Below are 72,089 nucleotides of genomic sequence, written 5' to 3'. Positions count from 1 at the left end.
AATTGAAGTGGTATATTACATAAGGTTATAAGTTATATATATATTAGAAAAATATAAAATTTAATATAATAAAATATAACTAATGAAATATATATACATTTCTGTATCTAAATTTATATATATTAAATTTTGTACTAACTATACATGAAGTATATGTATAATAAATAAATTCGTTACTATAGTTAGAAATATAGTTGATAATTAAACAAATATATATAGGGTGTCCCAAAATTCACGCACGATTTAAATTTTGCGCCATTTATGGACTAAAGTGTTGTCAATGAAAAAGAAAAAGCACTGTGGCAGCTGACAGTTTAGGGTTATTAAAAATGGAGCGCTACACAAAAAGTAACGTGTCTTCATAATTGAGCAATATTTCCAATTTTTAATTAAAAACCTGTTTTCTATCAAAGTTACTTTTCGCGTGAATTTTGAGACACCCTTTATATATATACTTATATAGTTATATTTCTTTTTCAATAAAAGTCAATATTAGTTTTCCAAAAGTAAAAAAAAAATATTGTAATCAATTATTTTGACTAATTAGATGATTCTCACGTTATATACATATATTTCTTACGTTCTCGTAAATCGATTCCATACTCCTGAATTCAAGGTCACTTCAAAGTTATAACGTACTAAGTCGTTGAGATCAGCCTTAACGATAAGAGGATAAAAATACTTGGCGCCACTTAAGAGCACGAAAATGTCTGCATTAAGAACGACATTTCCTTATCGAAAAACAAATTTTTCTCTAAATTCTTAATAGCATAATTTGTAGCCAATAATATACTAGCTAACTTTTATTTCGAACTATTTCCCTCGAATTATTAGAAGTATATTATTAGAATTAAATTGCTATAATACCGGAAAGTTAATACCCAGGAGAAATGCGGGTCTGATTAACCATAATGCGATAAGTCCAGTTTCTCTAACACGATCGTAAAGCCACGCAAAATTGACCGAGTGTCACATCTACAAACACGGATATGCCATGGTTGTAAGAGGAACGTCGCGTATCGCGAGTTTAAAGCATTCTACTTCGTTAATCGTTAATTGGTTTGCAAAATATTCGATTTGCAAAAATATAAAAAAAGTGAGTAAAAACAAATTTCATAGTTTCAACAAAAAAAATTATGCAATTTAACCGAATGTTTTAATGGCAAGTATCGTTGTTAAGAATGTTAAAGCCAATATCTCGAAAATGAAAATACGCGACATGAGACGTTCTCCCTTACCACGAAACCATCGCGTGACGAGGAGAGTGAATAGGACTGATCGAGACCAAATGTGTTAGAGCAACAAAGCAATGGCGTAGGCACGGAATCGCGTTTCCTACCTAACCTAAAACAAAAGGAGCACTGACGTAACTTACGTTACTATACAGAGTGTCAAAGCAACGGTAGTATAACCAGGAAGGTGGTGATTCTACATGCAGAAACAAATAAAAACAAAAAATAAAATTCTTTTATTCGAAATTTCGTTTTCGCGAAAATCAATTTTGAATATTCACTCAGTATACATGCACTTAGCTATGGCTTATACGAACGGACCATCGATACATAAGATATCCATTTAATTTGTTAATTTTAACTTTATGAATTTTTTCTAGAATTTTTATAAATTGAAATAAAGAAAATAAATTATGTTTATTAGTGAGTATCGGTAGTATAATCAAGAAGGGGGCGCTAAGTGCATTCGGTGAATATTCGAAGTCAATTTTCTCGAAAACGAAGCTTCGAATAAAAAAATTTTTTTTTCTTTTTCGATTTGTTTTTTTCATATAGAATCACCCCCCACCCGGTTGTACTACCGTTGCTGGGACACTCTGTATATTATATCAAAAATATATGTAGATATTAAGAATATCAAAAATGGACTCCAATCAAGCAATTAAGGCATATACCCGTCATATCTGTTGTTATGAGAAGAAACGTCGCATGTTACAATTCCAAAAAATTTGATTGCAAAATTGAAATGAAAAACACACGATTTAAGACGTTGTAATTATTAGGAAAAAATGGATAAAACCAAATCGTATATCTTCAAAAGAATTAGGCAGTTATTCAGGTATTCTTATAATCCGGTTTAAAAAAATCAATTTTTCTTTTAATTTTCTCAAAATTTATGCTGTCGGAAATGTCTGTGTAGAAAGGATTTGTTTGAATTCATAAAATTAGCAAAGTTATAGATGTGCAGGCATCGTACAATGGATAACGAAAAACTTCAAACGCGTTTTTCTCGAAACCATATTTTTCGAACTGGCTGATGGAATATCTTGCGTTTTAGTTGACCGATTGGCTCGAAATTTTCAGATCTTTATCGGATGTACCTCTATCACGTGAACCATGGATTTTAAAATCCGATGTTTCTTTCTATTTTTATTTACCACCCAAAGAACGAAAAACACAAGGAAAATTGATATTTAAATTTCAAAATGCTGTCATTTTTTTAATTTTCGAAATTTCGCTGTTCTGGTGATTCATATTATTTATTTCGTATGGGTTTGGATTTGTGCATGAATATTTTCCTTCACTCTGTATTTAATTTGAGTGATTTCTAAAATAAGGATAAGATAAGTACTTCTTCGAGCAAGAATCATGATTATGTATTTTCGATTTATGCATGATTAATACACGAGTATCTGACAGATTTTGTGCTTGATTCTTCACAAAAATGAAGATATAAATGAAAAATTGTTTTACCTTTTATTTTTATTTTACTTGTCTATGACTAAAGAATCGTACTACAATTTTAGAGACACCCTGTACAAGTTCAATGATTAAACTGTATTAAAATACATCAAAAATAATGCAAAAACTTTTTACCATGTTTGAAATATATATGTATATTTTTAAAAGAAATATGTACATGTATCAATGCTGTAAGTGTATACTGTATATAATCATATAATGATTGATAGAATGTCTCGCGTAAAAGCAATTATAAATCTGTCAGAACCTGTTAACCTTATCAGTAACCCTTTAATCAGAAGCTCTTTTGACTTCTCTTTTATAAGGATAAAGATTAATGAATGACAATTTAATTTCTAATCAAATTATCGAACATGTTATCGTTAATATGCTAATATTCAGAAAAAAGATTATAAACATGAAAAAATTAAATAAAAATAAAAAGAACATTTATAGATCTACAAGTGAGAAATGCAGAATGGATGATTTAACGTGACCACCGATTATTTTCTTTATGATTGGATTAACCCATTCACGAGTAAGCGTTTCGACAGACCTAAAAGGATTTTCCACTTTACTCACTAGCGCCACCACGGTTCGTATCTATGATAAATGTATCGCAGATATTGTATATATCGTGGAATTATTTTCTAACTCTACTGATATAATCTTGGAATTTTCTTATTATTATCTGCGCCATATTGTTTGCAAAATATCAGTAGCATAAATTTTGAAGAATTTTTCAAACGTTTCAAATTTTTTCGACTGTACTAGTGAAAGTGTTAATTAAAGTTTTGTTTTTCACAAATAACTTTGTAAGACTTTCACGACTGTGACATTCGATTTTTCCTGTGTATTTCTTTTAATACGTTACTTACTGGTTTTAATTTACTTTTTCGAGCATTAATAAATAAAATAATAATAAAATAACGCAGACATTTCAGGATTAAACTGTAATCAGGTAATTTTCACTCCACAGTTATTGCACTATTTTTCGTGAACACGTATTTCTTAAAACCTGATAATAAATTAAAAGGTAATTTTTTACTGTTAATTCAATTACTTCCCAATTTTCAATGTAAGTTTCTCTCCTGTTTTTCGTTGTAAATTTTTATTTATACAAAATAATTTCCTTCTTTCTTTCATGTAAAATTATACACATTTTACGATAAAATAAAAAAAATTCTTTATAAAAATATCTTCCTTTTTAGGAGATATATGTTAATTATAATAAATATATCAAAAATTTTACATTTTTCAGAATTTTCAATTTTCATACTTTCGAATGGTACTTGAAAAACTTATAAGATATTGTTAACATATTCAAAGGACGATTAATAGGCTGCTAATACATAATAAATAATAAACAGATTAATAGACTGCTGATAAATAATGTGTAAATCCACAAGGAAGCCTTCAGCATTTTTATATGTAACCCCATAACTTTTTCATCCATCAATTATCAAGCGTGGAAACAAATTTAATAACTTCAAAAACAAGCATATTTTTGAACGTAATAAAATCGTACGGTGACAAATTTTCAAGCGAAAAATAACTTTGCGCTAACTAGATGACGGTCCATTCATAAGGAAAATAATTGAGGTAATTACTTTAAGTAAAACACTCCAATTCTATGAGATAAATCACCGAATATACTGCAAAATAAATTATTTTTATACAATACCATTATTATTTCAATGTGAACATACAATACACAATATTGATATTTTATTTAATACATTGCAAAATAAATCTCTATGAACAATAATAATTATTTCATGGTGTGTTAATGGAGATAATTAGTAAAAATATTTATCAGTAAAATATGTCGAAAGGAAATAGAAAAATTCTGGATAATAGATAAAAGTGGACTAAAAGATCATTTCAACCAAAAATTAAAAAAATGTTTTTGTATTAGAACACTGAAGTTGATTGGTCTACTGATACACTATGAACGTAACACATAATAAATTATAATGGAAACACAATTATGGCAGTAATGATGATGGTCTAATTGTAAATTAAATTTAATTATAAGTCTAAAGGAATGAATTTTTTACTTACTTCATATTATATCCATTTATTTTATAATAATGTAAAACTACTTTTGCAAGATAGCAGATAACAGAACTGTTGGACTAAGTTCATAATTACACTTACTTTTCAATTTGAAATGCAAAATATTTATATCTTGAAGTAAAACATAATATAACCATTTTCATAATCATCAGCACAACTAAGTGTGACCTATAAACACGAGATTATTATATTTATCGAATATGCTACTTGATTATATAATAAAATAGAAATATATTAATATTTCTAATGTATCATAAATAATTCTAATATTATTTCTAATTTAATATATTACTTAATGTTAAATAAAATATTAAATTTGACATTAAAAAAAAAATATTTAAATTAAATAGTAAAATATTCTTTAATAATAAAATAAATAAAAAAAAATTTTCAGATATCACATATATCTATTATACTATATCTATTATACTAATTTATATATCTATACTAACAAAAATAATAAAATAAATGAAAAGAAATTTTCAGATATCATGTATATCAATTATAGTATATCTATTTATATTAATTTATATATCTATAATAACGAAAATAACAAAATAAATAAAAAGAAATTTTTAAATATCACGTATATCAATTATACTATATCTATTATATTAATTTATATATCTAAAATTTTGTCCTGTTTATTCCATCATTCTTACTCACGTCTCTTAACCTAAAAATATATATAAATATCACAGTAAATATAGATACTTGTAATACAATGTATATACAATATATATATAGTAGATTAAAAGTATACTTATAAGCTAGACGATGAATTAATCCTTTGCACTCCTTTAGTACCATTATCTTAGTTATTTAGTTTTATCTGCACCAATAACCTACAAATCTTACAAAGACGTGCAATTTATTTCTTCTCCAAAACTGAACCTTTAATTTCAAAACACTTTCTAATGCAAAAGTACGTCGAAGTTGCATTTTCAAAAATTCACCCAATTTTATCGTCAATTTTGTATATCAATACCCAAAATTCGCGACGTCGTTCGATATTCCGTGTACCCAATGGCGTCCAAGTCAATAGACGGAGCCACCTGTCACGTACTTTACACATAACTGTTTTCGTTCAAGTGTAAAACACTTAGCCATTTAGAGGATCGAAGACATCTAAGCAATCTGCCAAGAATATGCAGTTCTTAAAGTTAGCCGTTAGACGGGGTCAGTAAGTATTACATTTAACGTTTTCGTCGTCTGGGTATCAACTTTTGAATAGTTCACGACTATGTAAACAAAACAAAATGGACGCTGTTAAGCATGGTGTGAATACTTTTGTCGTTATTATGTGCTATGTAGATTAAAATTAATATATTTTTGTTATTAATTAGTCAATTATGTTAAAATTTAGGATAAGTAAACTTTATATACGTCTTAATAAAAAGTTTATTGCAAATAGGTTATATACATCACTTAATTTCAACATATTTCTCTCATAAACAACAAAGGGACGAATACTTATAGACCTGACTACAGGAAATATTTGTGAGATTTTTCAACAGGATGCACCTAATATTTTCATACTTCTACCTTTACGTATTTCAGCAGTAAAACGCTTTGCCAGAATTTACAGGAAATATGGCGCATAACAATATGGCTGGGTTTGAAACTCTTTTGGCGGGAAAATTTTAATTTTCAAATACGAATACGAGAAAGAGAAAAGATAACGAATATTCGAAAATTTGCACATCATTATCTTATTTCTTAACTTTCAATTTTGACAATTTTGGTTTTATAACCTTTCCGTCGAAAATTTGAATTTTTTTTTTTGTCGAATGTAATTTCTATTGCAGTAATTATTGAAATTCGTGTTATGTTTGTAGATTACAAAAATGCATTTATCAAAGTGAAAGTGGTAAAAAGTGAAAGCATATAATTTTGAAAAATATCGTGGTATGACTAATAAAGTTCCTGTGATGACTAGTTGTCCAAAAATCGAGGTACGTATTCAGCGTGTCGTTAGATCATAAAAAACGTAACAGTTAAACTCAGCATATTCAAGCTGACTCACTGTAATTTCCAATGAATTTGATTTACAACCCTCGAGCGCCGATAAACGCTAGGAAATGATTATTAATGGAGAATAATAATATAAGAGCTACATTTATTCTTAAATTCTCATTTTATATCTATCAATCATTTATTGACCTCTATCATAAATAAATTGGTGTATTAATGATATAATTATAAAATGTAAGTTAAAAAATTGTAAATTTATAGCAGAAAAGAAGCTAAAAGTTAATATTAAGATGTAGTTCAAAAATAATTTAGTCATAAGACACGTAAATAATTAATTAATATAAATCTTATAATAACTTACAATATTTTCTGTATATAGTCATTTGGTACATTTAATTTAAGTATTTTTTACTTAAAGGTATAGTGAATATACTTATTTTTGCTATTAAAGAAGTTTAATAAGGCAACGTTTGGTTAGGTGTGATTCATTACTCCCTGATGAAAAAAATCACAACACGTGATTTTCTTCTTGGTAATCAGTGTATAACTTAGTTTTATGAACGTTATCGTTAATTTAGTTTAAACAAATTAAATCGTTGTGTGTTCTATAAACCATAAATTGCATTCAAAAAGAGTTAAGAAAATATCTTACTTAGAATTACAAGAAATTCACACTAAAGAATAAAGTAAAATAATAATTTCAAATTTTTGGATAACAGAGAATATATAATATATTAAAACAATGCACAGTTATTCGAATGATAAAAAATAAAAAATAACTTAAAAGGTATTACTAACAAATTTTAATAGAATTAAATAATGATATAATTTAATATAATTTAAAAATTACATTAAATTGTATTAAATTACTAAAGTTATACTTAAAATTAATGACATATTCAATTACATGAAATATAAAATAGTATTTTAATTTTATATTTAAATTTTAAAAAATGATGTATTGAATTACATATGTATTTAAAATTATATGTAATCCCAATCACATATAGAAATCAAAAAGGGCAAAAATAATTTTGAACAAGGAGTTATAAAAATCATTGTCTGCGAATAGGAGTTGTTTTCAGCAATTCCAATAATCGAGATAACAAAAGCATCTTTGAAATACGTCTCGAACGACTGGATGCAGTATCTTCTTACGGCACAATTCAATTTAAGCGATCTCCACGATAACGGTTGAAATATGTATGCAAATTTGAAATCACTCGGCAAACTTTCCAGCTCATTTAAGTTGATGTTGACCAGATAAGGGAAAACAGAATTAAACAGCTACGCGTGAGCATCTGATCACGACCAATAGTTTACAAGATTCGAATAAACATCCACATGGTTGTAAATGTCGCCGATCATAATATATTATCACGAACGATAATAAACCGCGCAGCACGAGGCAAATATTTCATTATCAGATAATCTAATTCAACACTAATACGTTTGCCTACGTTTGAGGTTAGTTTAACATACCGCCGCAGAATAGCATTTAACGATCACAATTTTTTTCATTTTCAATTTCGATTCTATTTTAGAACCAACAATGCTCAACGTCCCTGGATATACATCGCGACAATGCCATTTATTCTCCTCGAATTATCTGTCTCTGACAATAGATTGCACTGTCACTGTGAGAAGTAGAAAACGATCGTCCTTCGCCTGAACGGTGAGAATACGTTTCCCGGTGGTGGTTAATATTCAAAATATTCGACGAACAAGATGCAGTTCCTTTATATTCTCCGGCTCGTGTAGAATTACGTAACGTCGACGAACTTCCGAGACGAATACCAAATCTGATGGAATAATTTAGGTAAACGTTGAACTCGTGTCTTAAGATGGCGGAGATGTTTAAACTTGATCGATATTGTAAACTCTAAAACTGTTTGAAGACTTCGTATCAATGATTAAATAGTTGAGAATTAAGTGAATACATACCACGGTAATGTCTGTATAATACACGCAATCCAAGCTTGCATCTTTCCTCTAACAAGGGAAGTAGGAGTTCTGAGAATTGCCGGTGTAGTTTGTTTTCAGTTCGTTCGCATCTTGGAGAGAGTGAGAGACAGCGAGTTAGAAAGAGACAGAGAGAAAATTCGACCGTTGCGTTGCCTAGAAACGGACGATTGGTTCAGCATCGAATATAAACATAACACAGGGGCTCGCTCGACCGAGACAGCTCCAGGAAGTGGTGGGGATTGACTCTGCCGTCTAATATCCAGGCAAAAGTGCGTCTGCTATCGATGAACCGCTATGTTCACGATTTGATCGTTTATTTACGCTGAGACTTTTATTGCTGCGCGTCTTGTTACGACCATGCGAAAATTCTCGGACGTATTATGTAAGCCGATGCTGTAATTTTTTAAGTCTTTTTTTGGAAGACAGAGAAATAAGGAATTCATAATAGCACTTTGTGAATTTTATATTTAAACGTGTAACGCGGGATCTTTTATTTGCAATAATAACCGGTTACGTGGACTCGTGTGCATAACCTTCAATTTTTTAACGCTACACATGAGAGTTACAGGTGACCAAAATTCGCGTGCTAAAAGAACCTTGTTGTTTAACACAAAAGACAAGACTGATAATACAGAAAATTAACTTCGTATCAGTAATATGGTTATAACGACGGTTTCGATAATTATTCTTATTTTTTAACGAATTTCAGTAGGTCATACGTTTTATCTTTGTCGTGTTATCTTTAACACGTTAACAGCCTCGTAAACTGTGTCTGACTATGCACTGGTATTTGCACCTCTTTTTATAAGAAATTTTTAACAAACTTTATACCATATATTTCGTAATTCACGCGAAAATTTTCTGTTACAAAATTAATAACATATTTTTCGAAATTTTTAAGAAGAAATAAAAATCAAAATGACGACTAATTTAATCAAATAACGACTATATGCATACTAATTATATGTACAAAATAATAAATAAATAATGAATGAAAGATATTCATATGTATTAGTATCTACATATAAAATAAAATACTAGTACAGTTGAAAATGACTCTCGAATATTTCTGATAGACGAAATAATTAAATCCACTTAGAATTTTTTTAATTTTATTACCAAGACACCTGATTGATGTTTAATCTTTTATATGTAAAATAAATTTTTACTTTTTGTTCCGCGCAGATTTGGAAAATGAGTAGCTAGTACCTTACTTGCACAGGCTGACTACTGACAATCCTATTTCTATAAACACTGTTTGTAATAGTTAAACTTAACAAAAAGACTTAAAACTACATTATAATATAGATTTAAACAGGATTTTTCTTCATTGATATTTCATATAATATAATGCATATAAGAAACCTAAAAAATTTGCATAAAACTACAACGTTCAAATGAATCTAGCCAAATCTAATCTAAGCTTTGGTTACACTAAATATTCCATCTTATATTCATCTCATGATTAAATTGGGTAAAATTTTTTGGAGCGAGGCTGCAGCCAAGCGTTGGAGTTTTAAAGAAAGTTTTAAAATTTTTAATACGTCAAAGGAACCTCGAGAAAAATCCTATTCTAAATTATAAATAATCCTATTAAATTCTAGCAACATGGAGTTTTTGCAAATATTTTGTAGATTAAGGCAGACTACCTCTTATATATGCCGGTGATTATGATTAGTGAATAACTCACTAGCGCCACCACGGCTCATATCTACAGTAGTAAACTGTCGTAAGTGTCGTATATTAAAATTTCAATTTGACGAGTCTATTTCTTATCACTTGCAAAATATACTTTTACATCATTAAAAGATAAATGGATACAATAATACAAACTAACTGATAAATTCGTTTCTTTTAGATTTTTACTTGGACCACCTTCCTAATTACTGGCACACAGGCAAAGTCAAATTGTCGATTTCTACATATTAAAAAATATTTTAACATATTCAAAAATCGGAGGACGAACAGTTCAACGACAAGATCAACAAAATAATTTATCCACTGGCTGAATTGACTATATGACCCCTAATTTATGAGCGCGTTAACGAAGATATCAAACCGCAACTGCCATAAAAAGATTGAATAAATATCGGAGATTATAATTACATTTGAAATTCATATGCGTCGCATAGTGTCGTTACTACTGTCTAAAGAAAGAGCACCAAGTACATACACGAATAGCAGCTGTTAATCGTTAAGCCTCTAACGCTAAGTCAGGCAGATACCATAAATCATGACAAGATTTTTCAACCATGCTTGATAAAATTTAGGTAATTAGGATTTATTAACGATTGTTAAATAACGTCTGGAATAATATCCAAGAATATTGCGTTAATTATGGTGAGAAATTGAGAGATGAAATGGCTTAACGTTCCTAGAAAATTGTTCTGCATTTATGAATACCAATGCGATGAGTCTCTCAGGCACGAGGTGAAATGAGATACAGGTGAATGACGAAAAAATTTAGTCACACGAAAGCTATAAAGTGTACACATGTGTGTCCAAAGTAAACGTTACGAATGATTTAATTCATGTGTGAAAAGCAACCAATGTAAATCGCGTTCAAACAATTTTATTCTTCCGGTACTTATCAGTGCACGATCATTTTGTATACATAAAACATAGTTAAACGCGCTTAGTTTATGGCAGAGTTCCACTATTTCTATTCACTATGAATTACACAATAAATTCTACTGTATCTATTATTATCTAATATTATAATTTCTATTTATGAACTTGGAAAATTCATTCAAATTCGAAAAATTTAATTATTAAACCAAAATATGAAATATAAAGTGTTAGAAAAATTTGTTTAAATTTAGTATTTGGAAAGTTGTGAAAGAATTTGATAAAAATTTAACCAAATTTGATAAGATTACTTAAATTATTTTAATAAATAAAAGAATATTGCGAGATATTTGAAATTTAGAGATCTTTGATCAATTAAAAATTAAATAATGAATAACAACACGTGTATTATTGGAAAATTGCCAAATAGCTTAATAAGTGAAGAAATATTTTTGGAATGGGTTAGTTAAGTTGGGCAAAAACCAAATTATAAATTAAATAATATTTATGTAAATAATGTACACGAGTGATATTAAAAAATGTATATATTACAAATATTTTAATCAACAATGAAATATTTAAAGATATTTAATAAGTATATATAAAAAAATAATAAATGTGTTATTAAAATAAAAATTTGTTTACAACTAAAAAAGCAATTTAGTAAAAAAATTGCATACTTTTCTATCCAAACTTCCATTATCCCAATACCCTAATATCTGAGCAGGATATATCAATAAATGCCTCTTCCTGATATACATTAAATAGTATTTATCTTTTATATTTATAGTATAATGTAATACATTATATCAGGAGTACATATTTAATATTTAATATTTACATTTAATATTTGCAGGAAGTACATATATAACATTTACATAGAATATATACTTTACTATATTCCACATATTTCCAACTATTGATATACTCAAAAAATTCAAAAAACTCAAAAGTGATGAAAATTCAAAGAAATTAGCACAATCCAGAATTTTAAATATCTACAATCATATTATGCAAACATTCAAGATATTTTGGAAAAGGCTTCAATAGCTTGAGTTACAAAGAAATATAACTTTACAGAATTACATTCTATATTGTGAAACTACAGTAATTTAGCTGCCAAGAATGTTAGCCATTTTGCTGATTTCTAATTTTAAAAACATTTTTTAATTTAACATTGGAATTCTAAAATAAAATAAAATCTACTTTAAAAGTGGTGAATTATTCTGTTGCCAAAATATTCTTTCACTCAACGATGTTGTCACTTGTTAATTGAAATATATGACACTCTATTATATCTTAAAAAATAAACAAGACGTGTTTGATTATCGCCAATATAAAATGAGATAAAAAGGAATATTTGTTTCCCAGTATATTTTTGATTCAACTTTCCAGAAAGGCTGCTTAACGTATTTACCTTTCAGTCCAAGTTCGAGGACAAGGTGATTATGTATATAATATACATTCTGAGAAATACGAGACTTATGTCGTATTATATTTAAATCCCGAGATATATCAGGAGCCACGTACAGTTATCCCTGGCAAATAAATTAAAATGAAATTTCACTGAACTTGATTGAGTATCTCTTGTGCAATTTCATTTTTAAATAAATATTTACAAAATTCAAATTGATAATATTAACAATAAAAACAGAATTTTGGTATAGCTTTCGATATTAAAATAATTGAATGAAGTATATATAATATATATTATAATAAAGGTATGAAGTATATATATTGTATTAAAATAATTGAATGAGGTATATATAATATATATATTATAATAAAGGTATGAAGTATATATATTGTATTAAAATAATTGAATGAGGTATATATAATATATATATTATAATAAAGGTATGAAGTATATATATTGTATTAAAATAATTAAATGAGGTATATATGTATATATAACAAATATGTAACATATATAACAGAAAACATTGAATATAGAAATTTATTATTATAGAAACTTATTAAAAATGTTTGCAAAAATTTTGGAACTAAATGAATTAAATTGATCAAGCACCTTTTGGCCAGGTTTATATTTAAATATTCTTGATCAAAATATTTACACAAGTGTGAAAATTCAAATTTATGATATTAACAGTAAAAAAAGTAATTTTTTGGAATATTTTTAAAATGGATATTATATTGTATATGAAAATAAGATAGATGTTCGCACATAATAATAAACATTGACTACAGGAACTTATTAAAATCTTATTAAACCCAATTGCAGGATGTATTTTGAAGTAAGAAACAAAAGCAATCTCTTGAACATGAAAACTTATCTGAAGAGAAAGTTATAAATCTGCATACAAATTGCCACTTCCTTAATAAAATAAAAGAAAGCTGCCAGCTGTTATCCTCTCCCAAGGGATTTGATCGAGTAAAGGATAAACATGGGAAAAAATTCGATTTCAAAAAGAATTCAAGACGACAAATATAGAAATTAGAAAATCAACGTGTTTCAAAATTTGAAAAAGCTAAATACAAAAATCAAAAAACGAACATGTTTAAAAATTCGACAAAATTAAATAGAAAAATAAGAAGAGCAACTTACCTAAAAATTCCACAATAATAAATAGTATAATCAAATAATCAACTGGTTTAAAAATTCGGCAATACAGAATACGAAAATCAGCAAATCAACAATTTAAAAATCCAACGATATTAAATAGAAAAATTAGAAAAGGTAGGCAAAGCAATAACTTTAATTAAATTAATTAAACTACTTTAATTGCTTCAATGAAATTAATTCAATTAATAGTTAATTAAATTGCTTTAATTAATTTAATTATCTCCATTACTGTTAGAAACTTTTATTGATGTAGAATGAGCTGCCAACGAAGTTGGCCTACCACGTCCTGTTCATCGATCAGGCATGAGCCTACTGAGCACGGCACTCGCGATAAATCCATACTATGCAGGTCATCCTTTACGTTGGTACCGGATTACTTGGCGAATATTCGAACATCCAATAAACTACCAAGATCATCCCAAAATAAAGAGTTATGGCAGCATTTGATGCAACAGAGATGACGAAGAGTGGCTCTAGCAGTGCAACTGTAACACTGAATCGATGCAGATCGGCATCTCAAACAGCTATTGTGACGTAAGACTCACGTATTACTTCTTTATTTGACGTCAAGCAACCTTGTACTATAAATCATTGAAATAGTTTAAACATCCATTGTTCTAGTGGGAATCCAAGGCACTTAGAAATGTGTGCCGCTTAGAAATGACCTCGAGATCTCTGAAAATCCGTTTTTACAGAGAAGAGTGTTATTGGCATGTCAAGTTCTGCTTGTTACGGTATAATCTGCCAAATAACCTGTCTTCGAAAATGACACAGACGGTGTAGGATGATCGAAGCCACTGGTCCACTTTGTATATCTATAAATGAAGCAATCCATCAAAGTGGGAATTTGTTCCAGAAAAGTCTTTGAAGAGTGAATTACGATGGTTTTGAGAGAGGGGTTATAGATTGACATTCTAGGCAATGTCATTTAACGTCTGATGTTTGAAGGTATTGGGGTCCTGGGAAAATCGTGGCGTTTTTGATAGTTGAAGAGCTGTGTTGGATATTTGATGAGATAGGAATTATGATCTTCTGTAAACTTATGCAATTTTAAATTGCTTTGAATTGTGTAAAATTTTTAACTGTTGATTAAAAATTTTAATTATAATTAGTGCATTAAATATTAAAGTAAGTATAATAATTAGCATATGTATATTGTATGATAGTGTAGAATATAGTTAGATAATATAATATAGTATGATAAGTATAATAATTGTAAATATTAAATAATACATTAAGTCGTATAACAATTAGTGCATTAAATATTTATTAGTTAATATATTATTGAAAATAATATTTAGTTAATTTAATATATGTGATTAGGTTAATATTAAATTAATATATTATTAAGTTTCATTACTGTTAATTAAAACAGAATTATTTTTAATTATTAAGTTTAACATGTATTAACTTTACACGTTATTAAGTTAATATATGTTATTAGAAAAGAAATATCTCCAATTCAAGAGAAGAAAATATAAATGAACTAAAACTTATAAAAATTGTTGTGACGAATTTTTCTAAAAATGATATTTATTATAATATTTCTGATAACAACATATGATACTGCAAAAATGGATGACACAAATTCTTCTAATATTTGATATATGTATATTGTCAATAATATAATTACCACTGTCATATGTATCGTTGATATAAATTTTTTTTAAATTCTAATAATTGCATAAAAGTACTATAACTAACAGTTTTGTGCAATTTTAAGAAAAATATCGAACTCGAAATTAGTATCCTAATAAATTACACGAAGAGAAGAAGATAAAGACTTATATAGGACATGCAACTCAGAGTTGAAAAATATATACTCAAAATTATATTAACTGTATTCTCAAGGAAGGGATTACGAGAAAAATTGTGGAGAATAAAATAATTTTAGTTCATGAACTTATCAGATGCAAGGAAAAATGTTTTCAAGATATCATCTTCAATTATAAAGATAAGTTTAATCTGAATAAATTCATAATATATTTCAGAAAAATATAATTCACAGATTCAATCTGATCATCAAATAATAATTGAATAAAAATTAAAAATTTGTAAATTTAATTTAAATAAGATCCTTAAGAGATTGAATTAAAAATACTATCCACTGAATTTGAAACAAGGCAGTATGATCTATACATGTGCAAATTTATTATAATTAGCAGATAATTTTCTGAATGATAATTACAATAAAATAATCTTTAAATTGCATTTAAAGATTAATAACAAATAATTATTATATTGAATTTATTCATTTCAAAAATAATCTAATATTATTTTGATAATAATGGTTAGATAATAATAGGATCCGATGGTTGATCCTATCATTCTCATGGTTTGAGAAGATCCAATCCTTGAAGGCAATATACATTAGATGCAGATGATATAGGATATAGGATACAGGACCCAGGATGCAGAATATAGATGACGAAAGCTTTATGGTCTGAACAGACATTGGTTACCATAATGCAACTAATATAGTATTTCTTGTAAAAACGAATAGGTATTATACGGTTCTTTTACTCACTTGAAATAAATAACTAAATTATTTCCTCTGTGCTAATAAAAAATACACTTTATCTAGGTAATAAATGTTTAAATAGTTTTCTTCTAGGTTATTGAACTCACTTTAGTGTAGTTTACAATATCATAATGTAAAAAATAAATGTTAAAATTAAAAGATATATGGATAAAATGTTTTTAAATTCAAATTTGGGATTTTTATAATAACCTTGTAGAAGCCACTTTTTATTATCTCAAAATTTGAATTCATATTTGGATTCATATGAACAACGTCATTTCGTTTTTGGCGCCACTAATTTTAATTTTCTTTCAAATGTTCATTGCAAGTGAGATACAATTGCTGTTAACAGTTATTTTTCTATAAACAATAATTCGTTGCACCCATCTAAATTTTCTGTTATTTCCTAGAAATGATAAAAATATTTATAGAAAACTTTTGTGAAATATTATAAATATGCGAAATATAATAAATTAATATTAATATTTAAAATAAGAATTCAAAATTGATATTTAAAAAGTTAAAAATCTTTGTATAAATTGTTACCAAGTATGTTAGAAGTTATTAAAAAAAGGAAGACTAAAAATCTGAAGTTATAAGGTATCCTATCATTTTGTCACGAGCATATAAGATAATGAGAAACGAAACTACGTAACGTATTTTCTATTCCAAACGCTTTTAACTGAAAATTTTATGAAGTTCAAGGTGTTATCAGTCGCTCCTCTCCGACATCCGGAGGATATAAGCGATAACGATCGAGAAGAATAGCGTTTACGATAACAGATTCATCGAGCAACGTATAAACGATGTAACAAGATTGCTTATAAGATAACGGCTAGCTCATTCCAACTATATGGTCAATACCGGATCGATGGATCGATATATTCTGGAAACGTTTTATGATCAATCGAGAATAACGAAAGTTTTAAAATACTTTTCCTTCACTATTAAAACGGACAATATGATACATTTACACCTATAAAAGGAATAGAACGCACGAACTGTAATCAATTTCGTTTATTCTCTTGCAATTTCTACAATATAAGTGTTCGAATACGATGTTATAGCATGCAGCGATATCTGGAGAGACAGAATGTCATTTACTCGACATATAGTACCATACAGAGCCCAAAAGATGGCACTAGGGGTAGCAGAAATGCAAGAGGGGGTACGCTGCTCGCGCAGCCTAACTGCTTTTAGGTTATTGGCGGTATATGCAACGGATTATCAGAAGTTAATCGGAATTATTTTTGTTATATGTTAAATAACTGGTATTAATTCTATATCTGTGCAAAGATTTATCTTTTTATTTCAGTTAATCCTATATGATCTGACAGATGTGACAAGTAATAAGAAAAATTGTGACCTATTTTTGCAATACGAGAATAAATTAACCCAGTATGAATGATCAGACAGATACGAGTATATCTACCGCATATCAGCTTCTGAACGTCGTAGATATTAAAAACAGAAGTTAAGCAGGTAATCCTTTATATAAATCAATTTTCTTTTCTTTTATATTTTCTTAAACAACATAATTTTTTATATATGTGCTAGATCCTACTCCTGAACTCGGAAAATTAACGGAATTATAGTTATTTAAATCGTTCAACGCTATTGGACTTGTAGATTTTATACAGAAATGAAATGATTGAAAGAAAGTATAAAGGTCTTAATGATTAAAAGTATAATGTATCATCTTCTTTGATACGAGTATAAAGATAGAGCATACGGATTTTCATTATTGACTGAAAGTGTCTCATTTACAAATGAGATCGCATAAAATCGAGTGCAAAGAAAGCGACGAGGTAAATACGTCTCCTGCTCTTGCGCCACCCTACCACCCTGTTACTCATCTCATGTTTGCACAGTAGGTGGCAGTGCTATAATCTCAGGAGAATTCGCCTGTTGCGTTTTTAAACACTTTTTAAACAATTTATTACGGATAAATAATTTTATATTATACGAAAACTTGAACTTTTGTTACAAAACGTATTCATTCAGAGACACGAGGTATATAAATTTTTATATTCCTAGTTGTTAAACACTTTCATGACGAATTTTAAACTAGTATGTGATATGATTATATATTACAGTATATCGTATAAAAGAGAATAATGAAATATATGCATCTTGTTCGTTGTCGTTGCATATTTTTTTTAAAATATCGTTAAGAAAATTATTTAGAAAGTACGAGTAGCCAGAAAATTTTATTTGAACAAAGACCTTTATATATCATTACTAACTAATAGCTTCCTATATATAATGAAAGCAAATGTATAATTCAATCTACTATTTATGAGAAATTACTGCTACTTGTTATGTGGTAATGATAAACCGGAAATGAAAGTAGATTGTAAATGATGAAATGATACCTAATAAAGAAAGACATGCTTTATTATCATAAAAGACCATTCTATTATTATATTATTTATTTTAAGAGTGTTTAATACAACACCAAGCAAAATCGAAAACGATTTGAATAGATTAGATGTGTAATCTGATGAAATTCTTTTATTAGTCTATCTGTATATTTCACATTATATATATAGAACTAAATATGCATAGTACATAATATATATTAGTAGTATATATTAGTAGTAAATACTCTTAAAATATTATATTATAGTAGTACTATATAACATTGTATAAAAACTAAAATATTGTATAGTATCTAGTATATGGTGTTAGTATAATATTAATACATTATTTTCACTAATTTACTATAGACTTTACTATATGTACATACGTATATATGATATTGGTAATAAATAAGATTACTATACATATATACAGTAAATTCTAGAATTTGTTCTTACATTTAAACAAATGAAATTTTTCAACTTCTAACATAAGTTATTCTCACTTTCATTTATTCTCAATTAATAATTTTTAAATTAATAACTTTTAAATTTATAATTAATATTAATATTTAAAATAAGAATTCAAAATTGATATTTAAAAAGTTAAAAATCTTTGTATAAATTGTTACCAAGTATGTTAGAAGTTATTAAAAAAAGGAAGACTAAAAATCTGAAGTTATAAGGTATCCTATCATTTTGTCACGAGCATATAAGATAATGAGAAACGAAACTACGTAACGTATTTTCTATTCCAAACGCTTTTAACTGAAAATTTTATGAAGTTCAAGGTGTTATCAGTCGCTCCTCTCCGACATCCGGAGGATATAAGCGATAACGATCGAGAAGAATAGCGTTTACGATAACAGATTCATCGAGCAACGTATAAACGATGTAACAAGATTGCTTATAAGATAACGGCTAGCTCATTCCAACTATATGGTCAATACCGGATCGATGGATCGATATATTCTGGAAACGTTTTATGATCAATCGAGAATAACGAAAGTTTTAAAATACTTTTCCTTCACTATTAAAACGGACAATATGATACATTTACACCTATAAAAGGAATAGAACGCACGAACTGTAATCAATTTCGTTTATTCTCTTGCAATTTCTACAATATAAGTGTTCGAATACGATGTTATAGCATGCAGCGATATCTGGAGAGACAGAATGTCATTTACTCGACATATAGTACCATACAGAGCCCAAAAGATGGCACTAGGGGTAGCAGAAATGCAAGAGGGGGTACGCTGCTCGCGCAGCCTAACTGCTTTTAGGTTATTGGCGGTATATGCAACGGATTATCAGAAGTTAATCGGAATTATTTTTGTTATATGTTAAATAACTGGTATTAATTCTATATCTGTGCAAAGATTTATCTTTTTATTTCAGTTAATCCTATATGATCTGACAGATGTGACAAGTAATAAGAAAAATTGTGACCTATTTTTGCAATACGAGAATAAATTAACCCAGTATGAATGATCAGACAGATACGAGTATATCTACCGCATATCAGCTTCTGAACGTCGTAGATATTAAAAACAGAAGTTAAGCAGGTAATATTTTATATAAATCAATTTTCTTTTCTTTTATATTTTCTTAAACAACATAATTTTTTATATATGTGCTAGATCCTACTCCTGAACTCGGAAAATTAACGGAATTATAGTTATTTAAATCGTTCAACGCTATTGGACTTGTAGATTTTATACAGAAATGAAATGATTGAAAGAAAGTATAAAGGTCTTAATGATTAAAAGTATAATGTATCATCTTCTTTGATACGAGTATAAAGATAGAGCATACGGATTTTCATTATTGACTGAAAGTGTCTCATTTACAAATGAGATCGCATAAAATCGAGTGCAAAGAAAGCGACGAGGTAAATACGTCTCCTGCTCTTGCGCCACCCTACCACCCTGTTACTCATCTCATGTTTGCACAGTAGGTGGCAGTGCTATAATCTCAGGAGAATTCGCCTGTTGCGTTTTTAAACACTTTTTAAACAATTTATTACGGATAAATAATTTTATATTATACGAAAACTTGAACTTTTGTTACAAAACGTATTCATTCAGAGACACGAGGTATATAAATTTTTATATTCCTAGTTGTTAAACACTTTCATGACGAATTTTAAACTAGTATGTGATATGATTATATATTACAGTATATCGTATAAAAGAGAATAATGAAATATATGCATCTTGTTCGTTGTCGTTGCATATTTTTTTTAAAATATCGTTAAGAAAATTATTTAGAAAGTACGAGTAGCCAGAAAATTTTATTTGAACAAAGACCTTTATATATCATTACTAACTAATAGCTTCCTATATATAATGAAAGCAAATGTATAATTCAATCTACTATTTATGAGAAATTACTGCTACTTGTTATGTGGTAATGATAAACCGGAAATGAAAGTAGATTGTAAATGATGAAATGATACCTAATAAAGAAAGACATGCTTTATTATCATAAAAGACCATTCTATTATTATATTATTTATTTTAAGAGTGTTTAATACAACACCAAGCAAAATCGAAAACGATTTGAATAGATTAGATGTGTAATCTGATGAAATTCTTTTATTAGTCTATCTGTATATTTCACATTATATATATAGAACTAAATATGCATAGTACATAATATATATTAGTAGTATATATTAGTAGTAAATACTCTTAAAATATTATATTATAGTAGTACTATATAACATTGTATAAAAACTAAAATATTGTATAGTATCTAGTATATGGTGTTAGTATAATATTAATACATTATTTTCACTAATTTACTATAGACTTTACTATATGTACATACGTATATATGATATTGGTAATAAATAAGATTACTATACATATATACAGTAAATTCTAGAATTTGTTCTTACATTTAAACAAATGAAATTTTTCAACTTCTAACATAAGTTATTCTCACTTTCATTTATTCTCAATTAATAATTTTTAAATTAATAACTTTTAAATTTAATAAATAATTTATAAAAAAATGAATAATTTTTAAATATTCTTTAGATAATCACGAATTAAAAATGCCCAAGAAACATACTTAAGTGTTCCATGATATCAGGTTTTTAAATAAAATCAAATTTAGGATAATACATTTATAACTACTAAGTACACTCGTTTCTTATCACGCGAAAAATAAATAACGTAAGAAACATTGCACAATTAAATCATCCGTTTATTTAAAAATTTGTATGTTACTGAAATATCACAGAATAATGAAAAAGCTGTTATGTACAAAGGCAAATGTATTTACTTTAGCGAGATTAAAATCATCAGGAAGATTTATGTGGAAGATCAAAGCTGACTGCCACATAAATTGTCACGTTCCCTATCATTTCGTTGCTAAATGACAATTTCATTACAGAGAATATATGTACTGCTTTTTATAACTATTTGGTATATGAATTGTAATTTTTTCCCATCTATTATTACCGTTAGATAAAAAGATTAACTTCCGTCCACTAGAATAAATAGTTCTTGCCATCTTTCTGTTCCTTCCTTTTTGTGTGCATTATGAGTTACTCAAGAGTTAAAATGATCAACGCTATTTTTTTTTAATTTCTCAATTTTAATATCAAAATACATGATTGATATTTGATTCTTGAACTAATTCTTGAATTAAAAAATTAACCATGATGGAGTTGCTTAATTCTTGAGTAAAATAACCTATTTGTTCTGAGACATAATTTATTAATATTTATTAATATTTATCTAAGTTTCTATTAATATTTTATTGAGTTTTAGTACTTCTTTTTATTAAAGTATTTTTTTACTTTATGACAAATAAGAGTAACTGAAATGTTTCTGTGAATACAAAACTAAAGAAATAATGTTAGAAAACCTGTAAGCTTATATTTTGAAGATTTTTGAGCCAGGAGTACACTAAAATCAGAATTTTTATTTTCACAAAAATATTCGATAGAAATTTTGCTATATCTTTTTAGAGAAATATTTTACTATAATATTTTAATGTTTACTATATTAATATTATATACTAATTCAATCAGTGGTATTAAATTAAAGTGTTTCTTGACTTTATAATAAGAATGATTGAAACGTAACTGTGGAAACAGAAGTGAGTAATAATAATGCTATAAGAGCTGTATCTTAAGAATATTTTTAATGTAGGAATATATTAAAATCAGAATTTTTGTTTTCACAAACTTGTATCACATATTCATATTTTATTTTTGTGAATAAAATGATATTGTACATTATTTTCATGAATAATTTTATTTTTTAAAATATAGTAAACAATGCAAATTTTTGCAATGTAAATAATGTAAAAATTTATAAATAAAATTACTGAAAATATTAATTTATTTGACAAACGATTCGGTAAAAGTTTTAGTATTTACGTTACTTGAGAAACAGTCTTATTGAGTGAATCATATTTGAAAACTTTTAATCCCCTTTTATAACTGGTAGTACACATGTATCAAGGTTGGTTGCACAATAGTTGACTGCTTCTTCAGTGAAAATTTTCTCACGAAAACAGGTTACACTCGTCAATTATACATTTCCTTTCGAATTTCGTCAAGATATGTACTCTTAAATCGAATCCTTGACTTTCATAATTTTCAATCATTTCATCCCCTAATTTTTTCATTCCTCTGAAATATATATTACAACTAAGATATTTTCAAAAAAGTATATCCAGAATTTTTAAATCTTATTATATGTTATTAAAATTCATCCTTACTCTTTGAAGAAATTTTATGTGTATAATATATTTTTATTTTCATGTATATATTATTGATGACTATAAGATATTTTCAAAAAAGTATATCCAGAATTTTTAAATCTTATTATATGTTATTAAAATTCATCTTTACTCTTTGAAGAAATTTTATGTGTATATTATATTTTTATTTTCATGTATATATTATTGATGACTATTAATAAAATTTTCAATATGCAAATAACAAATAAAATTTTATTTTTAAGAATTATATAATAGTTACGATTTAAGCAGAATTATTTATCAAATTTGTTACTATTATGTTCATGTCATGACAGAAAATGATATACATAATCAAAGGAGAACACTAGTGGCCGTATTATTCTCTATAAATAATATCAAGGTCAAATCACGTGGCGTGTAAGAACTGCTTTAGATTTCAATTGTCTTTTGTGTGAACCAAGGTTCGAGATAGAATCATAATAAGTTGAGTCAAATAGAGAACAATGTATAATAAAATAATTTACTAATTTATATTATTAATTTTTGTGGTTATTAGGGTCAATAAAAATTTTTTGAGTGAGTTAATATTCTTTTTTATATATTTTAGAGCCTAAAATATATACAATATTATTTTCCAAACTACGTTACATAAATAAAAAAAATTGATATAACTTCATATTACATGTAATTTGAAAAAAGTGGTATGAATTAGGTTAGGTTATGTTCAAATATGCTATTGACAGAATATTTATTTTAATCAAGATTCTAGATATATTTTTCCTATTTTTAAATTCCACTTCTATTGCAATTTACAGTACACTAATGCTGTAACTAATAAAATAAAATACTGACGTAGTAAAGAATGACAGAAAAATGAAAAATATTATTTTCCTTAAAATATTAGTGACTAAACTGTATATTAAAAATATTATTAAATATTATTAATTATTGCAAATATTATTGAGAAGTAGCAAAATAAATACATCTGTAAATCGCTTCAGGTATTACATTTATATCGATAACGATAAAAAATGGTACAAAATATAGTAATTGCTTAGTTACTATGCATAATCATCATTTTTTCTAAGCAACGTAATTATTATACAAAATCGATTTTAAAAATTCGTGCGCGACCCGCCACCTATGCGTTACGCGCCAACTTTTCACATCGCCTTCACTTGTAATAATCAAGTGATAATTTCAATAGAAATATTGTGTTCATTGTATTAGAAATCGTTCATTATCGTTTTATTATACTTATAATCGTTAATTATAAACATGTTTTTTATTTTAATTTGAACGATTTTATTATTGAATTATATACATTATAAAAATAAAGATTCACAATGCGTGTGACTGTCACGCCATCTGTTGTTTAAAGATTAATACAGCTTCTACCCATTAACAACTAATATATTATGTTCTATTTGGTAATATGGAAGAAGATTATTTGTTATGAAAGTCTGTCAAATAATTAAGTGCCAAATTGAATCAAATACTACTAGATGTATACTAAAAATTAAAGAGAAGTATCGATAAGAAACAAATTAAGATTGTAACCTAAACAGGAATATTCACTTCTAGCCACTGAATTCATGATATATATCATACGAGTGTTAGAATATAACATTTTATTTCATTATTACACTATGAACTCTTTAAGACTTATTTAATAATAAAAAATATTGAAAAATTCTAGATGCCTGTAGAAAATATCAAAAATTACTATATTAACCAAAAATTGAGAGAAAAAGATTCATCCAGTCATCATAAAATTAGAAATGAGAGTCACTGAAATAAAAACTATACATGTTATACAATAAAATGCAAATTCGATGAAAGTACATTACATTTAGATTCTACTTAAATTTCAGTAGAAAGTTTCCGTACCGACCGATATTGCCTTTGCGATCATTACGGTTCTAATTCACGAAACGAAGCGTTATGTCATCAATATCATCAACAGAATTTTTTGTTTCGAAATTTTCCTACACATAAGAGGTAGGGTGAAAGTAGTGCACCGAGTGAAAGTCAAATTTACCACGCCGAGTATTTGGAAGTACATAAAGATGATTACATGAAAAAGAAACTTAATATAATTTATAGAGCGGCTACATCCGAGGACGTCGACATATTTGCAGCAGTTGGTAAATCGTTCGATTTTGTTATTTATCATACAATAATCTTCCTAGATAACATAATATACGCTTTTTACGAGTAGACCATTTCGAGGTCCAACGAGTGCACATTATACCATGTTTAGATATTAGCGCATTAGAGAACGCTGTGTACACTCACCGCGAGAACCCACAACAGAGACTAAATTATATGTTACATCGTTGAGACTGTATTTGTGATAATCACTTCGGGAATCGTTGAATATTAGACGAATAAGTAACGTATTAGTTGCATGTATATTAAGCTCATAATTTCAATGTATATGTATATTTACTTATCTGTACAATATTTATCTGTAGTTTAAACCGTTTCGATTTTAGGTTAGGTTCCGTGGAAATTTAGCCGAACGTTACCATACGAGTAGAACTTGAAAATTCGTGTCATTTTAACGATGAACAATTTCCACACAGATTGGATATTTTCTCGCGTCTAAAATTACGTATGTATTAAAATTAATCTGACACGAGACGATATGCAAAAACTGGTTTACATCCGGTGGTACACCATTTGCTTATCCCTAAACGATAAAGTTATATGATATTTACATACACGGTCTGTTCAACTGTTCAAAAACAAATCATTTTTGACTTCCAGTTCATATGACGGACAGGAACGAGTAACCTTATCATAGACCAATTCCCATATTACGAATTACCCGTCGGAAAAGACGCCACGGTTGTAAATTAATGCACCTATGAGAACTAGTATCATTGAATGGTATTTTTGTTGCGAAAGAAGGAAAATCAAAAGGGGCGCGATAAATGCGAAGCGAGGGAATGAGAAGGAAAAGGAAAGAAGGCAAAGTAAAGCAAAGGAAAGGCAAAAGACAAGAGTCGCGGGCAAAGCAAAGGCACATACCTGAACAAGTCGCTCCGCGTCGCTGCGATCGCGATTGTCGGGCCCCACGGCTATGTTAGGTTCCCGCATTCCACCTGTCAGAAGGTGGGTCCGCTCTCTCACGGACCGTAAAGGAAGCAAAGAAGCCACTAACGGCAGAAAACGAATCGCGCTTCGAAAGTTTCTTTCCTAACTGTCGCGACAACCGCCCTCGTAAGGTAACCGTTTTCAATATGGCTGTATGCACAGATCCCATTCCGCTATTCGCTATACTTACATACCTCTTTAATGTCCATTTTCCGTTAACGATTCGCGCCGCATTCCTGATCAGATCGTCGAAAATTCCAACTAGAAATTGGTCGAAGCTGCTGTCGTTGTTGCTTATCGAAACAACTTTTCAGGTTTTTCGCGAATGTGATCACCAAGCACATCGGATCCTGCGTACCGAGAAGCACGCGTGGGTCTGGAATGTAAAGGGACTCGACAGAGTTATCAAGAAATCGAAGAAAACCGAGGAAGAGTACTTTTCACGATCACTGCACGCACGATCGATAACGTAACACAAACGTATCGTCTTTATCAAACGGACGATCCTACGGGATATCTCGCGAAACAAAAGTCCAAACAAATTGTTGCCCGAGCAACGTTCTCCACAACATAACTGGACACCGGTAGGTAGGGGAACTGATCCGAGAAGGAACGAGTGCCGGAGCGAGTCTCGTTGGCGAGAGGAAGGACGTAGGATGCCGGTACAGATGAGGAAGAAGGGCATAATCAGCAGGAGGGGGAAAACCTCTCTGCCCTGATCAAGCAGGAGGATGGCCGGTAGGCGTTAGGGCTCAACACAGTTCCGCGCCTGTATGCGAGCTTCTCCGTATGCACGTGAATGTAATTGAAATATCCTTGTTTCCTTTCAGTTCTTTCTTCTACGTAATATTGTGTATTCCTGTGATTCCATTTTTACCTTGCACACTAATATCCAACTGCTATCTCTTTTAATTCTTATAATTATTTGCGAATACCTTACATTTTCTCTGGATTGTTTATTCATATGAATGTTAAGGGAAATGTTATCTTATCTGGTTTGCGTTTGTTTTTTATTTTATACTAATAGATTATCCATGTTTATTTCTATATTGTTTGTATTAATATATTTTTGCAGGTATATTTAATTACATATGTATGTTGATTTCTCCATATTTTTAACATTATAAACTATAGTGTTTAGGGAGAAGAAAGAAAGAGAAAGAATCAATTTTTAAATACCTGATAGCTTATTTACTATTTGATGTTTACATATATATAATTGGATTAGGAAGTTGGATTAATTGATTAGGAAGTAATAACTAAATTTTTTCAACTATACGTAATACTATACAATCACAAATTTATTATTTTCAGTTTGTTAGAATGATGTGTCAAATTTACATATGGAAGAAACATAATATTCCATTCATTAGAAAGAACATAATATTAATAATATGAGTAGAGTCAAAAAATTATAACTTTTTTTCGGTATAATTATTTCATTTTTAATTTTCATTTTTAAATAAGGAACTGCAAAAATTTATTAAAAATAATCATGATAGGCCAGTTTGTATTACATTTATTTTACTTTAAAATATCAATACAATACAAGTTTAATTGAAAGTTTTTTAATTTTTGTAAATTAGAATTTCACTGAAAATGTTACAAAAATGATTAATTAAACATTTGAAAATTTAACTGTACTCTGAATCCTTACAGTTGTTCTTGCATCATTTTTTAACAATATATTATCTCAAAATATAATCTTTATATGTTAGTTGATATGAAGGTAAACAACCTTTCAATTTTTATCCCAAAATGTGACAATTCACAATGTTCTAATACATCTTATATGTGTATATGTACATAAATGTTGTTTCGCTTATTTCATATCTACAATGCATGACCAACATTTCCTTTTTTTCATTCTACATGCAACATTACATTGTCACGGGTTGTTATCTATGTGCTGTGCTATACATTTACCATTATTACTATATTTCACTTACCTCTAACTAGCTTTTTTTACTTCTACTTGGTTAGAATTAAATTTTCAAAAGTGATATAATGTAACAATTAAGTGTCAAAAACTATTTATGAAATATTTATTTATTACAGGTAATAGAGAATCTTGAAATTAATTATTATGGTATATGCATTAGTATACGCATTTGAAATGAGAATCGTTCAAAAATTTATTATTTTATAATTATATTTCATGGTAGTGAAGAATAAACTGTTATCACAAATGATATGAAAAGTACTAAACAATTCACGTGATTCTCTGCATCCATGAAAGAAAAAGAAATATATGAATCGTCATCACAGAGAACGCTGCGAAATTACATAATAATTCCTTTTACGATTGAGGCCAATCGCATTGCGTAAAAGATTCCACTGTTCAACAAATTTTAACTTTTTCTCTGATCTGCGATACCCACTAGGTGATTCTTCCAAAGTTTACGTTCCTGGTCACTAACCTGTAAACAAAATTGCTCTATCAGCCTTGATTTTCAAAAAACACGAGTTTTTGTAAAAACGCACGACTTTTGATTAAAATAAGGTATTACATAAAAACTAAAATTGTTAAGAGGTTCATTTGCATCTTAAAGATTAGGTGAGATTTTTCCGAGTTTATCGACGCCTATAATTGTTTATAGTTTTGAATACTTACAATTGGTCGTTAAATTTCAAAAATAACTTACCGAACATACTATATATGCACTATTCTTGTATTTTTACAAGAAATTCTTCATCCGACACGAATTTGCTACACGGTATCGTACTCTGTATACTTTTCTGCAAAAGAAATGATGCAACAAAACTGTCGAAGCAGTTTTCAATTTGATTAGATCGAGGAAATATTCGTCGGTAACATGTACACGGTGTTTTACCGCCATACAGTTATCACTCGCTTCCTTGACTCGACAGTGCCGTAGCTACGCGTATTCGGCGTCAGTAGTAAATACCCGACAAGATCATGTCTTTTATATGTTTAATTGTTTTATATATTTTTGGATATTAACCATGAAATCACAAAGAATTTTTTCAGTGCGTTCTTAGTTTCAAACAATTTCTCTGTAATATACAACTGCGTTCATTTTTTTACGATTTCATATTAAGAAGCCATTCGTATTTATGTATTGAACACCGAAGTTATTTAAAATTTCAAGTAATTGAGAAAAATTTTGTAAAATTCTGTGATTAATATAGAAAGGTACATGAAAATACGTACTTATTATGCACGTGGAAAATGAGATCATCTGAATGACTCTTTTAATGTTGATAACGCGTAACTATGGTCCTAATAAAGCTAAACGGACGGACAATGGTTGCATGGCGTGAGAGTGAAAAACTATCGATAATTACTTCTACCGATAGTCTCGATAATATTATCGATAGCATTCCACTCTAGTGCGGCGGTAAAACACAGTTCATGCGTTACCGATGTATATTTTACTGACCTGTCACATGAAAGATCATCCCGATATTTTCTTTGAATGATTTCTTCTTCAAAAAAGTTTATAGAATACGATATTTTGTACCAAATCTGTACTGACTAAGAACTTTTTGTAAAAATGTAAAAATAATGCTTAATTAATAAACTTTGGAAATTTTCACCTAACTTTTAAAACAAGAATGAACTTCTTAACAATTTCAGTTTTCATCTAATATTGCATTTCAGCCAAAAATCGTGCTTTTTTTATAAAAACTTGTGTTTTTTGAAAACAGAAGATAATAGAGCAATTTACGGATTTGTGATCCGGAAGGTAAACTCTACAAGAATCACCCAATAGATATGGCAGGTCGAAATTCGTTTTGGACAGTACTTTCAGTGTTTACTGCGCTTAGCTACTTTCAAATGTCTGATTTACTGTATACGTTTTCCTAAAATTAAATTATTAATATTGTTTAAAAACTGGTACATTACAGTTGAATATATGTAATTAACGCTATTTAGTTATTTTTTATGTATTTTATATTGAAAATAATTGTATTTTCACAATTAACCTCATTCATGAGATTATTGAAAACACGTGTATTGTTATCGAAGTAAAATGGCAATAGTAACGGAATTAATAAACTTTTTTCATCATAATTCAAAAGAATATAAGGAATTTATACAACATTTGATATGTTTCAACGGAGATACACCATTTAATATAGAAGAGGTATAATTATATTTTGGAAAATAACCTTATGCTTAGAAACTACTTTATATTTTATTATATTATATATTATTATATTTTTAGGTTGATAAGACACAAAATGTCATTATATCAACTATAAATACCTATTTAAATGAATCACAGTCCCGGTATAATGGTTTATTAATTTTAGACAAAATTTTGCCACAATGCTCGAAAGATATTCTTTCTAAATATTGTATATTATGGATGTCAAAAGCTACACAAATGTTAGAAAGTATCCATAGTACTGTACACGAATTATCCCTTGTCTGTAAAGTCCTTGGATATTTGATTATCAATTCGAAAGATATTTCTGAAATACAAAAGCAAGTATCTATGCAAACTGTGAAACAACTTATTAATATAATTAGTAACATGAATATAGAAAAACAATGTGGCCCAATATATTATTTAATTGCTGTATTATTACATCAGTATCCAGAAGTTTGCGAACGTTATCAGGTAATTAATGTGCTGTATCATAATAGCAAAATAATTTGTAAACATACTTGTTTATTATTACATGTTTTAATATTTCAGGTCTCCATAAAAAAGATTATATTATTGCAAATTGATTCTTCCCAAGAAAATTTGGTTAATGCAAGTGCAAAATGTTATGCTCTTTTAGTAAGAGCAGCAGAGCGTTCATTTAAACCTCCAGTTTCAAAATTAAATTATACTTGTTGGACATATAATCAAGCAATTATTTGTAATAGCTTACATTCTATAATGGATGAATTATTTTCAAATTTAGTAGAATTAGAAAATGTGCACATTTGGGATAAATTGGAATTGTCTAATATATCTGAAGAAAATATTATTCAATTTTATTTTAAACAAAAACAGAGATTTGTGAATTTATGTTCTTATTTATCATATATGTTATGGTAAAAGGATAATTTATAAATATTAATCTAAATTTGATGTATTAAAAAGAAATCATTTAAATAACTTATATTTTACAGTGGAATTGGTAAAAGGAATTCAGTATTACCACATGATATTTTAAAAGTTTTATGTAGAGGACTTGCCATACAACCATCCAATATAAGAAATCAAAATTCCATTAGAGAACAAATTTTATATCTTATTTTACCCGAGCTACATATTGCTTTATTCAATGTTTTAGATTCATTAATAAGTGGGTAAGGATCTTATAATTTAGAAATAATAAATTGTTGTTAAAATGAAATTTATGGTTATAATGTATCTAGATTTAAGGAACACATAATACCATTTGGTTCCACAATATTAGAACTGTTTCTCCAAACGTTACAATGGACAGAAAGTGTTCCAGAAAATCAAATTACAATTAATGGAAATAAACCATTTAAAAATGTACGGATATCAGTTTATAAATGTCTTAACTCTTGGTTAATGAATACTAATTCATTATCAGGTATAGAAACAGTTGCAAATGAATATCTTCCATATATATTAAAAGATGCAGTACCAGAAAAAAATCGTGTGTTACTAACTGTAAGTTTACAATATTTGATAAATTTAATTAACTTTACTTAACGTATTGTAATATCATTGTTATAGATACAAAAAACACAAAATTTATCAAAAAGAGCATTAAAGCGTTTACGAAATAGTCAATACGAAAAAGGTACATATTTGAATAATGAAATTAGTTCTAATAAAGAACACTATCTAGATGTAGACATATGTAAAATGGCTCTTGATATATTACAAAATATATTTTTCAATAGTGGAATTCTTTTAAAGGAAACGTGTTTTAAAGTAAGATTTTTATTTTCATATTTTACTATAAAATTTAATATTGAATATAATGATTGTACTTTTTTTCAGACTGTACAAAATATTGTAATACCTTTGCTATATGAATGTTATCTAAGCACTAGTGAACAAAAATTTTATAAAGAACATTCTGATTGTCGTTTATTACTGTTCAGGGTTTTAAGAGCTTTGCAAATGAATCCACATCCTTTATTACCTTTACCGACACAATACTCTATAGAAATATTTGAAATGGCTTTAAATGATCAGGACTTACGTATTATTCAAGAAGTCAGAGTGGCATTAGCGGAACTTGAAAAAATCGTGCATCCGTATGCTCCAACTATCCAATTAACTCAAGTAGAGTAAGTCTTAAAAATTTATATATTTATTTAAGAACATTTAGATCAATATTTAAAATTTTTCCTTAATTAAATTTTAAATCAAAATTATTAATTTTTTCTAGAACAATACAGAACGAATTTATCACCAATATACAAGAACGTAATACAACAATGGATGATGTACCTTCATCTAATAATGAGACTGTTACAATTGAAGATACAGAACTGTCCGCAAATAAAAAATTAAAAGTTACAAATTCAGATTTTAATGAAATTATTGAACCTAGTGCAAGAAACATTACCGAAGATGAAGTATCTATTACAGAAAACCAAGAAAACCAAGTTTGTCTAGAAGAAGAATGTAGTACAGTAGAAGAACAATGTAGTACAGTGGAAGAACAAATGACAGTCACAGCACAAAATGAAAATATTGTAGAAAGTGAACAAGCTATACACATTTGTGACAAATCAACAAATGAGACTACTTTAATACTACCTATGATTAATACAGAAACTTCAGAAGAAGCCAAGCCACTATTAACTACAAATAAAGAAACTAACGATACTTGCATTGAAAGTATGGATACAACAGAAGATGTTAACTGTAATTCAGAAAATACTTCTGAAATATCTGAAGGAAATAAAAAACCTTTAACAGAAAAAGAAGAAAAAGAAGAAAAAGAAGAAAAGGAAGAAGAAGAAGAAAATGAAATATTACAATCGTTTAAGGATGTACTAAAAAATAACGATTAATTACGATTATTTAGAACATTTTATTTCTAAAATAAATGTATATTAACACTAGGACTACCAACCCAGTCAAAATGACTGGTCCCAGAATTTTCCTTTTTACAATCACTAAACACATGCACCTGCTTTAAGAATAAAATTGGTATCAACTCATATTAAGAAAGAATTGTAATCAATATATTCACTCATATTCATTGTATCGCTGAAATTACTATAATCTGTGCACGTTATAGTTAGGTACCCATTAAAGATCGGTAGTTCTAGTGTTAAATATAAATATAATATTTCTGCATTGTATATCAAATTTTCTTTGTAACTCATATATTTGGTCGTTGAAACGATTTCCTAAATATAGAATCTACTTTTTCAAATTTCCTGTTTTTAATTGAACCATTGGCATTTATTTTCGTTATGTCTTTTAAAGTAGTATGATTTGATATAAGACCGATAACTGATTCTTTAGGTATTTTAATACGATTATCAATGGTATCCATAACATTTTGAGTAGCTTTTTTCACAACATCCACAGTAGTTTTGAGAAATTCACACATAGTCGATTGTAATCGTTCTGTAAGACCTGTCCATAATGCCATTTCACAGTATCTGAAATAATATTTAGAAATATACAATATAATTTATTATAATTTAATTCATCATTATCCATGATATATTTACCTAAATTGTTTCATTATATGAGGTTTTGAAGTAATACTAATAAATGAATTGGTTGCTGTAGAAAATCTTGGAAGTAAATTTGTAAATAAAGAACTATTTTGAGATGAACTTATATTGGATTTTGCATTTCTAGCAAATTCAACTATTAAATTTGTAAAAATATCTTCTACACTTTCATTTTCTTTATTTAATTCTTCAGTACATTGTACTGGTTCACCAGTAATAGTATTTTCGTTGAAAATATATCCAAGATCATCACCATGACTGGTTATACCTATGAATATAATTAAAAATATCAATGAAATGCACTAATATATCATAAAAAAAATAGTAATTTAAATTGCATACCATTTGAAACATTTCTCGATTTTGTTGCAGGTAATCCTGCTAAAAAGCTTTTACCGCAGTTTCGACTTCCTTTATGATCGAAACTGTATAAGAAAGCTTGAGTTTTTTTCGCCCAATGATTAATAGTAAGGAAGGCAGGAACGTTATATACAGAATCTCCTATAGCTTCTGCTACTTTAGCAATATGCGCAGTATTATTTCGGGTATTAAAATCATTAAAATATTTACTAAAAGCTTCCGGTATGAAACGCGATCTATTATTAAAATTGGGGATAGTGTTTTGTAAATTCGGTATAAGATACTCTTTCAAATAATTTGGAATGGTACGTAATTTGTTTTCAACTTCAGCTCTATAATCACCAAAAATTGCTCCTCCTAGTTCATTACCCATAACTCCCATAAGTAACGGTATAGCCGGAAAATCTTCGAATTGTAAGGAATCTTCTGGTGTGTTAGAGATAAGATTAGGAAGAAATCTTCAAAAAACAATATAATCATATTAAAATATATAATACATAGAATTAAAATTACAAATTTATAGCAATATTAATATAATTTTAGAAACGTGCAGTACCTTGCATCATCGTCGCCCTCGATCACAGGACCGGGGCCCAATAAAGTCGATAAACTGGATATAAAGCCCTGAATAGCAGAACGTGCAGTTTCCAAGTTAGAATCAGCTTCTATTAATCTATTAACTGGTATTTGTTGAAGGCAGCGGACCATTTCAACTGTATTGTCCGTGGGACATCCATTTTTCGATGCAATATATTGTGCAGTGGATGAAGGATCTTTATCAATTGCAAAATGAGATAAAATCGAACCTGACATAGCGACCAGCCCACCAAAAATATCTAAAAATTCAAAATATAAATTTTTTTAGTCTTTCAGTATCATTGTAAGAATTTTACATTGCATGTATGATTTACTTCTCGATAATTTGGATAATGTGAGCATAAAAGCAGAGCTAGCTCCTGTACCATGACCAAACGCTATAATTTGTTTTGGGTTTCCGCCAAAATATTTTATATAGTCTTTTACCCAGTTAACAGCCAGTGTCATATCGAATATACCGTTATTTCCCGGTAAGTCTTTCGTACCCATACTCAAAAATCCTATTCAGCAAATCAATAATACCATTTGTAAAAAATATATTTCAGATATTATTATATAAAAGTCACGCATAATATTTATATGGAAACTTATCACTAATTTAATTACCGAGTGATCCCAATCTATATTGAATCGACACGACCACTACTTTCTTTTTAATTAAGTTTCGCATTTCGTATTGACAAGCAGAACCTCTTCTAAAACCACCCCCATGTATCCAAACTAACACCGGATATCCGTCGTTAACATCTGGAAGCATAGGTGTGAATACGTTCAAAAAGAGACAATCTTCACTTCCCACAATTCCTTTGCCATTGATGCTATTAGGTTGTGGACAAGGAGGTCCCCATTTTGTGGCATTAATTTCGCCTTCCAAATGAAAAGGGATAGGCCTCTAAAAAAAAAAGGAAAAATTCTTTTATTTTTATGTAGTACAAATATTTAATTTATTAATCAACAGTCGATGTATCTCGTGTGAAAAGGCCTTGGTGCGTTTGAAGTATAATAATTCGTTATAAAAATATAAAATTTTAATACAAGATGAAAGAAATCTAATTTGGTTGTGTATTTTATTTATATTATTTTAATTAATTTAAATAAATCATTAGAATATTTTTATCAAATTTATTGATATTTTTACTTATATCGTTATAATTGTAATGTTCAATGACCTTGTTCATTCTCATGAAAATATTTTTGAACTGGTGTAAATATTCTAAGAAAAACAAAATCTTATGGAATCTTTCTTTTTCTTACAAACTAGATTCATTATTTTTCTTCGTATAACATATATTTCTCCAGTAATCAACAAACGGTTAATTATTTCACTCAGTATATCGGGTATTGCCCGATATCAGTTAGAAATATGTATAAATAAAATGCGTAAAATATTCAAACTAGTAGGCTTATTTAATACTTTGTAAATGATCCTTTTTATATATAAAATAATTTTAGTTTCTTTACTTTTCATAAAAGTTTATAATTTACCCGGTGTTTAACGTGAATTCTCACCATCTTTTAATTTTAGTTACGCAACCAAAAAAAGATTTTCGAAATTAAATTTCACAATTAACTGCATAAGAAGCAATATTATTTCAGCAAATATATTAAAAATAACATTATCATTACAGGATGTATGAGCTGATAAACTAATGTCTATGTATATTGTATAATGATAAAGTATATCATTATGATACGCATTAGTTTTTAAATAAATTAATTTATAATAAATTCAATATTACCGAAAACATTTTGTGAAGTAAATTAAAAATATTTCATGAAATTTCCGTTTAAGAAAGAATCATTAAATATTATTTAAAATTGAACTGTAGTAAGCAAGGAAAAATAATTTTACTATAGTTCCCTATAAAATGGTAGACTTTTATTGAATTAAAATTGTACAATTAATCGTTATATATAATTTAAAAAATTAAATTCAAAAATTTATTACAAAAGAATTACTTACTTGAAACCGATGTAAACCCACTGGTGGTAATGCAAATCGAATACCACGAAAAACATAAAATCCTTTATTTGGATCTCGAGTACCATAAATACGTGCTTGTCTATCACTTCGTGTTACGTAAACAACAGGATCATCCACAGGTGGTAATGCAGCTGGTCCACCACCAATAATTCTTTTTTGTCTTTTTAAACTATGTGAATTAATTATTGTTAATATATAAAATAAGATAATAAAAATTATGCTAATGCGTCTATACATCTTGAATGCTTGCAATACAATAATTACTATATCCGTTTTATTAACTAGTGTGAGTATTGATAACACATTCACGTTGGTGCATTTTATATAGAAATATATAACAATAAAAATATTTCAATTCTTACTAGTATAAAATTAACATTTACAAACTGTTATGTTTATAATGAAATTTATATTAAGTATTTTCTTTTAACATATACGTATATTTTATTTTCTTCTTTTAAATCAAATATTTTGGCGGGCAAGCAGTGCAACCAATTTAAGCTGTACACGTTGCTTGAATTTCCGGCTGCGTCTTTCTCTATTTAATGTCGGTTCATCTGGTATGTTACCTGTGATTATCATTAATTTAAAATCCCTTTAGATATATAAAAATAAAATGCATCTATTACAAAACGCTTATTATTAAAAGAAAGTTATTAATTGTCTAGATATTTTTGGAAATATTTTAGTTTTTAAAGAAGAAATTAAGTTAAATTTTGTTTGTGTTATTTAAAGGTTATGTCTGTACAAAAAATAACAGATAGTGTCACGTTTTGTATTGTGTTCAGTGTTACAAGAACAAAGTATTTTAACGTTTCATATAATTCTATGTACAGATTTTGAACCATGGGTCGAGTAATTCGTGCTCAGCGTAAAGGTGCTGGGTCTGTGTTCAGATCCCATACAAAAAGGAGAAAGGGAGCACCTAAACTTCGTTCCTTAGATTTTTCTGAGAGACATGGATACATCAAAGGTGTTGTAAAGGTTTGTTTAGTTTTTATAATTTTGTGTTAAAATACAATATCGAAAAAACTCTAATTTGTAACAATACGTACTATTAAAAGTTATACATATATGATGAATTATAATATACCTACATCTGAGTAAAAATTTGAAGTATAATTTATAGAGGCTCTTTCTGAGATCATTATCCATTTTATAATATAACTCTTGTTATATTCTTTCATTAACAAAAATTATGTAATTTTTGTAGGATATTATTCACGATCCTGGACGTGGAGCACCATTAGCTATTGTTCATTTTAGAGACCCATATAAATTCAAAACCCGTAAAGAATTATTTATTGCACCTGAAGGAATGTATACTGGACAATTCCTTTATTGTGGAAAGAAAGGTAAACTAACTTTAATTAAAACACATTATTTAAAATATATTAAATTGTACATGACAAAAAAACGTTAAAAAATTTTTCATATAGAACAATAATATAAAATGTTCTATGTTTTAGCAAATCTTCAAATTGGAAATGTGATGCCTGTTGGTCAAATGCCTGAAGGTACCATTGTTTGTAATTTGGAGGAAAAAACTGGTGACAGAGGTCGATTAGCAAGAGCTTCCGGAAACTATGCTACAGTTATAGCCCATAATCCCGATACAAAGAAGACCAGAGTAAAATTACCATCTGGTGCTAAGAAAGTTATACCATCTAATAATAGAGCAATGGTTGGAATTGTTGCTGGTGGTGGACGTATTGACAAACCAATCCTTAAAGCTGGTCGCGCGTATCACAAGTACAAGGCAAAGAGGAACTGCTGGCCTAAGGTACAGTATTTAAAAATACATACAAAATTTAATATTTTATTACTAAAATGGATTTTTACCAATGATGTTTTTAGACATTTGAAACCTGAACAATATGTTGAAAATTTTTAACTGAGCACCTCTAAAATTTAATACATATTATAATTTCATTACACTATTGCATTTATTTTTTAATGTGTAATAATTTTCTTATTTACAGGTCCGTGGTGTTGCTATGAATCCTGTTGAACATCCACACGGTGGTGGTAATCATCAACATATTGGTAAAGCATCCACGGTTAAACGTGGAACTAGCGCTGGTCGTAAGATCGGTCTTATTGCTGCGCGACGTACAGGAAGAATCCGAGGTGGAAAAACCGATACTAAGAAAGACGATTAGATTAAACGTTGATTAAGTTTTGAGACTTATACAATAAAACATTTAAAAAAAACTTATTTTGTTAATATTATTCATATCATCATTCAATTTTTGTTATTAAAAGATTCATTTTCAATGATGTTGAATGGTAATTTTATAGTTTTATTTTTTTAGTGTAGTTTATTTGCAAGATCTGAACTTAGCTGAGTAATTTACTCTGAAATTCGCACATATGTCGAACACGGATACCAACAGATAGTAAATTGAAAAAGTAATACAACGTATTCATAGATTTCATTTCAATATCATGTGTAAGCCATAAATCTATTTCAATCTGTAATACGTGGGTGTAATGGAAATAATAAACAGTCAGAAAATTATCCAGCAAAGTATCCTCTTTTAGTTTTTTCGATATCCGGCGGATATAAGTCGTCAGCCATCTTGCTAGCAATATTTCGGCGCTCGGCCATTTTTGTTGCGTCGACGTCAAGTGTGGCCAGAGGCCTTTCATCGTAGCCAGTCTTCGAATTTCCTTTGTATCGAAGTATCGACAGACAGAAACTGTAATTCTAACTACTTGACTTAATCGACGAGTTTTGTTCGTAGCTCAGCAAGAAACGAAAGTAGGGAAAAAAAGAACGAACAATTGAAATTTATTGCTTAGTGATTGTCTAGGCGAGAAATAGCTAAAGAGCTGAGGCAGAGCCACGAAAAATACGCACCGAGGCGGAGTAATATGAGTAATGCAGCCAACCAGAATGGATCAGGTCTAGAGCAGCAGGTAAAAAGAATTAAAGGTTTTTGATATTTTTGACAACCGTTACCTCAATCTATCATTTTTCTCTTTACTCTTTCTGCTTGAATCTTTTATTGTTTAGTATAATTTTAAAAATTTTATTTTACACAATCGTGTTTAAAAGTCTGTAAGCATTATTTTATAACCTATACTTATATAAATCAATTATGCTGGCATTTTTTCTCGCATCAAAAATTATATAGACTTTGGGTCATCGTCAGGTTCGTTTGTGACGTACAGATTTGTAATGGCGGCAACCAATTCCAGGAACAGCAAGCCTCGTGCCATGACGCATTCTCACATTGCTTTTTTATCATATTTAAATTCTTATGATTAGATGAATTGTATATTATATATAGTTACGCACAATATCGCGGATATATCTAATATAAAGTTCTTGTTTACTTAAAAGATACAAAACATTGTCTTCACTGTTTAAATTTGTCATAGAGGTAATGAGTATTTTTGTCAAATTAATTATTTATTGAAAATATAAATAATTAATTATTTAGTAAAAATAAATAATATGTAATTACATTAGTAGAAACAAAAAAATACAGCTACTTTACTAATAAATTTAAACAGTATTTAATTGTAATTGAGATAATATTCAACAAAATTACACAACATGGTAACTCCAATGTTTTGTCATATGTTCATTTGGCACTATTCAAAATTATAAACACTTAAGTGGATATTCTACTAGTTTTTTACTATTGAAATTTGCAATTTATTTTCATATTTCTTTAATTTAATATTGTTTAATTTGTTTTTGAACTTTTTCACAGGAACTTAGATTTTGAAAATTATATCATACAACAATTTGATTCTGGATGTTATAAACTAAAAGTAATATATATATAAGTATCGGTGACTTATTAACCGAAGACGTTAGGTTTATTTTTGAAATGTTAAAATGTCTTTTATATCTTTAGATTTAACTGGATGTCATATAATCTAAAGCAGTGGTTTTATTTAATATCACATTTAATTCTGTTAATGCATTATTTTTTTCATTCAAAATTAAGTTTTATTTAGAATTTAAAACATTAGTTGAAAATTTTATATTATTTCATTATTTTATTACAGTTATATATATTTTCTGTAAATTTCAAGCATATTTATTCATTTGTTTTTCGAAAATAAAATTTCTTTCATATCATGATTTGTATTGTGTTACACTATTATAGTCTTTATTATGTAATACACATTGGACTAATTATATCAATATAATTTTTAAAGTTTTTAATGACATTTATCCTTTTTAATTTTATATATTACTCTAAAAAATAGTTTACATTATGATCTAGTTATGATCTAATTATGTTATTAGAAAATATATAATATTCTATATGATAGAATTGTTCTGTTTGATATTTTTGATGTTTCACTTAAAGTTTAAATTTGACAGTGTACTTTCTACTTAACTTTCATATAGGAATATTGATCTTTTTAAAATTATTGTGCAACATGTTGATAGTAAAATGAAAAATGACAGCTAAACGTAACATTAAGAAAGAAGAAAGGAAAAGGATGTTACTAAAACAATTTTATATAATGATATTATAAAATATGCATGAATTCAGCTATTTCTTTTTTCCATTTGTTTTAGTTTTATGAAGAATATACAATATATATCTTAATAAATTAATTTTTTATAAAATACTCTTTATCCTTAATATTAGATATTGGAAATAAGAGATTTTAAATACTTACATTTTGTGCTTTAGTTAGCTGGTCTGGACTTGCAGGGCTCCCGCCAACCAAGTGGGGGTCGCTACGTACCACCGCATTTGCGAAATAAATCTGGAAGTGAGTATTGTATGTACATTAATAATAATTATTGTATTATATTTATATTTTACTTTCATTACATACGTAGCTTCAATTTGAAAATAAAGACTTAAAAAATTTATGTTGATCATTTCAATTGTAAATTCATAACTTTTCTTAATCTCTTTTGCTTAAGAAATTATTTGAAATATGTAAATTTAGTACCCAATATTTCACAAGCATTTAAGAATTGATGTAAAAAGCACGTTTGCTACTGATAAAATGTATGAGTCAGTAGAGCTTTTTGATAATACTGTGATTATATATTTGCTACTTTGATGTTTTCATTTAGAGAGCAATAAAAAGAAATTATAACATTTATTGCTTGTAGGTAACGCACCTTCTGGCGGGGATCACCATTCTTCTTCCAACTCAAGACCATATTCCGACAGAGATAGAGGAGGTGACCGTGATCGTGAAAGGGATAGGGATAGGGATCGTGACAGGGGCAGGGGTGGTTCAGGTTATAGAGATACACGTTCTCGCGATGCCGACTTTGGAAATTTCGGAAGTTTCGGTGGGCGCAACAGACGTAGTGCCAATCAAGAAAATGGACGAGATTATAGATATGCCAATTCCGATCGTGACCGAGAGCGAGATCGCCCGATTAGTTCCGGAAATGATCGTTGGCCAGATCCTAGAAACGATCGCTGGCAAGACAATAGAAATGATCACAGAATGGGTGGTAGATGGAAGGACGATAGGGAAGGAGGCAGAAGAAACTCTGAAATCGACTGGACAATTCCCACTTCCAGAGACGAGCGACTGGAGGAGGAATTGTTTGGTACTGGGAATACTGGCATTAACTTTAGTAAATATGAGGATATCCCAGTTGAGGCTACTGGAGATAACATACCTCCACACATCACATCCGTAAGTTTTAAAATTACAGTGGCCATAAATTTAGTATTAAACGTATTGTGATGATATTATAGTTAATAATAAAACATATGTTTCATAATTTTATTTTTCTTTTATAGTTTGACGAAGTTAAGCTGACGGAGATAATAAAGAATAGCATTAGTTTGGCTGGTTATGATAAACCTACACCAGTACAGAAATATGCGATACCGATTATTATCGGACGCCGTGATGTTATGGCCTGTGCCCAAACAGGGTCCGGTAAAACTGCGGCCTTTTTAGTGCCAATATTAAATCAGATTTATGAAAGCGGGCCACGTCCACCACCAGTACATTCTTCTGGAAAGCGCAAACAATACCCTCTTGGTCTAGTATTAGCACCTACAAGGGAACTTGCCACACAAATATATGACGAAGCACGGAAGTTTGCATATAGATCACGTATGCGTCCTGCTGTTGTCTATGGTGGTTCAAATATTTTGGATCAAATGCGCGAGTTAGATCGTGGCTGTCATCTGCTTGTAGCAACACCTGGTCGTCTTGTAGATATGTTAGGACGAGGTAAAATTGGGTTACATAATTGCCGGTATGTATAAACATTTATAATTATTAATTTTGAATATTTATTTTATGATATAATGTCAAATTTTCTGTTTTAGATATTTAGTATTGGACGAAGCAGATCGTATGTTGGATATGGGTTTTGAGCCTCAAATAAGACGTATAGTTGAAGAGGACACAATGCCTCCTACTGGGGAGAGACAGACTCTCATGTTTTCAGCTACATTTCCGAAGGAAATACAAATGTTGGCAAGAGATTTTCTCAGTAATTATATCTTTTTAGCTGTAGGCCGTGTTGGTTCTACATCTGAAAATATTACTCAGAAAATTGTATGGGTGGAAGAACACGATAAACGTTCTTATTTGCTTGATCTTCTTCAAGCTAGCAATTTCTCAGATCCTTGTACGTTATCAAAATTCGAATAGATTATAAATCACAATATTATATACACGTTATAAAGTTCAACAATTATTTTTAAATTTTAGCTGCCGAGTCATTGACTCTAGTGTTTGTGGAAACAAAAAAAGGTGCAGATATGTTGGAAGAATATTTACATCAAATGGGATATCCGGTCACTAGTATTCATGGTGATCGAACACAGCGTGAACGAGAAGAAGCATTACGTCGATTCCGAGCTGGTAAAACGCCAATACTTGTTGCTACTGCTGTCGCTGCCCGTGGTTTAGATATTCCACACGTGAAACACGTAATAAACTTCGATTTACCAGGAGATGTGGAAGAATATGTTCACCGAATTGGTCGTACTGGTCGTATGGGAAATTTAGGTTCGTTTTTTCCTTGGTTTTATAGTATATTTATTATTTCACATGTATCTTTTTTAATAATTTACTTTTATTTATGCAATAGGTTTAGCAACGTCATTTTTCAACAACAAGAATATTAACTTGGTGCGCGACTTGGTATCTCTCCTAGTTGAAGCTAATCAAGAACTTCCGCCTTGGTTAGACGACATGTTTAGTGAAGCAAGATATTCCGGAGGTGGATCTCGACGTGCCGGAAGTACTAAAGGCCGATTTAGCGGTGGATTTGGTGCTAGAGATTATCGTCAGCAACCTAGTTCCGGATCTGCTCGTAATAATGGTTCCTCCAATAGGCCTGGCAGTTACGGAGGTTGGCATACGTTTCTTCGAAAATAAAAGATGATTTTTTTTTTAAGAATTGAAGTATCAATGATATTTATACGTATTTATTATTTCTCTTCCACAGGAAACTACGGAAATTACGGAGGTAATTATGGCAACTCATCATATAATAATTCTGCTAACAACGTCAACAGTAATGATCCTGATTGGTGGGACAAGTAAATCATTATCACCATCTCTATTTTCACTTTTACCATTATTACTACTGTACACGTAAATTCAAATATATGTAAGAAAGACACGTACGACATACACATCGGATACAACACGCACGTATTTACGCGCGTATACGTATACACGAGAAAAGACAGTATCGCGTATAACAAATCACGTTCGCTGACTGCCTGTGCACTACAATTTTCAAACAAAAAAAAGAAAAGAAATAATTGTGTTTATTCAATTCCATAAATACTTTTATTCGCGTGCGACGAAACACGATTGACAAATCTAAAATGCAATCCCAGCATTAAGAACTGTGAAGGAAATAATCATATGAATGATAATAATGATCTCATTTTTAAGAGGTTCAAATAGTTATCAGGATTTGTCAGATACTAGATAAAATGTAGGATCCATCCAAGGTTTCGTTGCTATGCGTATTGAAGAACACAAATAGTATAATCATTAACGAATCAAATCGGGCAGTCGTTAATGTCTAGCTAGGGCATAACGATGTGACACGTAGTAGGTGAAGAAACTTAGTAAAATTTTTTAGAACTCCTGTCGAGACTATGGGGCTCGTTGTGGCTTCATTATTAAAATTTTTGAAGGACGTGGTGGGCGTATCTTCGAGAATCGTGGCGTCTAGATTCATGTAATCATAGAGCTTTAAATGCACAAGTGCTTTATTATTCTCGCCTAGATGATGGCCAGTAACTTGTGTAATATAATTTAAACGAATATGGCGCCATCTCTTTCTTTCTTTCTTTCTTTCTTCCTTTCTTTTTTTCTTTCTTCCTTTCTTTTTTCTTTTTTTTTTCTTCTTTCTTACTCTTTTCTCTCTTTTTTTCTTTTTTTTTTTTTTAACGCATGTATATTTGACTAGGCGCCTAGGATACGCCATATCGCCATCGCCATAGATTTCGTCACGATTCCTGTTTTAAATTTACTATAATCCAGCGACGAATGGTACTTTGTTGTTTTGCCGTCCCCAGACACAGACGACGTTGCGCCGGCAATATCATGGTTTAATCGACTAAATCGCGTAAAGTGTTCAGTAGTCGAAAGCTTTGATGTTATGAAAAGGATACAGGCTGCGTCTTCAGATACTTTTAGAAATCTCGTTTATATTTCTGTCACGTCCTGTTAATATATAAGTAAGTTTAAAAGTCCGATGCTGTAAACTTGTTGCTTCTGTAACTCTTAATTCAAAGAGTTATTTTATTTAAAAGTTTGGTCATTGTATTTAGAGTAGGCTGAAGAATTTCAGCACACGTCAGGTATATTTGTACCTGAATTTTAATGTACTCTAATTAGAATTTCTAAACGTAACAAAGACGTTGTCCTGTCAAACTGGTACGGTGCGTTATAAAAATCTTAGATCGCAGTACTGAATGCGAGTGCTCTAGAACGAGAAAGCTTACATTTAAAAAAACGGGTAAAAATATACGGTTGCAGTTACAGAGGGGAATTTCAAAAGAAATGAAAACAAAAGGAGCAAAAATATATACGCTGTTAGTTGGCTCAACCTTACAAGACAAAACGAGAGAAAGAAAAAAAAAAATGAAAATATAAAAAAGCAAGCCCTTTGGAAATAAGGATGCATAAAGGCGCACTCATATTTTCTAACTGTATTTATCAGTACGATACGCTATATATATATACATACTAAGTAATATTCGTAAATACATAAACATTAAAATAATTGAAAAACGACTGTGATATCGAACGATCTTGTGACATTCAATTTCCATGTGAATTGATAAATGAACAATTTAATGAAATACAAATATTAAATGTATTAATTAATCGGTATTGAATGTCAGGAAAGCATAAGCTCAGTTATTTGAGCCGAGGATGGAAATATTAAGTCGTTAAAAGTGAATAGAACATCAAGAACAACGTGGCTGTTGTCCGATCGGGGAGGGCTAAACGCTAGCCTCTTACAGTCCTAAAAACACGTTTTTGGGGCATTGTTTCTACTTAAAATAAACGCGCATTAATAATAGATAATAACGGTGAAACGCGTCATTACTGGTTGATGATGTTGGTAGGGCTTTATAGAATGTCGATATCTTTTGTGCAAACGTGTCGGATTCTTACCTAATCTATGTGAGAAAAAGTACAAATTCAATTTGCGTGACAACTGACAGGATTTTTAGACATGTCATACTTATACCTGTTATATTAATAGATTTATAGTGCAATCGCGTGCGTGAATCGTATGCCGTGTGACAGTGGACCAAGGTGTGAATGCCTCTTTCACGAGGGATAATTATTTCAACTAGAACTTTCAAATAGTGTTACGAATAATATTGTTGGCTTCCGACCATGGTGCGTGTGGTTTCAAATTCTAATATGATTGATTTATCGTCGAGTCCGTTTGTCAACTCGGAGGCCCTGCCAAGAACATTACAAGAAGAATTCACAACGAAAAGTGATCGTTCACTTTTTCGTTATATAGTGTACAATTTTACGGCACAATTGTTCAGTTGGACATTAGTCTGTTTAAGAGATAGTAGATCATGCCGTCAGATTGCTATTATTACTACGACTAGTACCACTATCGCTGTAATTCTTATTTACTACTGCTACTATTATTATTAATATTATTATTATTATTATTATAATATTATTATTATTATTATTATTATTATTATTATTATTATTCTCTCATCATTTTTATTTCTTTTTTTTCTCGATAAAAATGTTTATGTCGATTTTGTAAGTGGTACTACATGTGCAAACTTTGCATAACGGCTTTGCTGTATTGCGTTGCGTTATTTTACTGCGATAGGGAAAAAGATACGGTGACTTTTGGACACTATTATTCCGAATTTTTTCTTTTATATATTGTATACATACGCGTGTGCGTGCGTGTGTGTGTGTAATTATACGTTTCTCTTCTTTTTCCTTTGCGTAATTCGTAATCGGTGGAACACGATGGACCCTGTTGACGCACCCTGCTGACAGATTCCGTGTTTTGAAATTTTGATAACTGTACTCGGAGCTGGAGAAATTCCGGATTTTACTGTCCAATTGTTCACTCAGGCAACGAATACATATGACGCGTCAGTGTAAGTTATTAGTCTTGTGCAGTTGGAAGTAATATGTTCATTTACGAATAATGTGGTGGACAGAGATTATGCGAATAACAACCATACACGAAAGTATTTTCATACTTGTTTCTCTCCTAGTTGTAACGCTATTTTTATACGTAACAGTGGTGTTGATCATTGAGCAATCGCGATGTCATTAATTCCATGCGTGCTTCTTCTTCGTTCTTTCCGTTTCCCATATTACAAACCAACAGGTGTTCCAGTGACACGATTGAATTTGAGCAATGCGTAGCTATCGTATCTTTCATATTCGAGGAAAATGAAAAACCAGAAAAAAGATAAGCGAAGATCGAAAAAAAAAAGTATACTTGTGCGATAGTCAGATGTCCACCGTTTCGTAACTGGTAAATGTATAAATTCAAGTACGGTATTATGATTTAGAACGTATTAGCATCCTTAGAGAAAATAGGAAGATGGTGTAATAAACGAGACTATTTATTAAGGTGTTAAGTATTTATTTTATTATGTTATTTCTCTCGGAAGAACAGTCACATATTTGTACTGTAAAAATACCTTTAAATATTATGTTTGGTCCTCTAAAGTAAATCGGACGAGCAGCCTTAGAAAACATTTATGGAACTACGCAGAGTGGAATGATTAGACAAAGATCAATTAAAGTGTAGTGCGAAGAAACGAGACGAGAGGGGGCTACGAATAGTAACCATTACATATTATGTAAAAAAGAAAAAAAAAGTGGCGTTTGACTGTGACTGCAATCATTATTAATGAAAAGAATGCGCAATTACAAAGCACATATACGAAAGAGAGAGAGAGAGAGGGAGAGAAAGGAATAAAGAGAGAAAGAGAGAGAGAGAGAGAGAGAGAGAGAGAGAGAGAAACGTTATAAGCCATATGTTACTGTGTACAACGCGCAACAATGTCGGCGAGAGGGAAGGAGGCATCGGCAATTGTGGCGTGTTGTATATATATATCATGGTTTTCTTTCTGTCTTATTTTTTACGTTACGCATGTTCGAAAATTCGAATGAACACTCTTGTTCGATTTGCTCCTGGTGAGAGACAGAAAAATTTATATGCGCTTATTATGAGTCTACCTCGAGCACTCTTCTGTTTAAGGTGAAAAGGTAAAATATTAATACTCAAGCGGAAAAAGAAAAAAAAAGAAGAAGGAAAAAGCGTTGAGTTGTCGTATGTGCGTGATATGAATGTGAGAGAGAGGGCAAAGATGAAAGCGGGCCGAGAGTGAGAGAGAGAGAGAGAGAGAGAGAGCGAGAGAGAGAGAGAGAAGTGAAGTGAAAAGAGCACACGCGTAGGTGGAAAATATTCGTGAGCAAAACTAAGTGGGATGGCAAAAAATGTCTTCTAACTTTTATGAATGTTATTTAATCGAGAAGCGTCGCTTGTCGTTGAATCGAGAACGCAGACAAGACGTGTATTAAAAAAAAGAAAAAAAAAAAAAATAACGAAAGAACAAACTTCATGGGAAGCGCAGAAATTTCTGTGCTTTCGATACGAGTCTCAATGGCTGTGTTTCATTTTTCTACGGCGAATGACGCTCGTTGTATCATTCACTTGTAACTCTAATGATACTACTATATATCTACTTCACTGAGATGGCGAGCAAATGGCAAAAGTGTGAAAGAGTTAAGAAACGGAACGGTGAATGTACCATTCTGTCGGTCTCTTAATTAATAATTGCACATTTACACGCTACATTAGGTGAACCGAGAAAAATACGAGAAGTAGGAAAAATCTGCAAACAACTGTACGTCGTACGGCTATTGAATGAAGTAATAAAAATAAAGTGTCTGAAATTTAAAAGGGAAGTCAACTTAACCTTACAAAGTGTATCATACATTTATGTATACATGTGTGTGCGTGGATATATACATATATACATAATATGTATACACTTGTCGTTCATTAGCAATAAATTATAGTCGCATTGTGGAAAGCATGTGCATTTTGCGGTTAGGTCAAGCAACATGTGTGTTCCGTGAAGAATGATGTAGAGTGTCAATATTGTTACAAATACCTCATAAAAGACGATGGATCACGTATATTATTTAAATGTCGTTCATTTAGTGATTCATTCGTTTATTTATAGTATTATGCAAAGTGACAGGAGAATTCTATAAAATGAATCGTATAATAAAGAAGGAAAAGATTATGCAGTGTAGAGTCTCTTTCTATATGTACATCTATGTATGCCTATATCTATATACGTGTATGAATACGTGTATATATATATATATACACACATAAAATATATATATATGTATATATGTATGTATGTATGGATGTGTGTATGTATGTATGTATGTATGTATACCTTTTTACCCTACAGTTTACGCATAGATCAAAATATTCTGATATTTTCCAAGCATATTTTATTTAACGTATTTTGCAATCCAATTTTACTTATATTTTTTGCAAATGTATTTCTACTACTGTAGCTCCTTTTTATATTGTAGGATTTAAAAAATTGCATAATCTTTTGTACCAAATAATTTTTAGTTCGTACACCTAGCTTCAATGAAACAATTACCTGTGTGTTTTTATATTCGCATCATTGGCAAAGTAATTTATCCACAATAGACATGGAAAAATATTAATTTGTACAAAGTATTTTAAATAATTATTAAAAATATGTATGTTGTTCACACAGATAATTTAAAAATTTGGTTTTCAAAGTTAAGAGCACAAGCGTGTCAATATCCTTAAATTTCACGGAGTATGTATTTTCATTATTTTATACATTTAGAAAAGGAAAAGCGGAATGTGTCTAGAAGCAAATAAATTTTCAATAAACTTTCAGTCGCGAATCTTTTGACTTAAGGAAGGGAGGGGACGTACCTTTGTTTAATTCAGAACACAAATTTTATTTATTTATTTCAATATATATATATGTATATATAGCATAGTGGATATTCTGTAAAAGATTCATTAAAATATCCTAAAAATTGACAAAGTTACAATCGATAACACAGAACTATACGGCAAAGAATTGCCAATAATCCAAGTCTGCACGCTAATCGGTTATCTGCTTTCCCAAGACCCTACCACGAATGATAAAAATAAACTTCTTAGTCGTCGCACGGAAATAAACGATGAGTTTGTAGTCTACAGTTCGCATTTTATCGAGTACACGAGCGCCGAAACAACGTGTATTACGATAAACGGTACAATGTCCGTTTTACAGATGTATTGTCACACATTAAAGCGTGATTCTAGTGAGGCAACAATATTTAGGCAACGTGTCGCATACGACGTGCAGTCTGAAACAAATGTACAGGTTATGTAGCACAAAAAAGCTACGTAAGCATATGTACCTACTACACATTAATTTGCTTTGCTATGGAAAAAAGTGCAAAAAGATTCGATGAAACTGCACTTGTCGAGTAATGTTGTCAATTATCCAACAGTCAATTAGTGCGACTTGTAGTATAGGATATGAAGTGTAATATAGGAAAAATCACCTACTTTATCGAAGACTACTATAATTCGGGAGAATTATGGAATAATAAAAGCAAATTGTGTAGAGGTTATATAAAAAGTACTTTAATTAAAAAAAAAAAAAAATTAAGAATTTATACTTAACTTTTCATTGTGAAAAAAAAGTGTAGGAGTTATCTCTAAAAAAATAAAAGTGGTTCACTTGCGAAATATTGAATTTTCTATTAGATGTTAATATGTCAGGGAAAACCACATCAATTGCTAGAGGTGGAGATTTTGAAGTATATAAATTTAGTTAATATTTTTAAAAATATAGCTACAGAGTAAGTTGCATTGTTCGATTCATTTATTACACCTTTCCTACCATACACATATATCTCAAAACATCAAGAAAGATCTTGCTACATCATTCATATGATGTAAAGTACCTCATAAATCCATCCCTCTCTTTCGTGTTTACAGTTAATCTCCGTGCTCTGGGTTGCAAATTTTGTTGATATATGCTACTAGTCGTACAGTGTTGCCTCAGTGGAATCATGCCGTTACGGTTCAACACTTCAGCACGTGCAACAAACTGATAAAACAAAAAGAGGATTTATTTCAATTATTTATCTATTTGAAATTATTCAATTATTTATTCTCCAGAATGCATTAACAATAAGTTAAAATCAAATTCAATTTACATATTAATTATGTAAATACACCATGAAACACGAATTCAAAATTTGTCTACAATTCGATGTGGAATCACAAAAAAAACTATACGTGATATAAAAAAATATTGCAGATTCGGATTCAACGCCGAAACGTACATAGTAATCAGTGTAAATACTCTGTAACAAAAATCGTATTGATTAATGTAATTATATACATATATACAATTCTGATAGGATTCGACAAGACATTGTATCAAACTCAAACGAAAATTTCACAAACTTTTTTGATTATTTAATACTTAATAAATTGATTTGACTTGTTTCTTATTACAAAGGTGATTAATTGTATATTACATAAAAAAATTACTGTTATTTAAACAATGTGATTAATAAATTTATTTCCGCACACGAGTAATATGAAAATACAACGACATTGATGGAATAATTCTAGTTCACACAATCATCCAGTCTGAAAAATGAAACTGAAACAAAATTTTATTATAATATACCGTATTGGTTGTTACGCGAAAAAAAATTGGTAAAAGAATTTCTTTTTTAATAATAAAACAGGTTTATTTAATTAAAATATTACACTAAATTTCTCTCAATTTTAACTCTCAAACACACGATCCTCTTATTCACTACGTCTCGACTACTACCCTATCTATATATCTCGCGCCCTTATTTAAACCATACACCCTATCCTCTTTCATACTCATGTTCTCTGTCTCAATCATGCTTTTCTCACGCACTCTTCGCAGCCTTACCCTCAGTGGGTCACGTAGCTTAAACATTCAGACGCATTCCTAGACTTCCACTCTTCACTTGAAATCAATGCTCCCATAAACATCCCGTTCATACGATTCTTGCGCGCGGTCACTCATCCTTCCGCACGCACTCCAGATAACACCCTGAAAGCTCGGGCGAAACCTGATGTTATATATACTCTTGTCATCACCTGACGTTAAGATGGGGCAATCCTTATCTACTCATTACATTGGTCATGATATTGTAACTCCCTCCAATACCTTATCACTGACACCACACCTAAGCATGGCACGCGATCCACTCCCCACCAATTCGAACTTAAAGAACTCGTATTATAAAACTAAAGCCTCCTAAGAATAAAGCAGATTATGCTTTGTCCACATAAGCGTCGTACTTCATTCTTATTCTCCATCTTCGTCTACCTACTGGCGCGAAATTTAACTTCGCACGTATAACTCATAAATCTGCAGCAACATTTTCCTTAATTATCCATATGTGAATTGGTCGTGAATTATCGGCAATCCTACCGTTTCTTAATTAATATTGTCTTGACCCTTGCGGGAGTTATGGATACTGTCGTCGTGTATCCCCCCCCCCAGAGCCGGATCTCGTGACAATATACATAGAAGCGCGTTTCAAATTTTCTGAAAATTGACAAGATTACGATATTTTAATAAAAATATATCAATTTTAAAATTGTAATAAAATTTTATTTTCTTTTTCATGTTAAATGAAAACTTATAGAGTAGAAAAAATAAAAAAGAATTATAACGTAAAAAAAAGTTGAAAATTGACAATAATTATGCCGATGGTCGTTAACACTAGACTACCAACCATTAATGACTAATCTAAACATAGTGGGCATAGATCGTAATTTTAGTGATACAATGAAGGTAAGTAAATATATTAATTACAGTTCTATCTCAATACGAGTCAACATTAATTTTTTTAATAGCAGGTATATGTTTATAATAATTGCAAAAAGTAAAATTCTGAGACCAGTCTTTTTGGATTCTAGTTCTAGTGTTAAACATACGAAGTCAAAATGCATTCGATATTTTACAATGAATTGTTAATATCTTCTTGTGCTTCATATTCTCCCGTATATAATAACTTTGTTTTCTTTCAATTCGGACTTTCATAATCCGTAGCGTTTTATTTCGTGCCTTCCTTGATCAGCTGTTGTCCTTGACAATACAATAGTCTTCACGGCAAAGTAGCAACGCCCACACATCTCCCACATGTAAACATATATTACCGCCATTGTTAAATGTATTTGTAGCAACGAAAGCTATAATTTCTATGATATACAGAATGTTGGAAGTATTTTTTAGGAATGATTTTCTAAACCTTCGTTATATTTTGTGTGAAGTTTTCTAAATATATTGGACTCCCATATAACGCGAGTTTTTAATTTCTATAGTAAAGGTGTCACAAAGATATCTTTATAATAAAAATAAAGCACTAAAAATATTGCAACTATTATTTTCATATAACGCGATTCCTCGTGCAGTGCGTTATATATTAAACAATACTACCAAATTGTTTTTCAGGTTGTGTTTAATTATAATGAATTTTTTAAATGAATTTAAATTATTTTTTCCTGAATTTATGTATTTTTCTTTGAATTTTTATGAAATAAAAAAGTTTTGTTTACATGTATTAGTAATATATATTATTTTAAAACTGTTCTAATTGATAAAATATATAAACCAAAAATTGATATAACTATAATTATTCCCAACATTATTTTATATAATTCGTGTTATACAAGGAAAATTTTCATATAACATGATTTCCTGTAACATATTAACCGCGTTATATGCGAGGCTACTACATACGAATTTAACGAATTCTGGTTGGATAATGTTCCATGTTTCAATGGATGGTACATATTCTATTCAAGGTTTGATCGATGGAAAGTTTGTAATCAGAATGACAAAATTCATGTTTCCTATGAAATTACATATTTCCTATTATTACGGGTAAAAATTTACTTCAATACTACAAAATAGGCTTATTTTGACATTAAAAAGAAATATACATTATAAAACTTGAAGAAATATGTGTTTTTGCTAGTTTTACTTTTTCAAACTCCCCTGATTTATTAAACGTCTTATAGAATACTAGAATATAGTATTTTTTAAAAAAGACAGAAACAAATAAGTTGATTTAGAACAAACGTCCTAAAGTAAACTTCTATCATTTATAGGAATGACAGATAAGAAGAAGCCACGAATTCTTCGTACACTGCCACGTACTCATATTCATAGCAAATTTCAATGTATTCTAGGAAAAGAATTTTTCGAATATCTTCGAAATTAAACCAATTGGTAGTACATGTATAGGGAATAGTTGTTGCAAATGATGTCCCTAATAACAGACTTCAATCAATTTCATAGAAATCAAAGAAGTGGTTACTAATAATTACTTTAATTTTGTTGTATTTCAAGTCAAAAGTTCGAAACATTAAAAAATTTGAATAGTGCTACAGTTATACATCATACTATCTGTTTTTAGTGTAATATCTAAAATGTTATAGCGGCTCATGAGTGGTGATGACGAAAAGCCAATTCTGTGGAGTAATTTGGACCAATCGTATAAGACCACGATCGCAATGGCGGTGTGGCTGAACAGTTTTATGTTATCGGGTGGTTAAGTAGAAACTTCTAAAGCCAGCTAGTTTGTTTTCTTATGTATTGAAGTATTCGTATTATCGTGGTTCAATTTTTTATTCAGTCATGTACCATTGTGGTTTATTATTGGTCTTATTGGATCTGTCGTTAGATGGTAAATAATCTTAACCCACGATACTTTTAATATAACTATTTTATAGTATAATATTTAATGAGCTTAAATTTCAGTTGTTGGGAGTGTTTCCCAATTAGAAATTGATAGGCACTTGGAATTAGGTAGAGAATTTTTAGCAAAAGGACAATTACAGGATGCATTATCACATTATCATGCAGCTGTTGGTAAGTGTTGTTTGCAATTTTTATAAGTTTGTAGAAAAGAAAATTTATTAAATTTTATTAAATATCATTTTTATAGAGGGAGATCCAAACAACTATTTGACATATTATAAAAGGGGCACAGTATATCTAGCATTAGGTAAAGCTAAATTTGCACTCCTTGATCTTGATAGAGTTTTGGAATTGAAACCAGATTTTACATCTGCAAGATTGCAACGTGGAAATGTACTGCTTAAACAAGCTCAATTCGAGAAAGCTGAAGTTGATTTTCGAGATGTGGTAGGTATATTTTTATAATTTTTAAAAATATAAATTCATAATTACATACTTTTATTATATTACATTTTTTTACTTTTTATTCAACATAGTTGGCAGTTGAACCACATAATTCAGATGCCTATAATGCCTTATATAAAATAGTACCTGCCCAAAAAGATTTGTTAATTGTAGACAGATTAATAAAGAATGGCGATTATACAACTGCTGCACAACAGCTTTCCAGAGTTATTGAAGTATGCCCATGGTCAGCTGAACTTAGAGAACGCCGAGCTGAATGTTATGAAGCACTTGAAGATTATGTTAGTGCTATTTCTGATATACGGTCTACAACCAAATTACAGTCAGACAATACACAAGGATATTTAAAGACAGCCACATTACATTATCGTCTTGGACAAGTTGAAGAATCATTAACGTAAGTAATACTAAAATGTAAAACTATTTATTTTATATTTAAATTTATATACATATAATTATAAATACATAGGGAAATTCGAGAATGTTTGAAACTTGATCCAGAACATTCACAGTGCTTTTCATTTTATAAAAAAGTTAAGAAAATAGCAAAACTATTAACAGATGCAAGAACGTATAGAGATCAAAGAGATTACGCTAAATGTATAGATTCTGCTCAACCTATTCTTAAACATGAACCACAAGTAGCCAATGTTCGTTTTCTTGCTCATCAGGAGCTTTGTAAATGTTATGTTGGTAACTTAGAACCAAGCAAGGCAATTAAAAATTGTCATGAAGCAATAAAAATAAGAAAAGAAGCTGAAGTATTTTGTGATAGAGGAGAAGCATATCTTGCTGCTGAAATGTTTGATGATGGTAAGTTATATTTGTATAGGATTTCTTAGTTTTATCTTCAGATATGTTTATTTCTAAAATTATTTGTTATTTCTAAATTTGTTTCAAATAGATTTATTCTCTCTCTCAATTTTTAGAGAGATCTCTTATAATAGACACAAATCTTGTGCTTTTGTTTAATTACATAGATTTTAATATCCTTGTTAGCTAAATGCTTAACTTGTTTCAATAAAAATTCATTAACCTAATGCATACAGCATTTTTTTGGATGATTTTAAGTCATTTACAATAGTTTGCTGTTCAGTTTTGCCAAATATAATTTTTGTTATTTTTAAAATTTGTCGGCACGATTATAAACATGAGGTGAACTCACAGATAATACTTGTAGGGATATTGGGTGAAATTTAAAATCTAAGGATCTACTAAAAAGAAAAAAAAACACTTTATTATCTTTTGCTAATCAGATCCAGATGCGACTCGCGTGTCCGCATTATCTTTTTCTTGCCCTTTTCTTGCCTCTGGTGAGGTGAGGAACATTTCTCAATCATTATATACAATCAAAGGTCGAGTGCCCTGTGTCATGTGTATCTATACTACACACATATCAAATAGGCGCACGCGCAATATACTAATCTTTTACATACTATTTAACAATATTTAGATTTACAAAAATGGAATAATATTCGATGAATGTTTAGTACATTTGAATATCAGACCTTCAATGATCATAAAAGAACCATATGTTGTTAATTAATAATTCATTTTGAAGCAAGTTAAGTTAGTAGGTTTATTTAAAAAAACAAAGAAACACCTTGTTGAAAACATTTACTTACACAAGATCCAGTTTAAAATATAGTAAATTTGAATAATAAATAGCTTTAAAAATAATCATATATGGAGATTAAATTGGATATTTTATATACTGTACAAAGTTTTTTATCATTTATACGATTTAATAACAAGTATTATTTTTCAAAAGCAATTAAAGATTTTGAAGAAGCTTTAGAAATTGATATGAGATTACAAAGAGCAAAACAAGGTCTTCATAAAGCGCAACAGCGACAAAAACTTTCTGAATCACGAGATTATTATAAAATTTTGGGTGTGCCAAGAACAGCGTCTAAACGTGATATTATTAAAGCGTATAGAAAAGCTGCACAAAAGTGGCATCCTGATAATTTTCAAGAAGGAGACGAAAAGAAACGGGCAGAGAAAAAATTTATTGATATTGCAGCTGCCAAAGAAGTATTAACTGATGATGAAAAAAGAGCAAAGTTTGATCAAGGAGAAGATCCGTTAGATCCTGAATCAGGGAAACATCAAGGCTTCAATCCCTTCCAAGAATTCCATCAATTCCATGGTTCTCCCTTCCAATTTAAGTTCCACTTTAATTAGACATCTTTTTTATTTTCATGCTACTAGCTTAAATAAAATTCCTAAATTTTTATAATGTCGTTATGTATGCGACATGATTTCTGCTACCTTAGCTGAAATTTAATTTTGCTGATCTACCTCGTCGGTAGTTATACGGGTAATTATTTACTTTAGCAGCTTTGCCCTAAATCTGCTTATATCTCCATTTTTCTCTCTTTTCTTTTCTTTTTTAATTAGTTTATTTTAATATTAAGGAATACAGATCGGAGGATGTTAAAAAAGTAATATATTTCTACCATTAAAATACAACATTCTTTGTAAAAAAAAAAAGGTGTAAGCAGATGTTGAGCAAACTTGCTAAAGTAAATACTTATCGTTATACGTCATGCATCTGCATGTAATCAGAAGACTGTACGCAAAAAATTAGTAATCAATCAGTAAGTCAAGAAAAATGACCAATAATAAATTAAAATGAATCATAAGATATAATTAAAGATTAAATTGTTGTCAAAGTCACACGCAAATTACTCTTACTATCATTTCTCAGTTGGTAATTTGTTATTGAAATTTAACGTATACGTAATGTAAATAACACAAGCACATAATTTAATATTTTATTTATAATAATTTATAATATTCTGATTATAATAATTTTGAGTTTTGACTTACTGAACAAGTAATAAACAACATAAATAATGCAGACTGAACGTATAATCAGTTTTCAGTAATGTGAATATTCTGTACATGTAAATTTCTTATCATTGATATACGAAAGTCGTGGTTGAATTAGCATTTTAATGAAACTATAGGATATATGGTGGCGAAAGTGCCACTTAAATTTTACAGCGGCGGGCTGTGGATTATTGAGTTTAGCTTAAAATTATGCGATGATTAGACGGAGTAACTATTAAAATCATTTTCGGTAATATAGTCATTGTGTACAGATGCACTTCAGGTATAGATTACAGAGATATACTATGAAGTGACTGTATTCGATGTTGATAAACATATGTAGGACAGTGCTGTGCGTGTGTTGTATTCGCATGAGTGTGAGAGAACTTATGTAAATACTGTATCTCTAATATTTGTTTAAATATATTTGAATAGTTTATACAAACATATTTGTATCATTTGTATGTAATATTTAAGAGTATTTTTATATAAAATACACTTATATAAATTTTTATATAAAATGCTCTTAAATATTTAATGTATTCTATAAAGTTTTCAATATGTACTGATATATTTGTACTTAAATTTTCTTTTAAGTAGTAATTCTTCCCTAGAATTTATTAATTTAGTTACTGAATAATGGATTTTCACTGTTATCAAACCCAATATTACGAATATTATTGTATAATTACAATTAATTTATGCCATAAAACATTTATAATTTATTTATATTATTATTTAAATCAATATTTAGGATTATCTTTTCTGTTACAAAGTATTTGATAAATTATAAAAATTCACTTGTTTTTCTAAAATGTTAGTATTGTTTCTAATTTTACATTTCAAATATGTGAAATATTATTCTTAGATTGAAAATATAACTTTCTATAAGTTTTATTTACAATTCTTGCTGTAATAAGGATAATAATTATAAATGAATTTTTTTTTAGACATTAATTTCTTATAATTTTCTATATAAAACAGTTATATAATAATGCTCATATAATATTGCATTATTTTATACTTCTCGTTAATTTCCTTCGGTATTTATTTTAAATTATAAATACTATTAAAAATATTTAAAAAAAATAAATTAGTAAAATTATATAATGATTGATATAAAACAAAATGATTTAATGTATTGAGTTAATATATTGATGTATCTAAATTATTTTATTTATTTTAGATAAGTTAAAAGGGTGGTTATTAAACGTGTATATTAAAAATCAAATTATAATCAAGTTAGTAGGAAAGATTAGTAAGAAAATTAAAACACTGAAAAAACAATAATATTGTCTAAATTTAATTTTATTGACTATTATAATTATTTACGTACATTTGAACACATTTATATCTAGAGGAAACAAAACATTTTAAAACTAATTACTGTACTACTTTGATAAGAAAGATGTTAAGTAGAATCTTTTTTATTCGTACATTAAGAATTTTGATATTGTCTAATTTAATTCGATGTATATATACTTTTTGCGTATACTAAAATTCTAATATTAAAAATGGGACTACTATGTATATGATTTTTTTATATTCTCACTTTTCAGGTTTTTCTTTAGACAATGGTGATTTATTCTTGCTTAAGGTACAGAAATCACTGTGGTTTAACAACTTAGTGACTGAACGACTTAATAACTTAACGAACACGATGACTTAACAACTTAACGACCTATTGACAATTTTACAACTGAATGATTTGAGAGCAACTGCCTGCTTCGTCCGTGGATCAATCTATATATTCACGATGCCCTTGGTGGGTGTTCCGATAATGCCCGGACTCCGCATACCAAGGGTGTGATAAGGGTGGACCGGCGTTATCGCCCGTAGGAACCGGGTCCGCATTTCGTTCGGCAAACGTAATGTTTTTTAATCAAGGGTGGTTGGTGGGCGCGGGGGATACTGACATCCCGTGGACGTAACACTTCTCTGTGAGAATCGGATTCGTGACGTTTCTCATTCTAAGATGGTTAATGGGCGCGAGGATGCCAACGTCCCGTGGGCGTAACAATAGTGTCTTAGGTTTACTAGATTACATATTATAATTTAGAATTTAAAGAATCATTTCTTGTGGTTATTTTTCTCTGTTTTTTTTGCAAGATTTCAAAATTATAATTGACGTTGTTTATATTACATAATACACTTTTTTATTAAACATTATTTGATAATTATAAGCACTATAAAGTGATTTTTATTTAAGGACTTGGAAGACTACCCAATATATAATAGCAATGTAAATATTTTAGATAGTAAATATAAAAAAAACACCTTGTCTTTGATATTCATTTCAAACTAGAATCACAGTTATTAGATATAATCCTATTAATTTTAACTTTTGTATCCTGCTCAGCGTAAATTGTACTTTGTTATAACAATATCGTAAAATAATTTTCATATATTTGTCTTATAAAATTTATGATAAATATATATGCGTTTTAGTTATGAACATTATTTTTAGCATTTAGTGTAACAAATTTTGTACCTGAATAAATTATGTAAACTTGTATCCATTTACCATAAAGGAAAAAATATATCAAATAGAATAGTTTTCAATTCTAAATAAGTAGTACATTTTTGTTTTATATAAGTTATTTCATTCTTTGCTCTATAATACTATTAAAATTTTTGTTTCCTTTTTTTTAATTCATCTAATCTTTTATATCTGTTGTCAAAATGTTTTGGATATGTATTCTAAATAATTTCTCTACATACAATGCTACATATATATGATATTGATTCATTTTTGATAAATATGTGGAATAAAACTTTTGCAGAAATTAATTAATTAATCTAAAAAATGATGCATATGTAATTTATATATATCAAATACTTCTGCACAAAGTATCACATAATTTTAATGCACTAAACAGTCTAACATTCTCTTTTTATTTACATGAAACGCAAATTTAACTATCTAATTCTTAACTATCTAATTTTTAATATTTTTACTTTTTTTTAGAGATTTCAATGGAAATACTTGTGATTTTTGATCCATTAGGTTTTGTCACGTTCAAAAGCACTGGATATCTCTAATTATAAATCTAAATATAAGAATTATATATTACACAAAATAACTTGTATATTCATGTGGCATTACACCTCTTCTTGGATAAAAAGTGTGACTCGTTGAGTATTCTAATAGATTTGTGATTGAGCTCATATAAATATCAGCAAATCTAAAAAGTCTTCTCGAAAAATATGTAGGGTTATGATATGTTCTAAACACAGAGCCAAATTGTTTATTAAATACTCGTTTTATCTCATTTCTTAATCCATCTCTTTCCTTAATCCATTCATCGAGTATTGTATGCACATCTGGTCCTTCAAAATCTTGATGTTCTTCAATCAATCCTGTTAGCATTTGTAACCAATTTGCATTTTCTTTGAATTTTGGGTTATTTAATGTTGCAATTTCATGCTGTAATGCATAAAAATATTCTATCAATTGATTAATTTTTGAAAATAATAAATTTAAAATGTGTAAAATCAATATTTTCAATAACATTCACTTGTTATAAAATTGATTCAAGATTTGTTTTTTCATTTACTCTTAGTTCAGATTCACGTTTAAGATAATATTATGTATAATTAAACTATTTACCGTTAATTCCTTTATTATAGCTCCAGTTCGCCAACCGTGCTCTAAGGTTACATCCGCTAAATCGCTATAAGGATGATCTCCAAAATATAATACTTGATGTCCTTGCCATCCAGTCATATCTTGCAATTGTTTGACTGTGCCCTATTGTTTTATGATTGTTTGATGTTAATATTGATCATAAATAAGTAGAAATAATTCCAAAATAAACTTACTTCAAGATATATGACTCCTTTTTCAAGTTTGGTAACTCGATCCCATAGTTGTGTTTTGTTAACTTCGTCATATATTCTAAGAGGTCGAGTTTCTTCAGTGAAAAATTTTGGCTTTCTCGCTTGCACAATTACTACATCGAAATAATCTTTCCAATCATCACCAACCAAAAATTTCATTCCAATATCACTATAAATAATAATATCATAATTTATCAATTATATAAGCATTTTAGCGTCATTTATTATATTTATTACTTACACAAAATGGAAAGGACTATTAGTTACTAGAAACATATTTTTATTAGCTTCCTTAAGTCGATTAAAAAATCTTTTTAAATCCTTATTTTGTTCTAAATATTCAGACACATTTTGTACTACCATTTGATGCATTACAGGATGACAATTTTTTACAGAGTTCTACATAAAAAATATAATTAACTTTTATACTCTTTTATATTCTTGGTATATTTTAGTAATTTTACCTTTACATCTCTAAAGAGTATTTCAGGATGATAGTCGATATGATTTCTAAGAAAGTATTCCGTGACGTTACACAAAAGACCCATTTCTGGTACCGAAAATAAATCAGCCAACTGAACCATTTTCGTTCTGTGCAGTGCTTCCTAAAACATTAAATTTTTTTTTTTTACATGAAAAATCAGTATACTTTACAATGACATAAGACTTAATACTCACTTTCTATATTTAACGTTGGTAAAATCCGTCATGAAAAACACAAAAGTTGATGCATGCAAACAAACAAAGGACATTTAAATGTTGCAAGTTTTGACATTCACAAAATTTGATTGGAAATTTGCAATTGAGACTACACGTATGTGCATATGCTATAACAATTACAAAGAACTGAAGTATTCGTGCATTTTTTTCCTGTTGTTAAATGTTATGATTAGTTTATATTTTTATACTATTCTTTTGAAATACTTTAACATACATTCACTGTTTTGTATATAATCAAGGATGCAAGAAAGGATGAGAAAATCCAGTTCCACTGATATGTATAAATACATGCTTCCGTTCAATCTATTATCACTTTTAGATAATCACATCTTTCAGTGATTTTGTATTTAAAGAATATTAGAATCAAAATAAAATAGAATTGTCTAATCTTATAACATCTTAGAATTATTTTTTAGCTAGTTGTTATAACCCTTTGTGATATAGGGGAGTGCCACCAAAAGTATTATTTAAACTGTTATATTTTTCAGTTTATAAATAAAAATAATATAAAAATTTAATGAAAAATAGAAAACATTCTAATAGTATATTAAGAAAAAGTGAGAAAAGTCTATCATAAATAAATAAGATGTTTACATTAATATTAATTTACTTTATCAACAATCAATATTTATTTACAGAGTGTCTGGTAAATAATGATACAAGATGGCAAGAAGTAATTATATATCTAAAAATAAGTCGAAAAGGAATATTTCAAAACACTTTTGTGTGATTCTATTCGATTTCCTTAATATAAATATAAACATAATAGAAATATTTACAAATATGGTGATATACAATCTACAATAAAATTCGTAGACTTAAGATTTGAATAGAAAAACGCGCATTCCATGAATTTTCTAGCTTACTTTTACCGAAAACAAAATTCGAAATGAAAAAAATTTGGTTTTTGTACCAACAAGTTACCAGATATTTTATATACACATAATATATATTTCATCGTATTAGTATAGTGTAAGAAACTTCGTGACAGTATGATTTAGAATATATAATACACTTATAAAAATATAAGTGCTTTTATCATATACATAAAACAAATATAAAATATACAAATGTATAAAAGTACACAATAGTTATTAAATTATTGACAGCTATAGATCATTAGTTTAGACGTAGCAAAGCTTGTATGAATTTTATGCTTTTTTTCAAATAATTATAATATATACTGTAAACTTCTTTTTTCATATTTCTCACTGTTTCTTTATCTTAAATAATTTTTAATAGTTCCTATCCATATCCAATAACAAAACAATAGGCAATTCTCCCTTTTAGTTTTAACAATACAATAATTTCGGCCAGGAACACCGTTCTAGTTAATTATTGAGTTTACTTGAGTATCCTTACATGAGAATGTTTATGAGGCGCTTCTACATAAGCGATAGGTATTATCCGGTTTTTATAGAGCCTAAGAACCTCGTCGTCGGGGACTGGATGTAAACCGCGGTAAACGGTGCCAAATTGAATTTGCAAGAAGCTGTCGAGTTTCAGCAACAGACCCTTTTCGATGTCGTAATGGAGGCCACGAACAGCGAAATCCTTCTTGTACTCGAGGTTGCCGATTCCCCCGGGGTACTGTACAGCCGATTAAACGAGTTTGCGTCAAGTTTCAATTGAAATTCTCGTTCGGCTGTAATTGTCGCTTGATTTTCGAGAAAACGCTGCTGACGAACCGAATTCGCCAGCAGAAATGAGTTAGGAAGTTTCGTTCGCTAGCTTGAATTAGTCTCGACGAGGTTGAAAGTTTGTCAGCCGTTTCTCCAGTGACGTATATACGAGGAATTTCTTTGCATTAACTGAAAAACCTGGAAAATTCATTTAGTCCATGTTACGCGTGCATTTGTATTTACCTTGTATTTTTGAATGAGCATATCACGTCCGAGGTTATACAGCAGGTAATCCATCGATGGCTTGTAACAAGCTAACGTGTAATCATAGTCGAATCCATATACTTGCACTTCTTTCAAGTCCAACTCGTTGCAGGCAAACACTCCTTTTATGCTTACGTCTTGCGGAAGTTTCTTGGCTGGAGAAGAAATTTCAGTAATTAATTTTATGCGTAATAAACATTTATACATATAGATTTAATTGTTATACACGTTAAACTAGTATATATTATAATTCAAATATGGTGATATACAATCTACAATAAAATTCGTAGACTTAAGATTTGAATAGAAAAACGCGCATTCCATGAATTTTCTAGCTTACTTTTACCGAAAACAAAATTCGAAATGAAAAAAATTTGGTTTTTGTACCAACAAGTTACCAGATATTTTATATACACATAATATATATTTCATCGTATTAGTATAGTGTAAGAAACTTCGTGACAGTATGATTTAGAATATATAATACACTTATAAAAATATAAGTGCTTTTATCATATACATAAAACAAATATAAAATATACAAATGTATAAAAGTACACAATAGTTATTAAATTATTGACAGCTATAGATCATTAGTTTAGACGTAGCAAAGCTTGTATGAATTTTATGCTTTTTTTCAAATAATTATAATATATACTGTAAACTTCTTTTTTCATATTTCTCACTGTTTCTTTATCTTAAATAATTTTTAATAGTTCCTATCCATATCCAATAACAAAACAATAGGCAATTCTCCCTTTTAGTTTTAACAATACAATAATTTCGGCCAGGAACACCGTTCTAGTTAATTATTGAGTTTACTTGAGTATCCTTACATGAGAATGTTTATGAGGCGCTTCTACATAAGCGATAGGTATTATCCGGTTTTTATAGAGCCTAAGAACCTCGTCGTCGGGGACTGGATGTAAACCGCGGTAAACGGTGCCAAATTGAATTTGCAAGAAGCTGTCGAGTTTCAGCAACAGACCCTTTTCGATGTCGTAATGGAGGCCACGAACAGCGAAATCCTTCTTGTACTCGAGGTTGCCGATTCCCCCGGGGTACTGTACAGCCGATTAAACGAGTTTGCGTCAAGTTTCAATTGAAATTCTCGTTCGGCTGTAATTGTCGCTTGATTTTCGAGAAAACGCTGCTGACGAACCGAATTCGCCAGCAGAAATGAGTTAGGAAGTTTCGTTCGCTAGCTTGAATTAGTCTCGACGAGGTTGAAAGTTTGTCAGCCGTTTCTCCAGTGACGTATATACGAGGAATTTCTTTGCATTAACTGAAAAACCTGGAAAATTCATTTAGTCCATGTTACGCGTGCATTTGTATTTACCTTGTATTTTTGAATGAGCATATCACGTCCGAGGTTATACAGCAGGTAATCCATCGATGGCTTGTAACAAGCTAACGTGTAATCATAGTCGAATCCATATACTTGCACTTCTTTCAAGTCCAACTCGTTGCAGGCAAACACTCCTTTTATGCTTACGTCTTGCGGAAGTTTCTTGGCTGGAGAAGAAATTTCAGTAATTAATTTTATGCGTAATAAACATTTATACATATAGATTTAATTGTTATACACGTTAAACTAGTATATATTATAATTATAGTATATAGTATAGTATATATTATAATTATGATTATAAGTATGACAAATTTGAAAGAAATTTTGGATATAGGTGCGATAAATGTGTAAATAATCTTAAATATAATTTTAATATATTTAAAAATTAAAACCAAAAAATATGATATCTTGATAATTTTAGTAAATTTGAAAAGAATTATCGATATAATTTTGATAAATTTGAATATAATTTCAGACACGATTCTGATAAATTTGGAAATAATTTTAGATACAATTTTGATAAATTAAAAATTTTTTCATTTAACAACTTGATATTTTGATAATTTTAATAAATTTGAAAATATTTTTGACATAATCTTAATAAATATGAACATTTTTTAAAGATTAACAATTAAAATATATAATTAGAATATATAACCATAAGTGACGATAAAAGTTTACACGATTATACTGTTTTATAAATATCGAATTTATTTATATAATTTATTTGCAATTATGATTTTATTACTGTTAACATTTAACGAAGCTTTTTATTCTAATTTTTAATCGTTCCATTAATTTTGTTCTATGAATAATTAAAAAAGATTTCATGTATATTTTACATTGTTTAAAAAATAATTACAAAATGTTTTACAATTTTCAAATAAAAAAATTGTTGAATTATTTTGAATTGAAAAGAGTTTGATATTTTTATTATAAAAATTTAAAAAAAAATTTGTAAGATATTGGATTTTTCAGACATTAATCTTGTTGATTATTGTTATAAATAAAAATATTTTTGTTTACTTTCATGAAAAAGAAAGAACTACGAAAAATTTTGATTTCTTTATTGAATGATTTTGTTCACAATATTAAATACATAAAACAAGAATCAATATAGAATACGATTTTTCTTTTGTATTTTTATATATTAAATTATATGAATTATAATATACATGTATATAGTATAGCATATATTTATTATACTATGTATTATATATTACATCACATATCATACATTATGCCAAATATAGTTTAGATATGGATTTTCTATAAAATGCTTATTTGTTTATTGTATATAGAATAAAATTTGTTAAAAAAATTTGTTCTTGTAAAATATTAAAAATATCAAATACTAGTGCAAAATTTTATTAAAAAATATATTTATATAAAGTATATTAATATAAAGAAATTTTATTAATAAAAGGGAAAAAATGGAAAAATAAAAGTAATTTTCAAAGCTCTGAAAGGTTTCTAATTCCTAGAAAATATATACCCTATGTATTATAGCTCTTTAGCACTCCTTATAGCACTTGGTATCCAATTTTAGTTTATACAAATTTTTGTAATCTTCAACTATTTTATATTCAATTATGCAAGATTTTGTACAGCTGTAAATAACATGCAAAATGTTCCACAGTTTGTTACTAAAATATTCAACTAGAGTTGAATATAAAAATATTAGTAGTTCTATTGTTTGAAAAATATTCACTAATGTAACTATTATACATCCTTTATAAAATTAATTAAATAATAATTAATAAATTAAAGTGTTTATATTATAATTTAATAATAAACAAAAATAAATATACAAATTAACATTAAATAAATATTAAAATTCTGTTAGTATCAAATAATTTGGAAATATTGAATTTTGATAATATAAATAACGGTGCAACCTACATTTCCTATGAATAAGTATATCAACTTGTACAGTAAGGGTATGAAACATTATTTACAATATAGATACTTGATCAGTGTCAATGTTATAGTCCATAGATGACGTGTCCGCTTTCTTACATAACCCCCAAGGTTAATAAAAAATTTCACATAAGACAGAATTGCTTTCATAGAAAATTAAATATTAAGATTTTTCGCACGTATATATTTTTCATAATAAAAATATGTTAGTTTAAAATAATTAGCGTAAAACTAGTCAAAAGTAAACGCATTAAAAATTTAATATTATGATACTTAATACTATGTTTAATATTTCTACTTCCTTTATCATTTGCATCATCACACACGGCATAATCTAAAAACAGACCCTAGCTACTTTTCCTGTTTAATGTTGCAAGCTACCTCACAATCAGATAGACATATCAAGATGAATACGAAAACAATACGATTTATGTGCACGTGATTCTACACGCGCGGCCTTGTACGAGGGCTTTTTAGCTAAATAGCAGGGTAACGCACGGGATTATTTCTCCACTTTGATTCATGATAAGTCCGTGCTCTCGTTTTATTCCACAGATGCCTGATACGAGATGCTTTTCACCGTCCTAGATTTTTCTGCCCGTCCATTCGTCGTCTCTCCTGTGTTCTTTTACTAATTACCTCTAGATATATATTCTGTTATATAAATTTTCCTTCGATTATTTTGTCAAGTAAAATATCGATAGACCAAACGATATTTAATTGAGGTAACCTTTATAACATAATTCAATATTAATCGTGTCATTAAATACTTTGCAACAAGTATCTTGTCGAAGTAAATAAATCAAGATAATTATTCACGGTTAAAAGAACTCTTAACAGATCTAACAATGCATCATACGAAAGATTTTGGAAAGTTGCCAAAGGCAATTGATATACGATTGCATTGTTGCTATTTCACGCAACAGATGTGTAAATATTGTTGTGTACACGTTCTTAAGAGACACGATATAAGTATTTAACTTTCTTTTCAGATTAAATATAAATCAAATGCTTCCTGAACGGGGAATTCTCATTAGCATATTAATCCTGATTTCCGTACGGATAGACGACTATCAAGGTCTTGCGTAGGCCCATCGATTCAAAATATCGAAGCACTCATGACCGCGCATGCGTAGTTTTCGGACAAACGGCGCGGCAGAACACGCACAAGCACGACTGAGATAGAACGTTGAAAAGTGACGGAAGTGAGAAGGATGCCTAGCTAAGATGGCTGCAGCCAGTGCTAATACTTACATTTGTATTTTTCGCGTATCTTCTGGTAATTCTGTAGCATAACCTCGCGCGATATTTGGCCACGGTTAAGGGCACGGTCACCAATAGAACGCGTGGCCACAACATGGCTGCTAGACACACGAAACAACCGAGATGACAAGACACTTTCGACGAAGAGAGGCGATGCTGCAGCGACGGCGAGGGTCCTCGTGTGCAGCATCACGAACGATTGGCGGGTATGCAGTTATGACCGCGGTGCTCAACGATTGGCGTTTTGCACAGCGGGAAATTCGAATTAGTGTATCAGCAAACGTGTTCGAGCTTTCGACGTTACTATGCGACTATTAACCCACGTATTGTTTTTGCTGTTGTTACTTCATCAAAACCGAGTATACCGGTTTGCACGCACTCTACAATGAAGATGTGGCACACTTTCTTCGGTTAACTCTGTTCTTCTCATGGAGTGTACATGTCCTTGCGTGTGGTACTCGCTATTTATACCCTTGCTATACTACTATGTGTATATAAGTGTCGAATTGTGCCGGCTTCGTTTCAACCTCGAAGCACGATAAGTGTACGTACGCCACGTCCGACTATCACTGTTCGTCTTTGCGTACGCTTCGTAACGAGGGGATGAAGGGACTGTGTATGGTTGCGGTTCAATCATGCTGTTCGGAACGCTTCACGCAGCGTCGCTGCCTAATGATACGTACAACCAGCTGTCGCAAGTGGGGAAAGCGGTGATACCTAAAAGACGGAAATAGATGTAACTCTTGGTATGCGACACGTGGTGTGTTGCCAAGCGCACCTCCTTGGAGTTTAGAATTCTGCTGACTCGTGGTCAGGTAATCGCGTCAACAATCGCTAACCAGTGAACGAACTTTCTATTCGATATGGTTAGTTCGTTCCTGTCGTTGCACGAATGAAGATTGATTACCTTAGTTTCACGAATATTTGTACTTGCAAAAAGTGTCATTTGCATATGAATAAAAAAGAATATACAAAATAAAAAACTATCTCAATAATTTTTCAAAAATGTTTTCCTCAAATATGGAAACAATTTTGAAACGAATATACACACCTTAATTTCGTACATTAGTATCATATAACGATTGTGATTTACCTTGTAAGAATAATCCGAATTTGTTTTGATAGAAATAGGTTAGTTAGTACTTAAATCCAACGGGATAACCTGAAATTGCTTCAAATGCGTTTCACCTACGGAGGACTGTTTAGACAAAGTATTCTAGTCACTTGTCGGACATAACCACATAAATCGACGATATTCATCGATGTGCCACGCATCACGCTTGATTCTAATCGTAGGAAAGTCGCGTGTGCGTATGTCTACAACAGTATACGTTGTGTCACCTCGATCATACCTGCTGATATTCGAACCTCCTGTAATCGTACCGTCCCAACAGCCGTGCCGATGTTATGATTGATGATCGGCTGCGTCCTTTGGACGGTCATTCTCACGTTTCTGCTTCCGTATGTTATATAATCGCCACTATTCGTGACACAATTTTCTCGATTAATTATAGGCAGTGTGTGTGCAAAGTGGGAACAGCGAGACTTTCTTGCCTTTGCATGTTTTAATACAAATGTTGTTTCATCGTTACCACTAGAAATTACGTTGGCAATTCTTGCATTTTAGAAACGAATACCGTTTCTTCTTTCGAATAAAATGCTTCTGTTTACCTTTCTAACCTCTTTTGTCTGTTTATCGATCGTTCCTAATGTTGGTACTCTTAATGAGTAAATCAAGCGGAATTTATGTTTTTTTGCATACTGAAAATATTATCATTACCAGGCCAACGAAATTATACTTATTATGTATATTTGTGCATGTGTACATAACTGTGTGCAGTTATGTTTTGCATATATATTAGCATCTAATATTTCATTGCTTTAAAGTTAATACGTCGATAGGTTAGTTTTAAACTATCATGTTTTGAAATTCACTATGTACATATGGTAAATAAAATTATCTGCCTGAGATTTATTTTCTAAACTTATTTTCAATACAGTGTTGACAGCATAGGTTTTGTTATATAATGCTATAATCTTTCACAAAAGATAGTTCGTTAAAATCATATTTTTCTCGCACTTAGGTATATCTACATATTAGTATTTATCGTAAATCTGGTTGAAGATGTAAGATTTTAAGTACTTAGTTTGGTTATGTATCTAAATAACGAAACTAGTATCTACATATGTTGAAATGGTAAATATTATTTTATATGATATTTGAAATATATGTATAATATTAACAATTTTATTAGTAATATTATTAATATTATAACAAAATAGATAATAATAATATTATTATAGTTTATTGCATATTGTTTGTTTCTATAGTTATATTTTAATTTAAGTGAAATTACTTTGTTTATGT

General features: G+C 29.3%; 6 protein-coding genes across 9 annotated transcripts; 4 read left to right on the top strand and 2 right to left on the bottom strand.

Moving 5' to 3' along the window:
• Positions 1-30,569: 30,569 nt before the first annotated feature.
• Positions 30,570-33,587, top strand: LOC108549965 (proline-, glutamic acid- and leucine-rich protein 1). Its single transcript, XM_017903552.1, has 8 exons — positions 30,570-30,683; positions 30,765-31,163; positions 31,242-31,588; positions 31,667-31,846; positions 31,916-32,180; positions 32,247-32,447; positions 32,517-32,809; positions 32,911-33,587. The coding sequence occupies exons 1-8, from the start codon at positions 30,570-30,572 to the stop codon at positions 33,539-33,541; spliced, it is 2,430 nt and encodes an 809-aa protein (XP_017759041.1). The 3' UTR covers positions 33,542-33,587.
• Positions 33,588-33,855: 268 nt separating this feature from the next.
• LOC108549958 (esterase FE4) lies at positions 33,856-37,397 on the bottom strand. Its single transcript, XM_017903545.1, has 7 exons — positions 37,140-37,397; positions 35,783-36,068; positions 35,491-35,676; positions 35,136-35,415; positions 34,562-35,037; positions 34,214-34,487; positions 33,856-34,141 (listed from the first exon to the last, which is right to left on the bottom strand). The coding sequence occupies exons 1-7, from the start codon at positions 37,395-37,397 to the stop codon at positions 33,856-33,858; spliced, it is 2,046 nt and encodes a 681-aa protein (XP_017759034.1).
• A 289-nt stretch (positions 37,398-37,686) lies between these two features.
• On the top strand, positions 37,687-39,374 carry RpL8 (ribosomal protein L8). The gene is made up of 5 exons (XM_017903557.1): positions 37,687-37,720; positions 37,997-38,144; positions 38,374-38,515; positions 38,630-38,943; positions 39,143-39,374. The coding sequence occupies exons 2-5, from the start codon at positions 38,007-38,009 to the stop codon at positions 39,320-39,322; spliced, it is 774 nt and encodes a 257-aa protein (XP_017759046.1). The 5' UTR covers positions 37,687-37,720; positions 37,997-38,006; the 3' UTR covers positions 39,323-39,374.
• Positions 39,375-39,766: 392 nt separating this feature from the next.
• Positions 39,767-45,447, top strand: bel (ATP-dependent RNA helicase bel). Of its 2 annotated transcripts, none has more exons than XM_017903556.1 (8): positions 39,767-40,082; positions 41,828-41,909; positions 42,262-42,803; positions 42,911-43,377; positions 43,451-43,755; positions 43,839-44,138; positions 44,221-44,484; positions 44,581-45,447. In XM_017903556.1, exons 1-8 carry the CDS (start codon positions 40,038-40,040, stop codon positions 44,676-44,678), a joined length of 2,103 nt encoding a protein of 700 aa, XP_017759045.1. In that variant the 5' UTR covers positions 39,767-40,037; the 3' UTR covers positions 44,679-45,447. The 2 variants fall into 2 exon arrangements, with proteins under 2 accessions (XP_017759045.1, XP_017759044.1); XM_017903555.1 differs by having other exon boundaries at positions 41,828-41,918.
• A 9,686-nt stretch (positions 45,448-55,133) lies between these two features.
• Positions 55,134-58,250, top strand: P58IPK (dnaJ homolog subfamily C member P58IPK). Its single transcript, XM_017903549.1, has 6 exons — positions 55,134-55,424; positions 55,499-55,609; positions 55,686-55,885; positions 55,975-56,300; positions 56,373-56,716; positions 57,675-58,250. The coding sequence occupies exons 1-6, from the start codon at positions 55,376-55,378 to the stop codon at positions 58,088-58,090; spliced, it is 1,446 nt and encodes a 481-aa protein (XP_017759038.1). The 5' UTR covers positions 55,134-55,375; the 3' UTR covers positions 58,091-58,250.
• A 3,561-nt stretch (positions 58,251-61,811) lies between these two features.
• On the bottom strand, positions 61,812-71,210 carry Nt5c (5' nucleotidase C). Of its 3 annotated transcripts, XM_017903547.1 has the most exons (10): positions 70,815-71,210; positions 69,713-70,438; positions 66,527-66,702; positions 66,024-66,251; positions 63,260-63,262; positions 63,046-63,186; positions 62,823-62,980; positions 62,564-62,750; positions 62,352-62,492; positions 61,812-62,168 (listed from the first exon to the last, which is right to left on the bottom strand). In XM_017903547.1, the coding sequence occupies exons 2-10, from the start codon at positions 69,909-69,911 to the stop codon at positions 61,812-61,814; spliced, it is 1,590 nt and encodes a 529-aa protein (XP_017759036.1). In that variant the 5' UTR covers positions 69,912-70,438; positions 70,815-71,210. The 3 variants fall into 3 exon arrangements, with proteins under 3 accessions (XP_017759036.1, XP_017759035.1, XP_017759037.1); XM_017903546.1 differs by lacking the exon at positions 70,815-71,210 and having other exon boundaries at positions 69,713-70,546; XM_017903548.1 differs by lacking the exons at positions 66,024-66,251; positions 66,527-66,702; positions 69,713-70,438; positions 70,815-71,210 and adding exons at positions 64,664-64,891; positions 65,167-65,336.
• Positions 71,211-72,089: the final 879 nt, after the last annotated feature.

This window comes from Eufriesea mexicana, unplaced genomic scaffold, assembly GCF_001483705.2.
Source record: "Eufriesea mexicana isolate 0111107269 unplaced genomic scaffold, ASM148370v2 scaffold2387, whole genome shotgun sequence".
NCBI lineage: Eukaryota > Metazoa > Arthropoda > Insecta > Hymenoptera > Apidae > Eufriesea > Eufriesea mexicana.
The sequence above is the reverse complement of the archived record's forward strand: the minus strand, read 5'-3'. Positions and strand labels throughout refer to the sequence as shown.

Bases quoted from the DNA above. Each gene is read 5' to 3' on its own strand.
- LOC108549965 (XM_017903552.1), top strand. From the start codon at position 30,570: ATGGCAATAGTAACGGAATTAATAAACTTTTTTCATCATAATTCAAAA. The intron at 32,181-32,246 runs GTAAGTTTACAA...TCATTGTTATAG, and splicing joins AAAATCGTGTGTTACTAACT to ATACAAAAAACACAAAATTT. The intron at 32,810-32,910 runs GTAAGTCTTAAA...AATTTTTTCTAG, and splicing joins ATCCAATTAACTCAAGTAGA to AACAATACAGAACGAATTTA.
- LOC108549958 (XM_017903545.1), bottom strand. From the start codon at position 37,397: ATGTATAGACGCATTAGCATAATTTTTATTATCTTATTTTATATATTA. The intron at 35,677-35,782 runs GTAATTAAATTA...TTTGCTGAATAG, and splicing joins ATATAGATTGGGATCACTCG to GATTTTTGAGTATGGGTACG. The intron at 35,038-35,135 runs GTACTGCACGTT...TGTTTTTTGAAG, and splicing joins GAGGGCGACGATGATGCAAG to ATTTCTTCCTAATCTTATCT.
- RpL8 (XM_017903557.1), top strand. From the start codon at position 38,007: ATGGGTCGAGTAATTCGTGCTCAGCGTAAAGGTGCTGGGTCTGTGTTC. The intron at 38,145-38,373 runs GTTTGTTTAGTT...TAATTTTTGTAG, and splicing joins ACATCAAAGGTGTTGTAAAG to GATATTATTCACGATCCTGG. The intron at 38,516-38,629 runs GTAAACTAACTT...TCTATGTTTTAG, and splicing joins CCTTTATTGTGGAAAGAAAG to CAAATCTTCAAATTGGAAAT.
- bel (XM_017903555.1), top strand. From the start codon at position 40,038: ATGAGTAATGCAGCCAACCAGAATGGATCAGGTCTAGAGCAGCAG. The intron at 40,083-41,827 runs GTAAAAAGAATT...TTTGTGCTTTAG, and splicing joins GATCAGGTCTAGAGCAGCAG to TTAGCTGGTCTGGACTTGCA. The intron at 43,756-43,838 runs GTACGTTATCAA...TTTAAATTTTAG, and splicing joins TAGCAATTTCTCAGATCCTT to CTGCCGAGTCATTGACTCTA.
- P58IPK (XM_017903549.1), top strand. From the start codon at position 55,376: ATGTACCATTGTGGTTTATTATTGGTCTTATTGGATCTGTCGTTAGAT. The intron at 55,610-55,685 runs GTAAGTGTTGTT...TCATTTTTATAG, and splicing joins ACATTATCATGCAGCTGTTG to AGGGAGATCCAAACAACTAT. The intron at 56,717-57,674 runs GTAAGTTATATT...ATTTTTCAAAAG, and splicing joins TGCTGAAATGTTTGATGATG to CAATTAAAGATTTTGAAGAA.
- Nt5c (XM_017903547.1), bottom strand. From the start codon at position 69,911: ATGCTGCACACGAGGACCCTCGCCGTCGCTGCAGCATCGCCTCTCTTC. The intron at 62,751-62,822 runs GTAAGTAATAAA...TATTATTTATAG, and splicing joins AATAGTCCTTTCCATTTTGT to TGATATTGGAATGAAATTTT. The intron at 62,169-62,351 runs GTAAATAGTTTA...TATGCATTACAG, and splicing joins CTATAATAAAGGAATTAACG to CATGAAATTGCAACATTAAA.